The sequence below is a fragment of the Protobothrops mucrosquamatus genome, unplaced genomic scaffold (assembly GCF_001527695.2).
Source record: "Protobothrops mucrosquamatus isolate PMUCROS unplaced genomic scaffold, P.Mucros_1.0 scaffold_50, whole genome shotgun sequence".
NCBI lineage: Eukaryota > Metazoa > Chordata > Lepidosauria > Squamata > Viperidae > Protobothrops > Protobothrops mucrosquamatus.
In genome coordinates this window covers 1,272,948-1,345,036 of record NW_015386126.1, presented here as the reverse complement: position 1 = coordinate 1,345,036, position 72,089 = coordinate 1,272,948, and the positions used below count along the sequence as shown (strand labels likewise).

At 42.0% G+C, this 72,089-nt stretch overlaps 2 protein-coding genes across 2 annotated transcripts; both read right to left on the bottom strand.

Annotated features, from left to right (window-relative positions):
* Positions 1-4,857: 4,857 nt before the first annotated feature.
* Positions 4,858-16,492, bottom strand: RASSF2 (Ras association domain family member 2). The gene is made up of 10 exons (XM_015811585.1): positions 16,434-16,492; positions 16,017-16,092; positions 15,190-15,341; positions 12,821-12,909; positions 8,852-9,012; positions 8,122-8,223; positions 7,261-7,312; positions 6,524-6,645; positions 5,550-5,647; positions 4,858-4,927 (listed from the first exon to the last, which is right to left on the bottom strand). The coding sequence occupies exons 1-10, from the start codon at positions 16,490-16,492 to the stop codon at positions 4,858-4,860; spliced, it is 981 nt and encodes a 326-aa protein (XP_015667071.1).
* Positions 16,493-34,345: 17,853 nt separating this feature from the next.
* On the bottom strand, positions 34,346-62,446 carry SLC23A2 (solute carrier family 23 member 2). The gene is made up of 15 exons (XM_015811506.1): positions 62,199-62,446; positions 60,671-60,769; positions 56,244-56,360; positions 54,648-54,805; positions 50,960-51,048; positions 46,698-46,768; positions 45,306-45,487; positions 43,815-43,935; positions 42,767-42,923; positions 40,843-40,990; positions 39,851-39,956; positions 37,636-37,765; positions 36,943-37,080; positions 34,934-35,029; positions 34,346-34,578 (listed from the first exon to the last, which is right to left on the bottom strand). Exons 1-15 carry the CDS (start codon positions 62,301-62,303, stop codon positions 34,346-34,348), a joined length of 1,950 nt encoding a protein of 649 aa, XP_015666992.1. The 5' UTR covers positions 62,304-62,446.
* Positions 62,447-72,089: the final 9,643 nt, after the last annotated feature.

Below are 72,089 nucleotides of genomic sequence, written 5' to 3'. Positions count from 1 at the left end.
GTCTAAGGACATGTTGGGACATCTGTACGAAATCAAAGCTTCACCATCCTCTGACTGTTTGCCAAAGCAAGCTCAGCTCTCTTGTGTAGCTGGCCTGGGTACCCCCAGTTTCAATAGAGGTCACAGGACTTTGAAAAGCAGTCCACAATTCAATGGAGGTGGATCCTCCATAGTGAGAACATCAGCCCTCAGTGATCTGCATAAAAGGTGGGAGCTGTAATGACCACAAGCTGTCAGGCTTTGCATTAATTATTTTCTTTCAGATAAATGCTACCAATTTGAAGATGGGATTCAGTGAGATATTAATTAGCCCCTATTTTAAAGTTGTATTGTTTCATAGGGTTTTTTTTCCAACTCTTGTAACTGATGTTTTTCCTCATCTGTTAACCATTTCTACCAATTCTGACATTTTCACAATTCATTCCCCACTGTAAGAATTTCACTAGTCTTCCTTCATTGTACGTACAGTAATCTTGCTGTGGTTGCCATGGATAAAATCAGTCTTCCAATCTTGCAGGGAAAAAGAATTGAGAAGCAACCCACCCCAAGCCAGGAGTCTCAACCGGGTCCATGCTGTGACCTCTTCCAAATGGTGAAATGAGTATGTGTGGCACACCATGAATATAACAAAGAACTTCCAAGGATTACGGCTGGCACTTTACGAATTACAGGTAGTCTTCAACTTATGACTGTCTGCTTAACGGCAGTTCGAAAACTGAGAGGGATCTTGGAAACTTTAATCACTTAAATATGTGTTGCAACTGCCAAAAAAAAAGCCAGACTTCATACTTTCCTACAAAGTAATTCTTTTCTAGAGAAAAGAATTGTTTTTTCTGTTTTTACAATAAATTAAAATGCTGGGAGCAGCGTAGCTGATTCTGCCAGCTCTGTTCACATATTCCCACCCACCCCTCTCCATCAAGGCCTGAATTTCCAGCAGGAATGGAGCCATGAGGGTTTTAGAAAAAAGATACAGCCATACTTTTGTGTTTTATCACTTGGCAACTGCAGAATTAGAGCAGTGCAGTTCTCATACATATTGTACCACAACCTTGAGCTGCCTCCAAGAAAACCTTCGCCAAGAGAGTTCACAGCCTGGATAGTCATTCAAAGCGGCACCCTCCGAGTTATGCAGGAAATCCATCCTTGAAACAAGGCAGAGCCAGTTTTACACTGCCAAATTGTCATTTTATTAAGAATTTGAGACACAATTGTTTCTTCATACACCAGACGACACATATTTTATTAGAAAAAAAGAAATATTCACCCCATTGCCCAATACACACTATCTCCAGACCTAAACGAAACAAAGGACACGAGTGTACATTTGGACTACAAGGAGCATGCGGATCACAACTGGCTACAACTAGCTTTGTGCTATTCAGCCCCTGAAGGAATGTTTGGAGTCGTTTCCAAACCATTTCCTTGAAAGATGCTGAATTTTGTTTGTGCTGCTTTGTTCTTAAATCTCTCCAAATAAAGGGGGGGAAGACATTTCTGTACAAATTATTGCTGTAACTTTCCTGTGCATGTGATATTTGGCATATATATCTATATCACTTTACTCCTAACATCATTCTACTCCTGAATTTCACTAGATTTATCTATGTTGAGGGTTTTCAGACATTTCACAATCAATCGAGTGAAATTTAGGAGTACAGTGACGTGAGGAGGTTAGTTAGGAGATAAATGGATAGAAAAGATTGGGGGTTTTCCGAAGTTTTCACAGTCTAGTGCAATTTAGGAGTAAAGTGATGTCAGAAGGTGAGCTAGTGGAAACAGACCTGGGGCTCCCAGGGCCTTTATCTGAGCAGGGGTCTCATGGCTTCTGTGGGACTCTCAGGAGGGTGGAGTTACAAAAAATCTGAAGCCACACCATTATGCCTCTTTTTGACAGACAGACAGACACACACACACATTCCACAGACATCCCTTGGATAAATTTCCTGGTAAATTTATCCTGCATAATATTGCAGTCTTTAAAAAATGTCACCCCTTTCAGTGAGATTCATTCCAGAGGAACGGTCTAAGCCATTTCTTCTCAAACTTGGCAACTTTAAGAGAGGCGGACTTTGGCTCCCAGAATTCCTGGGAGTCGAAGTCCGCACGTCTTAGAGTTGCCAAGTTTGAGAAACCCTGGTCTAAACAGTGAAAGGCGTGTGCAGGAATCTTGCCCTCAAGAATGTCTAAACTGAAGCCGCGATTCTCCTCTGCATGTAAACAGGAGAAACAAAACTTTTGTTGGCACAAAGCGGTGAAGAGGGGCAGAAGAGGGCGAGGAGCGTCCTTCCCTCGTCCGCTTTTGCTCCGATTTTTTTTCCCCAGCAGCCTTCCAGAGGAAACCCTGAATGCACAGCTAGGTCTTTAAGCTCTCCTGTCCTTGAAGGGAGAACAAGTATCGGGAGAAAGTGCAGAAAGTAGCAAATAAAGAGAAATTTGCTCTTCTTTCCTTCTCTGCTCCAACCTACACTCTTCCAAGCTCCCCAAAGAGCTTTTCAAGGGAAAAAAATGGGAAGAGGCCTTTCTTTCTCTTTTCCATTACTACTCTGATGATGCAACTGTAGAATTCTATGGCGTCTGTGCAACAGCCCTGGGAGCAACACTGGGAAAGAGCTTTAAAAATAAGGTAATGCTCCTGGACAACTTTTACTTGGGATGCGTGTCAGGTGGCAAGCCTAACTCGGATCTCAATGAAGACCACAACGAAGACCCACAGGAGGATGTGAGAATGAGTAATATAGTTTCTAAAGCATCTGTTGTTTTGCTACCTATTACAGCTCATCGTTTTAACTACAATCAAGTATCTTTTTAACAATCCACTAATGGGAGTTGCATATCTAATTCCCCCCCCGCATTTCCTGTGTTCCATATGGCCTTTATAAAATTGATGCACTTCAATGTGTTGGACCACAACATTCTTTATCTCATCCAGCATGGCCAGCACTGAATACACCTGCTTTGCAAAGAGAAGATTAATCTGTGGGGTCTCCAGGCGGATCTGAAGGATTCCGGCTCTCTGGAGGGCTGCCGGCAGCCAAGGCTGACGATCTCCACCCAAAATCTGTGCAGTAACTCAGTGGAAGATGGCATCCTACGTTCACACAAGTTAGTCCAAATCGTTTGGGGAAATGCTCAGTGAGAATCTCTGGTCACTCAATAGCTTAATTCACACACAACACTAAATCCAGGTCAAAAGAAATATTAGATTCGTATCTCATGCCGTGCCCCAAATATAAACCCCTCTTATGGTGACAGGTCACGGTTTCGCTCACAAGACAATGACTGGGTTCTCACAAGTTGAAGCACAAGCTGTGAGCCTCGATCCAGCATTTTGTGCAAAGCCAGCCCCTGTGCTGAACTCTGGCAAACCTGAGAATAACCCCTAGGTGGTATTTAAGGTGGAGGGGGCGTTTTCGAAAGGCCAGGACCAACCGTGCTTGCTTATCTATTACTCCACATCATTGTCCCTGCCAACAGTTTGCAAAGTCCGTGGCAGCAGACGGTATCCAGAGCCTGACCAAAGTCAGCGGAAACTTAAGGGTCTCCTTAAGGGCTCCTGCTGGGCCGAGAAGCCACCACACAGCTTTGGGGTTTATGAGAAGCAGGGATGCAGAAGAGCGATGGTCTTGCCAGAAGCCCCCTCTACAAAAGGGTTTGCAAAGGGTCAAAGTTCCTGAGCCCAGCTGCCAGCAGCCAGCACCACCCCTATAGTCTGGGAATTCACAAACCTGGGACAAAAATGAGTACCGTATCAGAATCAAAGTATCAAGGAGTAGCAAGTGAATGTGAAGAGAAGGAATAGCTACTTGGAGAAAGGTAGAGGCAAAAAGGAAGGGCAAGGAAGTATTTTTGACTCAGCTTTCCATCCTTCCAAGGTCAATGAAATAAGGACCCACATTGTTAAGGGCAATATGCCGACTCTGTAAACCGCTTAGAAAGTGCTGTAAAACACTATGGAGTTGTATATAAGTCGTAGTGCTATTGCTATTTTTGATTTCTGGAGGCTCTACGTCCTGTGCCCATCTGGGGAGTCTTGACTGATGAACCAAAACAACTGAGCAGATTTCCTATGTTGAGCAGGCAACCTCATCTCTTGAGGTCGCTTCAGAGAACTTGGGGACCAACCAGGAAAGGTGGACAGAAGGCAAGGCTCAGTTCAGAAGAAGACCCAAGAAGGCTGGGGCCAGGTCAGGAGTTGTGCCAGACCCAACACAGCTATTGCAAACACAGCAATGAGCATGGTGGGAGGGGGAAATAAACACAAAGGCCAGACATGGCTGGTTGGGTGAGGAGGGGTAGAAAAGGTGAAGCTGCCTGGGGAAATTTCAAAGCATTTTAATGCTTTGACTCCACAAAAGATCCATATTTACTACTGCTAAGCTGCAGAAGTCAAGTTTAGGGAAAACTCAGTTTTCCATCAAGCGTCTCTTTTCTCCCCACCCTCCCCCAACCCTGGATAATTTTTGAAAGGGTTTGAGAAGGAAAGAACCGCTCTGTGGAGGAAATGTATGGATGACTTCTGGAGTCTTCTCATCCAGAAGGCCGGGTTCCAAGGATGATCATCCAGTACCGGCATCAGCTCGAAAGGAACTGAGATTGAGATGTCCTGTTTTCAACACTTGGTGCTGAGAGGTATCCTCCCCATCTTCCCAGATCCTCTACCGAGTTCACTGTTGTTGAAGGGAGAAGGAGCAAAGATGGTGCTCAAAGCAGTTCTTGTTCAAATGCCTTTCCTGGGAGAAGAAACATCCTTGTCCACAAGAGCATGTAATGAAGTCTTCTGGAGGAAATCTCTCTCCAGGGTGCCTGGCTGGGGACTGGCAGGGCCAGGAGGCTGCAGTCTTTCAAATCAAGCCTTTACATTGTTGCTGGACCTTCAGAGATTTCTTCTAGCCGCTGCGCAATCATTATACGTAGCACCGAATACCTTAAAGGGATCCAGAATGGAAGAATTATCAACTGACAGCAGCTAAAAGGAAGGGACCGATGGACCGGTCACGAGAAGAGGAGAACATAATGGAAGTGATGTCCTTCCCTGAATCACACAACCAGGTTTTGGGAAGCCTCTCCAGGAGGCTGCATCGACAAAAGCGGCCTCTTCTCCTCCAGACCTTTTACAGGTAGTCCTCAACTTACGACCACAATTCCTGTTGCTAAGCAAGACATTTCTTAAGTGGATTTTGCCCCATTTTACAATCTTTCTTGCCACGCTTGTTAAATGACTTGCTGTGATTATTAAGTTAGCAGCACAGTTGTCCTCCCCATTGACTTTGCTGCTCAGAAGGTCCCAAAAGGGGATCACGTGATCCCAGGGGCACTGCAATAAATACGAGTCAGTTGCCAAGTTTCTGAAGGTTGATCATGTGACTATGGATATTCTGCTACGGTTGTGTGAAAAATGGCCACAGGTCACTTTTTCCAGTGCCACTTGTAACTTTGGCCACTAAATGAATTGTTGTAAATCAAGGACTACCTGTAATCTATAGATTAGAAGATTACTAGACATTTTTTCCCCTCTGTTGCTGGTTCCCTGGAAAGGAAAAACTTACTTGTGTCTTAATTTCTTCACTTCCCGGTCTTCCTCCTCTTCAAGTTTTTGGATAAAGCTCTTTAGAACAGGCATTTCAAATTTAATATACTGAGCAACCTGCATGGACACACAAAGTACGGAAAAGTGAAGCAGATGGTTTGGGAACACCCAGTTTTTGCAAACCCCATGGACTTCTGCATAGGAGCCGAGAAAACTCCTTGCTCTCTGTTCCAGAGTTTCTCAACGCTAAGATGGGTGGAGTCACTGAAGATGGGTGGAGTCACTGAAGCAGTAGGCGTGAACTTAAATGGACTCCAGAAGATGGTAGAGGACAGGAAGACCTGGAGGAACGTTGTCCACAGGGTCGCGATGGGTCGGACACGACTTCGCAATTAACAACAAGATGGGTGGACTTCAACACCCAGAATTCCCCAGCCAGCACGGTTGGGAAGCCCTGTTCTCTGAGCCATTTAGGCACCACAGCAACAAAGTAAGGCTAATAATGGGGAAATGGAGGCCCATTTCATCCCTCGGTGCTATTTCTGAAGCACTTGTGTCCCTCTGCACTTGAGGGAATAAAGCACATGTGAACTGTCTCACATTTCCTCCAGAACCCAAAGGTTAGAGACCGTGTCACGTCTCCACTCTTCTCCCACAACAAACTAATGGGGTGGATTGTGCTAAGATAATAGTTAAATACCCATGTCTTTAAGGTTTGAATGAGTAGGTTTTATGGGCCTACCCCTGAAATAAATATAGCAGCAAGTACTCAAAATAATTCATAAGCAAGTCAATTATTAATACAGATAATGAGAAATAATTACACAAATAAGTGAAGAGCTGTCTCCTGAAGACATGGGGGTTTGGGAAAGAAAGCCCAGGAGAGGTTTTAATGGTGGGGCCTAGCATGTTCCTCCTCCAAAGATGTTGGAGACTGAGGAAGCACCTCTACGTGATAAGCAAAGAATGGATTCCCACCACACAATAACTCACATCATATGTGACTTCTTCCACCTGGTCCTTCTCCATCAAAAAAACCTTGGAAACCTGTTCACACGGCCCCTGCAGAATCCGGGCAATCAGTGGGTAATCTGTGACCTTGAGCTTCTGCTTCTCTACAGGAAACAGAGAACAAGGACAAAGGTTGGGATCCAGACCTCAAGAACAACTCATGTTTACCAACAGGAAAAAGAAAATGACCTCCTCTAAAACACAAATCAAGAAACTTCTCCTGGTTTACGCAGGATGCACCTGTTGGATTCCCAGGAAGTATCCAAAGTCTTTCTACAGCCAGAATGACTGTGCCCCCACCCCGGTTGATGTCAATAGGTAGACCTTCTCCAGAATGATCTATCCCCAATCTGGTCCTTCACTATACTTCAAAATGTTGTGATTAAATTGTGTTTATTAATATGGCAGGATATGGGAACAATTATGTAAATCATTGTTTTCCAACTTTGGCAACTTTAAAACGTGTGGACTTCAACTCCCAGACCTCCCCAGCCCACAAGTTCACACATCTTAAAGTTGCTGAGGCTGAGAAATGCTCATAACAAAATAGGCAAATACAGCAATGGATTTCAGGTTAATATTTGTTCTGCCCCCTACAAATGTCCTTATCCTGACTCTATCCAGCTGCTCACTGGAGTGAGGCCCAAGAGAGGACCTTGGGTCAAAAAAAGCTTGCCCAGAAGCCCTACCACCGCAGGACACAACAATATCCTTCTCACCTCCACTGGTGTGCACAATGTACAAAGCAAATTCTTCTGCTGAGTTTTCAATCTGAAAACAGGAAGGAAAAAAAAGAGCATTGGTTCTCTGTGCATACAGCCCTTATCCAGCTCCACAACCGCTTCTTGTTCCAAACGGGCCAAGATTGAGTCTTTTTGCTAAGGAGTTCCAGATGTCCAGATCAACATTGCCTGATATTCTGACTTCAGTTGAAACTTAACTACTAAGTTAAGGTAGCAAGCTAGAAATCAAAAAGGTGAGAGTTCTAGTCCTGTTTTGGGCGCAATACCTGGCTAGGTGACTTTGTGTCAATCACAAAAAGACCGTGAGTTCTACTCCTCCCTTGGGAAAAATAGGAGGAGGAAGGAGTATTAGGTATTGATAAAAGGAGAGTATTTGTAGCTAACAAGTAAACCCAACAGTTGTTGGGACAAAAATATAACTTGACAATGTTGACTTGCTTTCGTTGCTCTGTAGAAACTCCTGCCCCTGATTCAGCCCCCCAAGGAAGCCAGGAGACTGGGGGCCAGTTTGAAGGAACGTTAGGGATAGCAGGGGAGGCAAAAAGCTCTTTGCACTCTTGATCAAGCAGGGGGTAACCCTTCAAATGTCCCCGGAATGAAAAACAGGATTTGCTTGGTATATAGAGTAGGGCAGGGGTAGGCAACCTTGGCTCTTTTATGACTCGTGGACTTCAACTCCCAGAATTCCTGAGCCAGGTATTCTGGGAGTTGAAGTCCACGAGTCATAAAAGAGCCAAGGTTGCCTACCCCTGGAGTAGGGGAATGAATCATTAAGAGAGAGAAGCTGGCTCAGCCCTGACCTCCCCTGCAGCAGAAACCAATCAGAACAAAACATGCCTTAAATTTGTTGAGTAACAGCTTCAGAACCTGCGGTGTAGTCATGGTGCTGTTGATACGGACATTCGTGACGGAGCCATACGCTGGTGTGAACACTGAGGTCTGAGGGAGGAAGCAGAAGGAGAGAGCAGGGTTCGTGAGAAGAATCAGGCAAAGGACAGGTTGAGACTTCTGTGAGGGGAGAAGGAAGCTGTTACAGGCCAGGTATGATGGGGGCAAGGACAACGTTAGATTAAAAGACTGAGTTCCCATAATATGATTGACTAGGTTAACCAAACACCAAGGCAATGTCCACAGGACACGCTCTGTGTTAGGTTTGCATACAATTGGTTCAGTTCACACAACCTGGCAGGATCATGGTTGAGTTCCCAGATTCCCAGAGTCCACCAGGGCACGGGATGAATGCAACCGATGGGCGGTTGGCCATAATTCACTGAAAGTAGAATAGGATCAAAAACATGAACTTGGGAGCTATAGGAACTTTGGAATCGGTTATAAGTGCTTTTTGGGGAGGTCTGTCGTACCTTCAAGCAATCACTAAGCGACCAGTCGTAAATCGAGGACTGCCTGTATGCAGCTTAAAACAATAAAGGGGGAAGGGTGAACTTTTATGGCCTCTTTTAAGACCGGCTCCTGAGGAGCTCCGTTCACTCTCCCAGGATCTTCTCGCTTGCTTTGCCGAAGGGGCTTCTCCCCCCCCCACCCCCGGCCAGACCCCCCAGAGGTTCACCTTGTGATTGTAGAAATGCCCGTTGATGGAGAAGCGATGACGCTTGATCCGCCGCTGCTCGCTGGGGGTGCGAAGGTTCCCTCTGCGGCGCACCCCCACATCGCTCCGCGTCCGCATCAGTTGGGGAGCCTCTTCCAGTTGAGCTTTGAACTCTCTGTCCTCTGAAACGGAGCGCAGCAAAGGCCCGTTAAAAGAAGGCGGACCTCGACCTCGGAGGCATCCACAGGACTGGAGGCATCCCTTCAAGGAATGCCACCAGGGCTGCTGTTCCCGTCCCCCCCCCCATGGTGCACATTCCACCCCTTTCCTAGGTGTGAGCAATACCTGTAAAACGGGTGTGTGCGTGTGTGTGTGTGTGTTGGTGTTTGTCATGATGTTGCCACTCTGCAAGAGTCGCTGAGACGCACACAGGCAGTCTTTGATTTACAATAGCAAAAGCAACAGCACTTCGACTTATATACCGCTTCACAGCCCTAAGCAGTTTACAGAGTCAGCCTATTCCCCCCCCCCCAAAAAAACAATCCGGTTCCTCATTTTACCGACCTTGGAAGAATGGAAGGCTGAGTCAATCTTCAGCCAGTCAGGATCGAACTGCCGAACGGCTGGCAGTCAGCAGAATTAGCCTGCGGTGCTGCATTCTAACCCCTGCCCCACCAGGGCTCCTACAGCCATTCATTCAGTGGCCATTCGCTGAAAAAAGTGACTTACGGCCGTTTTTCACACTTACAATCACTGTAGCATCTCCCTGGCCATGTGATCACAATTCAGATGCTTGGCAACTGACAACTGACTTAGGACAGGCGCAGCCTCCCCAGGTCCCCCGATTGTCATTTGTGACCTTCCCAGCTGGCTTCTGGCGGGCCAAGGCAACGGGGAAGCTGGACTTGTTTAATGACCACATGATGATTCACTTATGAGATCCCCTGTTGCGCCCTTCTGACAAGCAAAGTTAATGGGGAAGCCAGGTTCACTTAACAACCATTTTACTAACTTAACAACTGCAGTGTTTCACTTAACAACCGTGGCATGAAAGGTCATAAAGTGGGGCAAAACTTCCTTCACACCTGTGTGGCTTAGCCAAAGGAAATTTTGAGCTCAGTTACGGTCGTAAGTCAAGGACTACCTGTATAAATAAATTATGATTATCAACTTGATCATCTAAACAACCTCCCCCCAACACCTCTGTCAAATAGAGAAGGACACTTTAAATTGTGGGAAACGCATACACACACACACACACACACACACACAAATTTAGATGTAAGAAGGCAGACAATATCCACTTGTTTTCCTTTGCTAGGAAGAGAAACATTTCAAGACCCGTCTCCAGCGGGGAGGACTGCCTGATGATGAATGGCGCCTTTTACAGACAGGAGCCAGCTCTTCCCTGTTACACCAAGACAAAAAGAGGCTTTCCACACCCGACAAAGATCGTGTTATGTGCGCAGAGAATTGGGTGTGCAATCTGCAAAAGGAGATTTCCTACCCAGGGCCCTCTTGAATCTTAATTTCACCGTCAAGGGGAGAGGGGGAGCAGCAGAAAGAAATTAACTGGAACTAACTTCAGTGGGAATTGTGCTGAAATTCATCAGGCCCACAGAAAATCTCCTTGTGGCTCTCAGACCATCTCAAAGAGGCTCTGCAGCCAATGTCTCGCTCTCCTTTTGTGGCCTGGAGCGGTGCCACTATTGTGAGAGGGAATTCACAGATGCCGTTCTGGCAGCCAGGCGGCAAACCTCAGCCATTGTCCGATTTCTGTAGAAACCCGAAAAATGCCTTGGCTTAGCTGGCTGTCCTGCTTTGGCTTTTCAAGTCGCTCAGTGGTTCACTTGCAATTTTACAGCCTGGGGGTTTCGTTAATTTTTTGCCACTGAAATTCTTTGACAGTGAAATTTGTGGGAAGGCTACGCAGCTCCTGGAATTATTGGTGGATTGTTTTCTAATCCCTGAAATTAAAAAACGGGAGTGGCTCCTAACAAGGAGCTCAGTTTGAGCCCAGAAGCCTCCTGCAACTGCCCAGCCTTCGTTGTGCCTTTCCATGAAACATCGGCCAGAAAACCATCAAGCTCAGCAGGGCAGCAAGGATCCCTACAAATATCCTCCTTTATTGGTACCTCGTTTAACAAAATGGGGGGAAAGCCCTCCGAGAATGAGGGGGGGGAGGGCTTAAACGTGAATTGGCTTCAATTGGATTGTCACGCCTTCTGATTATTAAAGCCTTCTGATTATTAAAGCCTTCTGATGATTAAAGCCGGTGTAACTTAAGCTGCCATCTGCAATTCGCCCCTTCCTGCATTTGATGTTTTGGCAACAGCTCTTTGACTCCTGCAGTTAATGGAGGAAGTAAGAAGGGGAAGTTATCAGCCACTGTCAGCCGATAGCAAGATAAGATAAGTGAACGCTGCACTCAGCTTCCCCACTATTTGTGTAGGGCCAGCACAGCAGCTCTGGCCCTATGGAAGTCAGAGGGCAGAGATGCCGTTTCCAAATCGTGCACAGCCCAGCACCTTTCATTCCGTGACCGCACAGTGGTCGGGGCCAAAACTTTGCCTGGGGGGAGGAAGCAAAGGGGCAAAATGCACTGCTTACGTTTTGCAAATGCTAACCAGAGCAACCAGGCCTAGGGGATGGGGGGAAGGGTTCCCAAGAGTCGAGAGGGGGGTCGAGAGGCTGCTGTCCTGTGAACAGAAGACAATTTTCTGGGATAAGAAGGACTCATTGGGAGATGAATGCACAATAGGTCTTCTGCACAAGTACGCGTGCACACATACACACAGGGAGGGAGGGAGGGAGAGAGAGAGAGAGAGAGAGAGAGAGAGAGGGAGGGAGGGAGAGGGAGAGGGAGAGGGAGAGGGAGAGGGAGGGAGAGGGAGAGAGAAACAGAGAGAGAAAGAAGGCTGCTTCGTGTTCAGAAAAGTGTATGTTTCATCTATGAGCTACAATAAACTGCTGGCTTATTGACTGTAATTCTGATGGCAAAGGAATCCCAGCCTTTCTGAGTCTCACGGCCCATCAGCAGCTCTCCTGTTTTCTCAAACAGGAAGGACAGCCATGGCAACTCAGAGGAACAATGGTTTGTGTTGCAAGAAAGGAGGATTCTGTTGCCAAGGGGAAGAGAAGCCAAGCTGATTCCTTCACATCCCTGGGTGCCAGATTTGTGTGTGTGTGTACAAGCTTAGTTTCTAGTGCTGCTCTTGCAAATTCCTAAGCCACAGAGCTCTGCTAGATCATATCAAAGATCTATGGGGATTTCATTCTCCACAGATGCCACGATCCCACAGGCAGGAATCTGTCCTATGTGCATGTGTACGCATGTGTGCATACGTGCAAAGCCGTTTCTCCTGCTGTCATTTCCCAACTGACAGCATATTCGGGCACATAAATCAGAGCTAAGCAATCACAGTTCTGTTTGCCATAATGCCCTCTATTTTTAAAATCGTCCAACCTGGAAATACTTTTAAAGCAATTTATCCCCAGAGTTGAGCAGAGATGATCATTCCTAATCCTGAAATGAAACATACATTGCAACCTTGGGAGGAAGGAAGGAAGGAAGGAAGGAAGGAAGGAAGGAAGGAAGGAAGGAAGGAAGGAAGGAAGGAAGGAAGGAAGGAAGGAAGGAAGGAAGGGAGGGAGGGAGGGAGATGGACTCAGATTCAGTGGCAACTGGGGTGCCATAGAAAACCTGATGGACCAGGATAGAGACAGATGAAGAAGGTCACTAGGAAATGAAAATGACTTGATGGCACATAATTGATCAATTAGGGAAAAAGAGGAGGAGGGTCTATGCAAAGCATGCCTTAAACTAAAGGCAGGATATAAATCTAACAAATACATGTATAAATATCATTTTTTATTCTTTCTGAAACAATGCAAGGAGATCCCACTGGTGGAAATTCATGAAAAAGAGCTTCTTTCTTTCACCCACCCACCCCTTGGTCTCAGCAGCAGTTGCTTCCTTTTCAATCTTACCTGCTTTCCCATCTGGCGCGTCCCCTTCGGATGTAGGCTCAGCCTCTGTGACCTGAATATCAGGCAAGGTCGTGGGCTTAATGACAGACCTTGGGATGAAAGGGAGAAAGAAGTGAACACCCCAGGGGGTAGGAATAGCCACCAGGACTTTGTCAAGCTTTATGAAGCAAGTCATTCTCATTAAGATGCCAACCATCCAAGGACGTTTAGTCCATCGGTTGGGGTTGAAGGTGGGAAGAAGGAAAGTGGCAAGGAGGGGGTTCCCTTATGGAAGCCCTGCACAGCTGGCCACAGGTCTGCAAGGAGGGCAATACTCAGCCCTCCCAGGGAAAAGGGCAGGAGAAAGCCATCCTACAATAGTGCAGCTGGTTAGGATGTAAAGCTATAATCTGGGTAACTGCAGGCATAGATGCACCAGCCTTTGCGCCTGCATGAATTTTGTTTGGGAAACGAAAGAAAGAAAGAGAGAGAGAGAGAGAGAGAGAGAGAGAGGGAGGGAGGGAGGGAGGGAGGGAGGGAGGAAGGAAGGAAGGAAGGAAGGAAAAAGAAAGAAAGAAAGAAAGAAAGAAAGAAAGAAAAAGAGAGAAAGAAAAAGAGAGAAAGAAAGAGAGAAAGAAAGAAAGAGAGAGAGAGAGAGAGAGAGAGGAAAGAAAAAGAAAGAAAGAAAAAAGGAAGGAAGGAAGAGAGAGAGAGAGAGAGAGAGAGAGAGAGAAAGAAAGGAAAGAAAAAGAAAGAAAAAGAAAGGAAGGAAGAGAGAGAGAAAGAGAAAGAGAGAAAGAAAGGAAAGAAAAAGAAAGAAAAAGAAAGAAAAAAGGAAGGAAGGAAGAAAGAAAGAGAGAAAGAAGAGAAAAAAGAAAGAAAGGAAAAAGAAAGAAAGAAAAAGAGAGAGAGAGAAAGAAAAAGAGAGAAAGAAAGAAAGAGAGAAAGAAAGAAAGGAAAGAAAAAGAAAGAAAGAAAAAAGGAAGGAAGGAAGGAAGGAAAGGTAAAACTCGCAATAATCCCAATTTATTCAAAAAGTTAAGTGCATCAAAGCCAAATGAGCTGAACCTCCTAGACAAAATCCAATTTCCACTCCAATCAAATAATGTCAATTGAAATAGATTGTATTGTTATGTTATATATCATATCATATTATAGTAATAGTCTGTTATTTTATAATAAATAATTCATTTATCTTATGAATAAATAACTCAGAGCAGCGAACATACATAATACTCCTACCTTTTCTTTTCCCCACAAGAACAGCCCTGTGATGTGGGTTGGGGTGAGAGAGAGGCTGTGTGGCCTAGTAGTTAAGGCACCAGACTTGAAACCAGGGGACGGTGAGTTCTAGTCCCGCCTTAGACATGAAAGCCAGCTGGGCGACCCTGGGCCAGTCGCTCGCTCGCTCTCTCTCATCCCAAATATATATATATATATATATATATATATATATATATATATATATATATATATATATATATATATATATATATATATATATATATATTTTTCATATTTAGGTCGGCCTTCCCTCCAGTCCAAACCTTTATTTAAGTCAAAGATTACAGAGAGTCGTCTTGAAACCAAAACAGGGAAATTAAAACAGGCAAAAAAGAATTATATGTTATCACACCAAGGATCATAACTGCAGGTTTGGGGAATTTTCCGTGCAAAACTCTGCCCTTCCAAAACGGCCAGGCTGCATCGTGGAACTCGGGCTAAGCCCCACAACAAATCTCCCCAGGGTGTGCTAGGAATCCCTCATCATTCTTGGATCAAAAGATCAAAAGAGCCAGTTGGGTCTAGTACGGGGTCAGGACAGAAACCAGGAGACGGTGAGTTCTAGTCCCGCCTTGGACACAAAAACTGGCTGGGGGACTTTGGGCCAATCGCTCCCTCAGCCCACCCCAGCAAACAGGTGGATGGTTTGTGGGGAAAATAGGAGGAGGAAGGTGTGCTGGATGTGGTCATTGCCTTATTTATAAAAACAATAAAGGTAAGTAGGATATGTATAGAAAAACAAGCAGAGAAACCTTGGAAAAAAGAATCTGATCAGGTGAGAAAGGTGGAGGGTGGGAGGCAGGGCCAGAGTTCCAAAGGGGCTTCCTGTCCTCTCCAAAGTCCCAAATCCCCTCCTCCCCCCCCAAGCAGGCTATAGTAGCACCTTTACCTCTGAGAAAAGCCCATTCAGGGGGGTGGGGGGTGGGAAATCTGGGGCAGAGAACAGCTGCTCACTCGCCTCTCCTCTCTGAACAAAAGCGCCATCAGGAGTGGGTGGCAGACATTTGCCTGCAACCTGCCATTAGCCTTTCTCTCCGGGCACAAGCCATGACTAATACGACACACACACACACACACAGGCCTCCCGCGCAGGGGTGTGTACTGACCCGTGGGCGCCCAGGTTGCAGCCAGAGTGCCAGGAGGAGGAGGAAGGAGGCGGGCGCAGGCGCTGGTTGTCGTCCTGCATCTGCAAGCGGATGGGCCTGCAGAGCCCCCAGGAGATGTTCAGCAGGCCCTCCACGATGAACTCGCCTTCTTCCTGCGGGGAGGGAGAGCAAGGGGCCCTCAGGGATGACCACTCCGTTCTACAAGCTTCCCCACAGCTCTGCCAATATGAGTGTGGCCCACCTCCTTCTGAAGTGTGACCCTCAACGTGCCACCCAAAATATGCTATGAGCAAAGATGAAACATTCATACCGTATGGTATAGACCACAATTTATAGAAGGAGGAGGAAGAGGAGAAGGAGAAGAAGGAGGAGGAGGAGGAGGAGGAGGAGAAGAAGAAGAAGAAGAAGAAGAAGAAGAAGAAGAAGAAGAAGAAGAAGAAGAAGAAGAAGAAGAAGAAGAAGAAGAAGAAGAAGAAGAAGAAGAAGAAGAAGAAGAAGAAGAAGAAGAAGAAGAAGAAGAAGAAGAAGAAGAAGAAGAAGAAGAAGAAGAAGAAGAGGGGAGGAGGAGGAGGAGAGGAGGAGGAGGAGGCAAAGAAGAAGAGGAGGAGAAAAAAGGAGGAGGAAAAGGAGGAGGAGGAGGAGAAAAAGGAGGAGAAGAGGAGGAGGAAATTAGTATTAGTATTATTATGAGTAGTAGTACTAGTATTACTGGCTGAAGGGAAAGGGAGCCTAAGGCCAGAACTGCCCTGCCTTCCCCGTGCAGCAAACTCTCCTCGGCTCCTCACTTCTCGCCCTTCGTGCCCCTGGGGACCGAGTCCTTTTCCTACCTCTCGATGCCGAAGCTGCAGGTTGTGGCCCTCGTAGTAGAGGTTGTAGGTCTTCAAGTGCAGCAGGAGCTCATTCCTGGAAGGAGGGAGGGGCGGGAGGAGTTAGAAGCAGACAGGGAGCCTGGGGAAGTCAAATAGAAAGGCAGGTAGTCCTTGACTTACAACCGCAGTTCAGCCCCAAATTTCTGTTGCTAAGGGAGACTGCTGTCAAATGAGTTTTGCCCCATGTTACGACCTTTGTTAAGTGAATCAATACAATGATTAAATCAGCAACATGGCTAGTACGTGAATCTGGCTTCCCCATTGACTTTGCTTGTCAGAAGGTGGGAAAAGGGGATCACGTGATCCCGGCCGGCGCTCTTTCCTCTCAGGGCCCACCGCAGACTCGCACAGAGAGACAACGGAGGAATGGCTTACTTTGAGATGTATTTGTCTTGCCCACAAGGGACCAGAGAGATCTCGCTGTCAAACTCCATCCTGAGAATAGCATGAGGAACACAGGCCTGGGTTTGAAGACAAGAAAAGACCTAGTTTATCTCTGACTTAAATAGGGGCAAAGAATCTTGGCACCCAGAAGTTACTTAATGCAACGACAAATTCCAAATTATGTTTGGTGTGTGTTGGTCAACAGCAAAATATCCAAAAGCGCAGGAGAAGAGCCCCGTGTTTAAGACCCAAGGGACGGGTGGAGCGTCAGCAGTAGCTTTTTATTCCTAAAACTGGCGGGTGGCAAGATGTGAACTCTCCAGACCTGCTTTGGCTCTACAGACAAGTGTTTCTCAACTTTGACAGCTTTAAGATGGGTGGACTTCAACTCCCAGAATTCCCCAGCCAGCCAGCTGGAATTCTACAGAGAAGATCACCTGCCAGGGCTAAGAGTGGTCCAGGGTGCATCTGCCTAGCAGCCTCACCTCCTGTCCAGAAAAAAACGAAAGCAAGGCAGTCTGCAACCTTCCAGGGACCACGAATAGATCCAAACCCAGAAGAGGCAAATCCAGAATCTACAATAGCCAGATCCAAAATTAGACTACAAAGGAAATTGAGGAAGTGGGCAATTTGCATCTGCTCTGCTTGACCCAGATTCTGGATTGCCCGGCAGGGGCGATCCGCAGGGGCAGTTGTGTGTGTGTGTGTGTGTGTGTGTGTGTGAGGGAGGCAATGGACAAAAGCACTATTGCAGTGATGTGATGCAATCTCCCGTCCTCCTGCAAAGGAATTCTGTGCCAAATAAAACATGCAATGTAGCAATCACTAAATTCAGGAGAAGTGGACTAAAAATGATACCTGGGAAGATTTACCTACAGAAGTAGTGAATGCATCAAACTTATGAGCCCATTAATGACTGAGTCCAAAAGCATTGGAGGACTTCTTCGGACTTTTCTATCTGGCTTCTAAAATTTCAAGCACAACTTTGCTGGCTTTTAATAATAATAATAATAATAATAATAATAATAATAATAATAATAATAATAATAATAATAATAATAATAATAATAATAATAATAATAATAATAATAATAATAATAATAATAATAATAATAATAATTTAATTTGTACCCCGCCCTTCTCCTCATAGGACTCAGGGCGGCTCACAGCCTCATAAAAACCACAATACAATAATACAATAATATCTATATTAAAAACCGAATTAAAAGAAAATATTTAAGAAGGCCAATTATTTAAAATTATCCTTAAAATTGCCTTTTAAGAGCTTGAAACCTATTTTTAAGGTTAAAAAGGCAAAGTTCCAAAGCGAGGAATCGCCTTCCTGTGCACCTCCCTGGTTCTGCAGCACACAAGACACTCTGGGTGCAACAACTCCTTGCAGTTCTTCTGTCTGGCCTCTGTTGTTCACAGCTGCCCACGAGACAGAGGCTCCTGAGTCGCAAAAGCCCTAAAGCAGGAAGCGGGGCAGCATAAGGCCAGCCTTGCATCCGCAAAGACATTGTTCTTCCGGAGGGGGGCCAGGAGACAAAGGGAGCAGAAGTACTAATAATATCACAAGGCCCCAGCAAGGCAGCTGTCTCCACTCCGCATTTCCTGCCGGATCTCATAGTAACTAGCACAACAAGGCGCAGGTCGTGGCCAGGGGGCTCCACCGGACCTTTTGGGGGCCTGACTAGATGCTTCCAGGGGAAGGGGGTGCCCCTGGGGGCATCAGAGCCAAATGAAGGGTCTGGAGCCCAGAAGCCCATGAAAAAGGGGGTCCTCCCAGTTCGAATTCCATATGCAGAAGCAAATTGGGTTGGTCGTGGAGTCAATGGATGGACAAAAATGCCAAATCCGGTGTAAACATCTGGCTGACTTTGCCACGAACAAAAATAATAAAAAGCAGCCAGCAGCTGCATAAGACATTTGCATAGGAGAATTTGCTTTCCCAAGCAAAGAATCTTGTTTGATCCAGATGTTTGTTCTCGGATTACAATAAGCTGGCTTTCCTTGTCCAGTCTGGTCCCCCCCCCCACACACACAAATGGGTTGGCCTTCAATTCCATAATCCCCGATCCTGGAACCATCGAAGCAGTTGCCAGAAGTGCCCTTCTGCATCTATGGGGGAAGAGAGAGGATCAGAGCCTGGAAAAAGAGACAGAATTTGGACAAAATTCTGCCTTCTCTTACATCCTTCAAAACACAACTCCTCTCTCCCAAGAGACTGTGAAAGAAGAAACAGTTCCCAGAAAAATCTGGGAAACCTCTGCCCTTTTCTGGATGTTTTAGGGAGAATCTGACATTTCTTCCAGGGCTTGCTAGATGCTTCTGCAATGAGCACTATAAACATTCAGAGAAGCAGCAAAATTCAGACTCTGGATGGGCTGAACTCAAATCAAAGGAAAGTTATAACACGATGCCACAATAGTAGTCCTTGACTCATGACCACAAGCTGCCAAGCATGCTGTCTGGAGAATTTGGGGGGGGGGGGGCAAACGGGTGCCAGGCCAGAACAGAGTCCTCACTACGTGAAAGGGCTGTGTGGGCCTTGCCATCCCCCTGGGCTCCCCTGCCTGGCATCAGCGGAGGGGCAACGGGCATCGCCTGCTTTGTAGCATCTTTGAGGAAACGATGCAAATGATGTCATCTGTCATTCAAGAGAAGGTGTCACAAAGACTCTGCTCCCACCCCCATCCTCTCCTCTTCCCCTTAGAGTTGCATGAGCTCCTCATCACCCCTGGGTACATTGGGGAGCGACCCCCAGATTTCTAGGGAAAGGTCTGAATCTGGCCAGGGGCCCCCCTGCGCTCCACACTAGAGGAGGCAGGCAGAAAATCAGGCAGAAGCCATTCCAGAATGCATCTGAGGCACCCCAGTTTTTGCCAAGGAAACACCAAGTTGGTGGCCACGACATCCCTGGGAAATCATTTGCATGCAACCGCGAAATCATCACTCAGCGTCATGGCAGGAATTAAGAACAAGGGGCCAAGGGCCTGCAAAGAGAATACCAAGTTGCGCTATTATTCCCGACACACACAAAACCCCTGTGAGAAATGCAGGCGCGTCAGGTGCAAGGAAAGCAGCTGCTCAGCCTTTGTCCTTCACAAGCAGACAGCTCAGCATCTGCCAGGGGTTCTCCCCACACCAAACTCCCCGAGATAAATTGCAGGGAAACGTTTCCAGAGCAGACAGCGGTTCCCTTGCATCCTTTTAGTGAGTTAAAGCTACCTGGAGGCTTAACAACCAGCTAGAAGAAGGCAAATGACCAACTGTCTGCAAGGAGTATAAATCTTTCCATTCCCCCACCATCCAGTCAGAACTGAAGAAGCTTCTTGAATGAGAAGGAAAATGTCTTCAAGCATCGGAATTTTGATTACACAGCCATGAGGATGCTGCAATGGTTGTAAGTGTGAAAAATGGTCATAAGTCGTTTTTTTTTTCATTGCTGTTGTAACTTTGAATGGTCACTAAATGAGCTGTTGCTTTAGTAATTTCTGTCCATTCTTCTTTCCACTCTGTAGACACAGCAGATGATTCCATGAACATGATCTGGTTTATTTGCAAGGGGAGTGGAAAAAAAGCAAGATGGCAGCTGCAAAAAACCCACCCCCTTGTAGGCGTGGCTCTGATCACATGTTCACAGCTGCCATCTTGACATTTTTTTATCCCTCCTACAGACACTGCTGCTAATTAGCTTGGAAACAGCAAGAAGGAAAAACCTGAAGATAAAACTGGAAAAGTATTTTACTGACTCCAAAGCATTTCAGGACAAAATCAGGCTGATCTCTGGACTGAAGGACCAAATAACTAGTTAAATATTTTCAAATAATTAGTCAGTAAACACTCACTGATATCACTATAGGTCAAATATTGTCAGACTCTTTCAGACCAGAGCTTGCTGCCAACCCCTCTTTCTGAATTAAGAAAGTGGCTTGAAAAAGATAACTAAAAAATAAGGCATTTGTTGTGTTTTGATCATTGCTTTGTTCTGCCTTTCTTCCATAAATATTTTGCAACTACAGAATGGCCTTTATTGTCCTTGAGCAAAACCAAATAAGAGTTTAATTGTTGCATTTATCAAAACCTTCCCTAGCACCGTGTGAAGTTATAATTTATGATCATTAAAAAATGACTCTTCCTCAGAATCATTTAGCTAATTTGCTTTTGTCATCAGCATAAATATTAACACTTCTGAACATTAATTTCCCTTTGTTTCGTTTGGATAACATTCAAACCTTCTCGGTTCCCAGGATCATCATAAAATAAAACTCTGTTTACTCCATCTTTCCACTTAGTTCCAGGCCAAGAATCTGCAGTTGGGAGGAAGTGAGCTTGAACAGAAGATCTACTTTGTTTTCAAATAACTTCTCAGGGACAGTCAACTGAAACAATGTGCGAAGCGGGGCTCAGACGCAGGCATTCGCCAAGAACGAACGAACATGGTGTCTCTCCACTCAGGAATTTGGGATTGGAACCAGAAGAGAGTTTACAAGTCCTTTCAGACTAAATCGAGAGTACTTCTGGCACCTCTTGCTCAAGTGTGTTTTTTTTCCAGCAGGCTAATTTAAAGAAGGTACCATTTCATTGTCCTTATTGCTAAATCAACTCAAATTCTGGTCCCTAGAGATTTGTCATTATATTCCAAACTAATCTGATATCTACCAATTTTCTGACCACACCAGGAGGTGCCAGGATCCCCCTCTGGGCTCCGTTGTATGCAAAGCCCACCCCCTTCTTTCGTGATCAGCAATGGCTCAGCCTAGCCCAGGGGTAGGCAACCTTGGCTCCTTCATGACTGGTGGACTTCAACTCCCAGAATTCCTGAGCCAGCATGGCTCAGCTTGGAAACCTCTCTCTTTCCCCTCAGCATGGCTGGCTCAGGAATTCTGGGAGTTGAAGTCCACGAGTCATAAAAGAGCCAAGGTTGCCTACCCCTGGCCTAGCCTGATCAGCCACATCCCATCCACTTGGGTGGGGGATTCTGGGAGCTGAAGTCCACAAGTCTTAAAAGTTACCAGGAGACCCCTCTTCTACCCAATTCATATACCCCTTAGACCAGGGGGTCTTCAAACTTGGCCCTTTTATGACTTGTGGACTTCAATTCCCAGAATTCCTCAGCCAGGAATTCTGGGAGTTGAAGCCCACACGCCATAAAAGGGCCAAGTTTGAAGACCCCTGGCTTAGACCAAACAATGGGGATATGCAAACTATTTGCTCCTTTTTCTGCAACAGATGCAGGCAGGGTGGCATTGCCTTATATAGCGGTTCAAAGCTTCCTGATTATTAGAAGAGTAAGACGTTGCAACATCTCACTGTTAATGAGCAAAAGGAAACACGTGTTAGAAGGGCAGCAGCTTGAATCAGCACCCATTCTCCCAATTCAGGAGGGTTTCAGAGTTTTGAAATAAATTTGCAAATCAGTTAAGGAACTATAAAAGTCTTCCCCAATCTGGAATCTTGTGCTGCATCTTAGCAGGAAATTCCCCATATTCAGTGCTGAAGATCTGATCTTCTGGACAATACTCTCAATATTCAGACATGGAGCAAATTAATAATATAAAGAGTGGTGAAATTCTAGTACATAACTTGGTGAAATACAAGGTGTCCCTAAGTTGCAGACGAGCTGCCCGCAAAACAGAACAGTTATCAAGGTAAAACTCTAGCAAAATAAACGTTTCCAATTATTTTAGCAACTATTTTAAAGCAAAACCAGAAAATGACGCCTTAAGAAAAACAACAGGTAGAATAGCATCAGAAGAAAATTTATATCTTTGGGTCAAAAACCAAATGGAAATAGAACAAACTAGGAGGAAAATAAATACAGGACGCTCGAAGTTATCAAATAGCACCTTGCCTAGTGTGCTGCATTCCATTTGTTCAAGACTACAACTCCGGTCATTACAACCCACAATCACAACAATTGTTCACTAGGCTAACCGTCTAGTCTAGTGCACTTTTAGGAAGGAGGAACGGCTATTTTTACACATTTCACCTGCACGGGTCCTGCCAAAACACAGGGCTCCAGATGCTCCTTGCACCAGCAGAGTGAACGTTTCTCCAAGAGGAACTGGCACCACCAGGCCTGAGCCGCCCAGGCAGCCCTGCACATGTCTGCCAGCCCAGCTTCCTCTTTTCACCTTCCTTCCTTCCACCCCACTTCTTCCGGCTCCTGAGATCAGCGATCTGGACCAAGAGCCGAACCGGGGAAGGTCTCCTCTCGGCCTCAAAGGCAGCGGATCCAGATCCAGATGCAGGGCAGCAGAGAGGCAGAAGCAAAGAGACCTCCCTCCGCATCACCCTTTCTGGCTTCTAAACTCTCGGGCTAAGTTCGCCCACCATCTAAGCCAGCTTTCCTTTTAACAAGCCAAGATGTTTTTGAGCGCACTGCAAGGCTAAGCGAGAAGCGAGAAGCCCGAACGTCTGAAGGCGTCCCCGGAGGCTGAGTTCACAATCCCAGACAAACTCGGGCCAGGCTGGGGGCGAATGGCGCCCCAGCACTGGAGCCCCGAGTGGGAGAGATGGGCGGGAGGCGAGTCCCCGCGACTTCGCTTCCCCCAAATCTAAGCCCCGGCCTGGACCCGACTTAGCGCTTCTCTGCGGGCGGCTCTTCTCTGGGCTTCTGGGCGGAGCGGACGGGAGACGCGGCCGGAGGACCCCCGGGCTCTAACCACTAGGCCCTTCGCCCTCGGCGGCAACAGGCAGCGGCCACTGGGCGCTTGCCGCGCCCGGGAGGCTCTTGGGGCGCGGCCGGGGCCGGGCATCCCGGCCAGGCTCGGGGGCGCCGCGCCTTCGGGCCGCCGCGGGTCTGGCGGGCGTCGAGGGGCGCGGGAGGCGGCCGCCCGGGGCCACAGGGACCGGCTCTGCCCCCCGCCCAGGAGGACGCGCTCCGCCCAGGCGCGGAAGAGCGGCGGGCAGCCGGCACAGAGCGAGCGGTTACCGGGAGGCGGCCGGGCGGGCGATGCGGCTCCGGGCTGCGATCCGCGATGCGGCCGGCGGGGCTGGGCGCTGGTCCGGCGCGGGCGGCGGCCAAGTCGGATCAGGCGGCGGGGCGGCCCCCAGCCTCACGCCCCTCCTCTGCGCCCAGCCCGCCAATGGCCGCGCGCCCACTCCCCCCCCCCCGGCTCCTGCTCGCTGATTGGCGCCGGCCCGGGCAGGGGGCGGAAGGGGGGGGCGCCGGGTTGGGGCTCCTGTGTTCTGTCCGGGGGGGCTTGTCAGCCGCCAAAGGGGGAGGGGGGGCAGGACCGGGTTTCTGTGCCCCTGTGTCTTTTCTGTGGTTCAAGCCTCGACGTGAATTTTGCTCATCTCGGAAACCGACACGTGCATTTTTGCAAAACATTCCGAAATCATCCCCAGGCTTGCAGTCTGCCTTCGGTATCAAGTATCTAATTGCCTGCCACTAAAATCCCCTGCTTTTTTTTCCCCCCCCACTAAGGGTTGCTTTCTGATTGTAATTAATTGCACTTCCTCTGGGCATCGTAATATTAAATATTCACATAACTCTGTTTGGGCAAGTTTCTTCTATTGTCAGGGCTTCCAAGGGGCAAGCTAAATTATTGTGACTCCTGAAAGCCAATCCTAAGCAGTTTCTTAGGAAATGTCCCCAAGCCCTGCATAATTTAGAGGTTTGCAAGAAAAGGACAAATTAAAGAAGCAAATTGATCTTGGAAGGATAAGAGACGATCACATCAACTCCTAAAGAAGGCTCACCTTCTTTGGCTAGTAACAGTTGAAAAGTGCATAATTTTGTTGAGCAGGTGAAGTTGGAAGGCTTAGCTTGCTAAACAGGCCCCTGAAGTGTTTTTAAAGTTTTTTTTTTTTTTAAAGTATTAGCTGTTTTCTCATAATGCTACACAACACCTACTTTGGCCACCAAATTGCCTTGCAGATAGATCCCAAAGACGGGGATCACATTTTGTGCAACCTGGTGGCTGAAATGGGTTCTTGAATAAAGCACAATTCACTGGGCGTGGATAGAAGTGAAGCCATAAAGAAGGGATTACAATTCACTGTGGCAAAATTCAGATCCACATTAAGCCAAGATCAAACGAATACCTGGTTGACACGAACATCTTTCACTCTACCTCTCCATACCGTTTTCTGCTTGCACACCGTGTGTTTTGTATGACATCCATATAAAGTCCATGTATGTCCTTTCATTGTATAAACATCTCATCTCTTTTTTTCATAGTCTTGTCCATTTCACCCAACCACAACCTCTTCGGTTGTCCATTCCTCCCAACCCTTGTTTTCCAGTCTGGCCTCCATCCAATTCTCCCTGCAGAGCCCTGAAGTGGTCATTCATCCCTCATCCCTTTTCTCTTCTTTTCATCATCCTTTTAGCCATCATCTATTCACTGCAGGATGAGGACCTCTTCCACATGTTTCCAACCACTATGATCCTGAGGTTTCTTTTGCCAATTAGGCCCCCAATACTTGCTGATGTTGTCGATCCATTGTGCTTTGGGTCTCTTTCATGGACGCTTTTTATCAAGTGGGATCCATTCTTTGACTGCCTTGGTCCACCTGCCATCAGTTCTTCTTGCTATGTGACCAGCCCATTTCCATTTCAATTCTTTTGTTCTCTTGATGATATTGTATATTTTCATTGTTTTGATTATGTGCCATGAAGTCATTATTGGCTCCTAGTGACCACATAGGTTGACCTTCTCCATGACAATCTGTCCTGTCTTGGTCCTTCAGCATCTCCAAAGGTGCTTCCATCATCACAATAACTGAATCCATCCACCGGCTGATGGTTGTCCTCGTCTCCTTTTCTTTCCATCTTTCCCAGCACCAGAGACTTCTCCAAGGCACACCCATCCGTACCTTGAATCAGTGAATCTTTAACATCATCGTTCAAACTTCCTTCTCTATTTATCTACAAATACATTCAACAAGCAAAGGGAGATCACACCTCCTTCTCTTACTCTCTGTTCAAAACTGAACCATTCACCATTCGCTTAGTGTGCCATTTACTCAACTGCTTTAACTCCATCATGTACTGTATTTCTTACACACAGCAACTGCCAATTCCCCATGTGCTTTCCTATGCTTTCTCTAAATCAGAAGGACAATCTCACATACTTAAATTTTCAAAATTAAGTGGGGGGGGGGGGGGGAGAAACCTGTTCCTTGTGCCCCCTGTTGGGCGCCAAGTGGCACTGCATTTCCCAGGTTTGCTCCTAATTCTGCCAAATTCTTCCAGGTACGCTTAACAAACAAATCCCTCCGTAGTTTTTGCACTCGTTCTTGTTCCCTTTGCCTTTGAATGGTGAACAATAGTAGCACACCTGTAAAATAAATCCCCGAGCTGTTTCACAAGTAAACTACACTCCTGTTTTCACCTTCTCTAATGATCTCATTTACACCTGCAGTTCTCCCCAACATCAATTATTTCCTTTCCATTGTTCCTCTCTTGGGCACAAAAGCTTAATAGTGTTCCTTTCCCTCCAGTTCCGCTCTTAAACACGCCACGCACACCGTGCCCCTCAAAGACCCCTTCCGACATTTCCCCCCCCAGTTCTCATCGGTTTTGTTTTCAATTCCACTTCACTTGTTGACCCTTTTCTACCGAATTGTTTGCCTCTCTTTGTAAAGTTCTTTTATCCAGAATCCAACTCTGGTTGGCAGAGACAGTGCAATCAAATGCCAAGCACTGAGTTCACATATCAAGCATGGCTTATTTAGCTGGACCATTGTGGGTAAATTGGCACACAATATCAGGGTCTCCATTGTTGGCCTGGCGCCTTGCCGGGTTCCTGCCACCAGAGGGCAGGCCTGGCACACCGCCTGCAAAATGCCACGTCAAGAATAACCTGGGCTCAACTCATCACCTACTTCCAGTATGAATTCAAGGTGACTCGCTCGTATGGCTTTCAGGGAATTCAGTTTAGGACAGTGGTTCTCAACCTGTGGGCCGGGACCCCATTTGGGGTCGATCGACCATTTCACGGGGGTCGCCAAGCAAGGCTGTCCGCCATTTTTTTTGTCCGCCATTTTTTTCCACCTTTTCCGGCGGGTGCCTTACCTCCCTTGGGCTGGGCCAGCTGGTGGTCGGCCTGCTCCGTCTCTGCCGCTTGCCAGCTACGCCTCGGCCGGCGCAGGGGGCGAAACCACGCATGCGCGGCGCTCCCGGGCAGGGAAAGTCCTCGACTTACGACCGGTTGGGTAGTCCTCGACTTACGGCCGGTTTAGCCCTCGACTTACGACCGGTTTAGTCCTCGACTTACGACCAGTTGGGGTCGCGGCATTAAAAAGGTTGAGAACCACTGGTTTAGGATGGTTCCTAAAGGCAAGGAATAGAGGAGTCCTCTTAAGCTCCACTTGTTCAGCAGACTCAACACTTCGCAATATTGCGAAATAATGTAATCGTTGCTGCATAACAGAGACCGGGAGAGATCCAAAGCCTGTGAACTGGGGGCATCAGAGGTATTTCACAGCTGCGGATAGAAATTCAACTCTGATAGACGGGCCGTCTTCCCAAAGCATTTTCCAGATTTGATGGGGCCGCAGTTCAGAATCCCCTGATAATTTTGGCAGTTGGCTTGGAATTCTGGGAAGAAAGGCCCAACGTACGGAGAGCGTGATAGGTTGGGAAGGTAACTTCAACCGCCCCCAGAACTGCTGTGGTCTCTAGACATACAGTAGCTGTCCAAGGTGCTGCAGTCAGAGACTGTCTGGAAAGAGATGGAATTTATTTGGAGGAAAGACTGTTGTTGAGAAACACCCAGCTCTAGGGCAGGGCTCTCCAAACTTGGTCACTTTTAAGATCTGTGGACTTCAACTCCCAGAATTCCTCAGCCACCCTGCTGGCTGAGGAATTCTGGGAGTTGAAGTCCACAAGTCATAGAGGGGCCAAATTTGGAGACTTCTGGTCTAGGACATGGCAAACCATCCCATATTACTGCCAAGTAAATGGCATTGTTGTAACCATGTAATCAATTCAAGATGACCTACTTTAAAAAGATCACATTTGCTACATTTGATGCAGAAGAGACAGAGACTTGATTTACACTCCAAACCACTTCATCATGTTGTTGACTGGTTTTGTCTTGATGCATTATGTCAATCCAATCAACTGTGGTTTATTCAACACATGGCCATGCTTTAGCACTGTTGTACTAAAATATTTTTGTATTTATATAAAATATTTATATTTATACACAGTACCAGCTGTCTATAATTTGCTTTTCAAATCTCTTTCAGAGGGGGAACTTTTACTTTTTTTTTATAGATCAGGAGTACAAATGCAGCCAACGTCTCTTTTGCAGCTCTGAGTTGTCAATACTGGGTGGGTCTAAAATGTTACGGCTTGTTGGCATTTTTTTCTCAGCAGTTTTGGGACAATAAGGCAACTGGTTGGATCTAGTGTCAAGTTTTGTGTACTTGCAAAATTATCACCACAATCCAGTTACAAAGTTGCATCTATGTCAACTTTTATTTATACTGAACAGCTTTTAAAAATACAGAATAAAATAGCTTTTATCTACTATTATTCACAACATCTGGTCCAAATATTACATATTTTTAAATATTTTAACGTTTAATAAAGCAATTGTTAGGAAAAAATAAAACAGAACAAAATCCATAAAAATCTCAATAAAAGAACTACACATCTCAAAGAAAAAACCCAACTTGGTATGTAACATGAGATTGTGTAGCTAAGGTCATTCACAGAAAACTCATGAAAAGAGATTCCCACTGTCTAAAAAACAGTTAAGAGTTTGTTACAGCAAAAATTGTTATGAACAGAGGGGAGGAAATGCACTCTAGTTTAAATCAGTAGCAAGATGGTTTACTTGAACAGATGCTGGATGATACACAAGGTAACCAATTTTCTGCTATCAAATATGTATGAATGACTAATCACAGCCACAAATCATAACCAAACAGGAGTGCTTTGGATATTGCTGGAGATGAATTCTCAATACTTAAAAGCAGCCCGGCATGGCAACGGCAGAGACCGATGGGCAGAAGCAAAATGCTGGCTAGCCCGTGGTGGCCTCCTTGCAAAAGACGAAGCCCCAGCATGTTGGCTAACCTCTGTCCAGACTAGTTAAGAAATTTCCCAGCGAGGTTCTCTAGGTATGCAACAGGCACCATGCAGAACAAAAACAAAGCCCCTATTTTCTGCAGAGAATTACTCCTGTTTATGTTCTTCAAGAAGGCCACTGGGGGGGGGGGGAAACACAAACAAAACAAGAAGCTCCTTTGGTGCTGGCCTGTCTCACACACACCCCAAGATGAATTGCATTGCTTTGGAATGCAGGTGCATATCGAATGCAAGTTGTGGTTATCCGCTTGACAGCTAAAAGTTGGGGGGGGGAGGGTTAGTTTACCAGACCTTGGAGTGGAATACAATTAAATGAAAGCTAATATTGATGGGAACTCTTTTGATAAATTTAATTTTCTCCCCTGTGATTTTTTGGAAGGGCCCTGGAGACCTTGGGACAATATAGTTACTCCAGAGGTTTTTGAGTTTGATGGAGCTTCCTGAGAATCAGCCTTATGATGGGGAAAGCTTTTTAAGACCAAGAGGGCCTCCTGGGAAAACATCTTGGAGAGGCAGGAGTTACCTGGGAGAAACTAATGACTCATGAGATCCTGATAGCTATTTGAAAATATGTTCAGGATCAACTAAATCTGCATGCAGATGCAAACAGCCTAGCCACCGTTTCCACGACTGCTGCTTCAAGAGAGTGCATTAATATGAAATATTTTTTTACAGCAGGTAAGATAGGTCAGTTTCTACCAATGATCTAAGCCAGTGTTTCTCAGAGACTTTTAAGACGTGTGGACTTCAACTCCCAGACTCCCCCAGCTGGCATGCAGGGCATCGAAGTCCACAGATCCTGAAGTTGCCAAGGTTGAGAAACACTGCTCTAAACGAACCATTTTTGCTCTGACGGGTCCCCATTTCTTCCCCCAGGAATGTAACCCACAGCTAACAGGATGAGGATTGGACAGAAAGCAAAGGGGAGCTCAGAAACAACAGAAAAGGCCACGGTCTTAAGAACCTGGAGTTGCCCAACATTTAAGCTGTAACATGGAAACAGCCTGACATTTATACCAGCATTACAGAGATGACAGAAGCTGGAGAGTGGTCTGTGTCACCGGCAAGATGTTTCTAACTGCTTAATCTTTGCATCTGCTTAACATTTATTTTTTTATTAATCAGCAGAATTGGCACAAGACATCTGGATACTTGAGATGGAAAGTCCCCAAAACAATATGTATGTGGACCCATATTAATTAACGTGGGGTCCAATCCACTGGGCTGTGCTCCTACACAGCCCACATTGGCTCAGTGGGAGTTGAGCCAAAATCAGGGCAACTCCCATCCCCTCCAAATGAGGCCTGCTTATTAGGAGGATTCTGACTCTTCCTGCTTGGCCAGGATCTCTCCCAACCTCCACCCTGAATGGTAGTCAAGGTCAAAAATCGCTACCTGAGATGGTCACACATCTTGCCTTGTGTCTGGACCAGCTCTGTGCTCCAAAGCATTGGTTGCAAGGGCTGGCCTACACTGCCAGCATCCTCTTCTCGGGAGGGACTGGCCAAGAAGTCCTGCATCTTCTTTGAAGGGTACTGTATAAACATGGGTAAATAAAGTATACACAATTGCTAGCAATTTGTCAATGAAATAAATTTATCACATGACACTGTCATGACAATCATATCACTCCCACCCAGGAAGTCAGATATTTATTATCCTAGGTGGAAATGTCACTGGTTGGATGTTGGTTTTATTTGTTTTTCCTTTTTAAGTTTACGGAAACAAAATACTGCAATGTTCATGTACAAAGTTGTCACATTGAAAGTCAGTATTAAACGGTGGAAAACAAACTGTAAATTTAAAAACCTTTTTCCCTGATACAGATTATTCTAATTAATACATTTTTGTTACTCATGGATAAAATTAACAATTAAATATAAATTCAAGAGGCATTGTTTTATAAAACACATTCAAACATCTTTTTCAAAATACTTAATTTAACAAAAAAAAAAGTCATGATATTTTATTTTAAAAACAAAAGTTTTTCAAATTAGTTTGTTCTGAATATTTGTTTTTACATCTTCAACATGACATAGCAGTGTTCCTTAATATTTCTTTTAATTTAAATGAAATAAATTTTCTCTTCCCTTACATATTCTCTATACACAACATTCTCTCTCACTCAGGTGGCTGAAAGCCAGATAGCTATACACAAAGACACAATTAAAAGTGTCCTGCTTTTACTTTTTTCAGCTAAAATACATAGATGCATCTTACCACCCCCCAACCCCACCCCTCACTCCAAGGAATATCCACGGGTGTCAGGCTCTCTCTAAGTAAACGGATTGAGGGATTCCTGTTCTTGACATTTACGTTCTGCTCAGGACGCAGAACTTAAAGCCCACCCATAAGCAGCTCAGATCCATGCAACTTTTATCAACCAACAAACAAAAAGATGCAGAAAAAAAGTTTTCTCCCTTGGCTAAGACTCCTGCTGCTACTGCTGCCTCATCCTTCCACGGAACCACTTCCAGCCACGTACGCTGCAATTCAGCTACCAATTCTCCCCCAAAGAGCTTAAATTTAAACAATCAAACCAAGTCTCTGAGGACCGACGTTCACTTTCTTGTTGTTCTTACAGCTGCAGAAATGCTGAACCTCCTTGGAATTTAGATCTCGGTGCCTTCAATATTGCCCCGGAGCCCTTCCAAATCTTATGCGGGAAGCTACAGCGGATGGACATGGCCATTTCCTGGCTACTCTTGTCGCGTACACAAAATGCCTTCTTACGTTAAAATCAGCTATTTGGGAGGGCCTGGCTTCCCTCACAAATTTCATGATCGAATTGTTTAGCAAATCAGATTAAATCACTATAAATGCTGCATGTCCCAAGCATTTCCTGCAGCTTGCAGTCCTGCTGATGCAGCTACCACAAGATTAAGATACCAGCGATACATTCTGGATGAGGAAGTCTCAGAAGAGCAAGACCTTGTGTTTTTAATAGCAGGAATAAATCCGATGGAGTTGCTCCTTCCTTGCTTCTGTGTAATGTACAAATAGGCAGATCACAATTTCATCTGAAGTGGAATCACCGAAACTAAGTTTTGCACTGTGCCACAGTTGTTAGTTGGATACTGCAGTGCTTAAAATACATGTCTCACCAGCGGTAGCTGTTTTATTTACTATGCATTTTTACTCTTGGGAAAGCTTGTGGAAACAAATGTGCAAGGGTGAGGGATAGCACTGTTTCATAGTCAGGGTCATTTGGGGGTTGCTTTAGCAAAGCATCAAAGCAGAAGACAAAAAAAGACGCTAGGACCCAAATCAGAATATATTACTTTCTTCCAACATTCTGGCCATACGACGTTTTCCTTCTGTAATGGCTGCACAATAAACGGGCTTTGGCATTTTACAGGATTACAAGCGCCACCGACACAGGGCAGCTGCTCTGTCCACCTTTCTTTCTTTGGTTCACCTAAATATAAGGGAGCAACTAAACATGCAGCTTGGTCTGTCTAAACTAATTCAAAACTTGGAGCTACGCTCCGTTGCATTGACTCCTACGTAAACATGCCTACGAAGGCGGCTTTATGGTGCGAACCTATGAAGCTTTTCTCAGGAAAGAGGTCCAGATGAACTCAAGGGGACTTCCTGCAGAGAAGGTCACAGGACTTAGTGTCATATACTACTCCAAGCCAAGGGAGATCTTGTTTTCAAAGAGCTGAGCACAAATTCTGATTTAAAAAATAATAATAATTAAGAGAAATGTTCTACTTTCTGGCGGGCTTGATTCTAAAGATGCAAAGTACTGAAAGCTCTCAAAGAAAATATCAGATAAAATAAAGGCTCCTGGTGGGAACGACAGAGACGACAGGAAACGGCTACCATCCACTGACCTGTTTCTGTTCTGCACCCTTCAAGCTCCTTACGTCCTTTGGAGGCTGCTTGGGCCTTCCTCTCTACTAGCCATCCTTGGGCAACCAACCAACCATCTGCAGAATTGGCTATCGACACAATGACGTTCGTGAGCAGCAGGTCAGAGCGTACTGGCCATCAAATCCTGCAATGCCTCTCTGACAAATCTTCCTGCAACTTTTTTTTTCTTTTCTTTTTCTTAAAAAAGGAATAATTTGGGGGCTACCTTTGGGGGGGGAAAGAGCAAGAAAAGCTAACTCACCTGTATCTACAAACTAAGCCGTTATAGTCAGAACATTAAATAGGAATAAATTCTTACAATGGTTTCAACAACTGCACAATATCAGAGCCAAGATCAATTCAGGGGAAAAAACACAACATGAAGAGGCTGAAGGGGGCCCACAGAGGCACCCCAATACCCGTGAAAACTATTTGACAGACAGCAACGCCATGCATAGCGTCTCTCCTCTCCTTGCAAGGGACCCTGGCTTCCGTTTGGAAAAAGAACAGGGGAAAGGCAACATTAACTGCTGCTTGCTTTGTGGGCTGGCAAAAACGTCTGAAAATGGAGAGGCCTGGAGACCAAGTGACTGTTTTATTTCAACTCATGCACTTAATAAATATTATTATTGTATAAAACCGACTTGTACCATAGGCAATGAATCTCTTAATAAAACGGTGAGGCATTTCAGTAGCAAGGCCAAAAAAGGGTTCCAGAGCACCCAAGAGTTGGGAACGTGGCCCCCACCTGCCCTCTGCAGCAGCCATCCCATCCCAGGGAACAAAGGCGCTTGCGTTACAACCACGGGGCTGCCCCTCTGCACCCCAAAACGATTTTAGGGAATCAAAGTTGATGTGCTGTGCAGCCTTACTGCCTGGGCACTCTGTCAGTGTAGAAAAAAAAACCAGCCTGATGGCAGCCACCCTTCGAATGCCCGGCCCCCTCTGCTCCCCAGGCGTACCAGGAGCAGGAACCCTCTTCACGAGGGTTACTGCATAGCCTCCATTATCCACTGAAGCCAGGACCGGAAAACACTGAAAGCGCTGCTTGGTTTAAAAATGGGAGCGGGTGGCAAAGCAAAATAATTCCAACTTCCAAAGTTTTGAACAGGCAGCCACGCTCTGAGACCAGCCAACGAGATTTCAGTTATTCCGATTTTGAATTTTTGTGCTGCAATAGAAGGGGAAGATCGAAAAAGGGGTGACGTTTCCTTCCCCCGTTGTCAAAATATAACGTGAAGGGGCTGAGTGGGGCCCCCATGTTTCAGGAGCATCGCCTGCAACCTTCTAGCTCAGTGTTTCTCAACCGTGACAATTTTAAGGCATGTGGACTTCAACTCCCAGAATTCCACAGCCAGCGTTGCTGGCTGTGGAATTCTGGGAGTTGAAGTCCACATGCCTTAAAATTGTCAAGGTTGAGAAACACTGTTCTAGCTGGTCAGGGAGCAAATTCTGCCCGGCTGCCCCCCCCCGCTCTGGAAATACCCCCCCCACCAGCCCTGATTTAAAGGAATAGGCCCCGCTGCAACAGTTTATATAAATAATACCAATGACTTATTCAGGGCTTGGGTTAAGGTGATGCAGGCTTAACAATAAATGGAATGTAGAACCTGTAAACAGGATAAATTCAGCCGTCTGAGTGCTGCTACATAGGTGCTATTTAACCATCTTATCGGGGGGGTTGTTTCTAAAGGAAAGCCGTTTTGCCAAATAGAAAAGCATCTCATCCCCAAAGGTGTTTTTTTTTTCTGAATGCCCACACAAATACCATGTAACTGTAGAGAGACATTATAGATTGCTATCACCGTCCACAATAGGGAAAGCTATTTTTTATCACCTGCCTCAGCTCTAGGTCCAGAATTTAAAATGCAAATATACAAAATAAAAATAAAAATAAAAATACAATACGATACGATACAACACAGTAAAATAGCAAGGGACTGCACAGGGGGGCTGTTACTACGGCCGGGAGACCGAGGTCCGGCCAGGGCTATACAGCGGCCTCCGAGTCATCCTCTGAAGTCCCGCAGTTACTGCTTTTCCTGAAGCCTTTCCAGCTGTAGCCCAGGAAGGTGGGGCTGATGGGCAGGAAGCTGAAGCACTTGTACTTCCTGACAATTTCCATGCCGAAAGGTAAGTCGTAGCTTTCCAGGCCTTCGAGGGATTTGCCGCCCTTGCCTGCTCCCTTCTTCCACTTCCGGATTCCTCTTTCCTCCGGGCTTCCTTGATTTTAAAAAGGAAGGCAGAAGAACAACAGTGTCAAGATGTGAACAACCTTCTTTAGAAAGAGAAGAAGTTTGAAGTCATAGAAGGAGATCCTCAAAATTAAGCTAAGGAGCACCAGAACGTTCCCTTGTTCAAGCACTTCAAAAAAAAAAAGAAAAGGAAAGGAAAGGAAGAAATTACCCTAGCTGCACGACACTCCTTCATTTCTCTCAATGAAATATCAGAATATCCTGGGGGTCTGAGACCCATTGCTAATGACTGCTGGTGATAGAGATGTTCTCCTGGAGCATTTGGTGTCCTCAGGATGAAGGGAAAGCAGGGCAGAAAGAAGAGAGCAAATTGGAGGACTAACCTGGAATGGTGTTATCTAAAATAAAGGCTACACAGCCACCAACAAACATAGCGGTAGTCAGCAAGACATTTAGGACTTGATCAATGCTGTCGATTCCTGAAAGAGTAGAAGATGGGAAACGGGTTCTGTCAGAACCTGAATAGATGCAACACACGCACAGAAAGGCAAGCTGGGATGTCTTTAAGACAGTACCAAGACACAGAACGACCAGCTTCATAGAAACACATGTGCGTCCAGCCCCCGCGTGCCCAAAAGTTGCAGAGTGTGGCTGAGTTCCTACTGAACTTCCCTCTATTGAAATGTCCAGGGCTGGGGTCACCAGCTTGCCCAGTAGCAGCCACCGTTCCCACCAGTCAATTGTGAAGCACCTGCATACCTAATTTCTCACCTGCAAGGAAAAACAGTAGTATCCCCATGCACTTACGCTGGGGATGGGGGAGGTCTCAGTGGAAAAGAAGATAAAGTGGAACCTCACTCTTTGGGGAAGGTTAGAAGAGGGGAGAGTTCTCTCCTACTGCTCAGTACAAGGGAGGTGGAAGCTTGGTTGCCCCCAGTGGCCCTTGGCGAAGGATGGGACTTCAGCCCATCTTTGATGCTCAAAGTCCACTCAGCAGCCAACCAGTAGAATCAGTCAACATGACCTAGAAGTGGGGGAGCATTTCCCTTCTGCTAAAAATATTCTGGAGGATTGGCAGAAGCCCCCCTAAACCCAGCATCCTACTGTTTCTCGGCAAGTCAGAGGCTGGCTCCTGTTAACATTAAACGCGTGGAAGGGCCCATGGAGTTCTTGGAAGCTTCTTGAATGAACATGGGCAACCAGATTGGTCAGGTAATTAATTTGATTACCTGTGACTTTTAAGCAGATGGCTAATTAACTTTCTAATTAATTAGAAAGATGCCTCTGTGAGGAATTTGGAAAAAAAAAGGCAATTTCATATAGCCCAAACCAGTAGGCTGTATCAGATGTCTCAAGCATTTGGAGGATGACAACTTGAGAAGGGCTGGAATAAATCAGTTTTTCCTGCAGGTCAAACAGGAATGAAAAACAGAAAATGTTTCAATTTGGAAGACAGCCCAAGTTTAAAACCTATTTTTTTGATTAAATGTGGTGCACAGGGAGGAAATTAGGGCTGATAAACTGGACTGAAGCTAAGCCAACTGGGGAGCCTTCCAGATCTTTGGCGCTCCAAAATCCTTAGCTACAGAGGACACTCGGTTTGGGAAGCTGACCAAGCAGACAGAGCCAGGCTTAATCTGGATTTAAAAAGTTAATTAGCTAATCACCCCAGTTCCCTGGTGAACAGCTGCAGTCAACCATAAGATGCACGGACTTCAGTTCTCAGAATTCCACAGCCAGCATCTTCGAGCCATCAAGATTGAGAAACACCAACACTCTAGGGCAGTGTTTCTCAACCTTGACAATTTTAAGGCATGTGGACTTCAACTCCCAGAATTCCACAGCCAGCAATGCTGGCTGTGGAATTCTGGGAGTTGAAGTCCACATGCCTTAAAATTGTCAAGGTTGAGAAACACTGCTCTAGGGTGATGGAGTGCAAGCTGAAATATTGGAAAGATCTTTCTCCACGTGCCTTGTGTGAATACACGCTTCAGAACATTACTACGGGGACATCACGTGCACAACTTTACAATCTTTTTCGCCATGGGCATTAAGAAAATCACAAGGTTGTTAAGCGAATCCAACTTTCCCCATTGACTTTGCTTCTCAGAATCCAGCTGGAAAGGTTGGAAGTGGTGAACACATGACCTGGGACACCGCAAACACTGTAAATGCATGCTGGTGGCCAAATACCCGAGTAACAATCACACCATCGTGGGGACACTGTGATGGTCTTAAGTGGGAGGACTGGTTCATAACTCACTGTTTCAGTGTCTTTTAACTTTGAACGATTGTTAAATGACTGGTTGTAAGTCGATTTCTTATTTTATTTGAAAGCTATTTGAGCATACATGCGTAGCTAAGGAAATATATATATAAAATATACCTGTACCTGTAAAAAGCGGGTTTTGCCGAAGATAACTTGGGAGCACCAGCCCAAAGAAGATAGAAAATCCAAGAACGAAAAGGTTACGTGAAGAATTCAGATCAACAAATTGCAGGTTTGAAAGTCCAACTGCAGTGATCATCCCTAAATAAGAAAGGGACAGGATTTTCAAACTATTCATATTCACATGACAGTCTGCAAGTTATTGTCTGGCTCCCTGGAAAATGGAAATCGTAACACGACCCACTTTATATGTCGGCAAAATGACATATGGGCTAAAGCCAGAAATTCTGGTGTAGCATTACACTAAAAAAATCAAAAATACTTGGATTATGTTAATCATTATGTACTAGAACATAAAAGTACTCTGGGGATTGTTTTATAGGATTCAGAACTCTGCTTAAAGAAAATGCAGCTTCAGCCCACAATTCACATGTGCTCTTACAGGCACTGAACTCTCTGCTAGCCTGGGTTGATTCTAAACCATAGTTTCTCAACCTTGTCAACTTTACAACGTATAGACTTCAACTGTCTTCTGGTTGGGGAATTATGAGCTGAAGTCTGCACATCTAACAATTGCCAAGACCCCCTACTAAGAGAAGTTAACGAGAAAAGGAATTTAAGATGGTCCAGAATTCCTTTAAAAAGGAGATATTAAAAGCACAATTCACACAAACACACGGAGTGATAATCACTTACCAAAGAGAGTACAAAACAGAGCTCCAAGCACTGGATCTGGAAGAGATGCAAACAGCGCACTGAATTTGCCAACCGTTCCAAGTAGCAGCATGAAAGCAGCCCCATACTGAATAACCCGTCGACTTCCAACCTATAAAACATTCATGTGGAAAGAATAAAAAACAGTATTCCAACAGCAATTGGCATTGAATTTGCACTGTTACAGAGCTTGAAAATCTTTCACAGGAAATGATTATAAATAAAACAAAAACAAAATAAGGTGCCCTGTGGTAGCCATGGGGAGATGCTTGAGACGCTTCCTGGCCCTATGTAAACATTACATCATTCTGTAATGATGTGCCATATAATATTGTATGTAAAACATAGCAGGTTATTGGTTACTACTGAAACTTAAAATCATTTTTAACTGCTATTCTTTTTTAAATATGGAACTTATAGATTTGCTACTTAATTTTACTACAGACGCTCGAATAAAACTTGTATTACAAAGCTACTGGAACACCTAAATCCTCAGGGAAAACATTTTGTTAAAGATGCTGAGCACTCCAATTAGTTTATACAAAAGTAAAGTTCGTTTTAAACTTTTGGGGTCCTTGTTTCAGAACAGGAAGTATCAAAAATATATTTTCCACTATATAGCCCTGCTTGTGTGAAATATTTTGTTTTGTTTTAAAATACAAGAGAAAATTATACACCTTATGCAGTTGCAAAATAGAACTGTGCAGCAAATATTGGCATACTTTTGATCAAATCTTAGCATTATTTACTCTTATGAATATATTAATGTGGCAAACCAGATGTTACTAACAAATCTTTCTTTAGGGCTACAATCTGCTTCATGCAAGAACTACAAAATATACAAGCTTTATCAAGTCTTCAGTTTGCCCAGAAGGCAACTCAAGAAGAGACGTGTATCACAGTACTGATGCAACAATGGCTTAATCAACTCCATTCCCTTCCGAGTTTGATTGATAGGACACCAATTAAAAAGTAGTCCAATTATTTTCTGAGTTCTCTTTTAGTGGCTGGGTTAGGCCAAGGAAGAACGACAAGAATAGAATGCAGTTTTCTTACACAAATACAGTGCTTAAGCCACAATGTGATCTGCTTATTTGGGGCTATCAACAATTAATATTTTTGACCTAGCTATATGATGCTATATGTCTACCTGTCGACACAGTAACACAATATCAAATACAAATGCTTCTCTGAATGCTTCTCATTTAATATAAAATTAGGCCATGGAAACAGAAATCAGTCCAAACCATGCTTTTTCTCTCTCAAAGAAATGCACCCAGTAGGTGGCAACCTTTGAACCTGGACTTCAAAAGCAAAACCTCACCAAGGGAGGGGGAACGAGTAGTTACAGCCGCTAACCTATGTCCTAGTAGACCTAATCATGAGTAAAATGGACTTAGAACTGTATGAGCTACAATTTAAAGCACAAACTCCTGTCTTACCTTCTTCTCAATGGCTTTTTTTAAAGTAAAAAAAGTAAGCCTTCCTATTATGGAAGGTTGCAGGACTGCAGAGTAAAATACAGCCAGGTAAATGACTTTGACTTCTCCACGTGTGGGATCTGTTGTACTCTGAATTAGACAGGCCCTATATGGAATCAAGGCAGGGCCAGGGTTCAAGACACAAGTCTGCCACATGAGATCTGGTTTGGCTCAATGGCCTTTTGGAGTGTCATTGGCTCTTTTTTCTGTTTGCTGAACAAGGGCTCTGAAAATTCATTACATAATTACATTTAACAAGGTATTAATTAACTACTTTCCTTCATAATAACCATTCCATTTCATGTCACTTGGGCTCAAGCAGTTTATCAATCTTCCTTTATTCCAATGTATGCTCAGAATTGATGAAGCCACTTGTTGTTGTTGTTTTTACCAAATTTTCTGTAGGTTAATATTCCAAAGGAATCTAATCAACAATGAAGGATCTTAAAGTATGCAAGCCCAGCCCTGCATTCCAAGTATATGCTGAAAACAAAAATCACACTCATTCAACTGTGCACCTGAGCAAATGCTTCTCAATCTGAAGGACCCTTAGGCTAAAAACACACACTGTGCACAGAGTGTTGCATGACTTCAGGCAAGTGTAATTTATTCAGGGAACCATGATTAAGCAACTTTGGGGGCTTATGCGAACAGTTTATATTGTCAAGAATACTGATAAGCCAAAGAAATTTGCTTGCTTAATTCATGTAAAATACCTTTGTAATTCCCAAAACTCCAATGTTAGGACTAGAAGAAGTGGATCCATTTCCAGTGCCAAACACTCCATCTAACACACAGGAAAGGCCTTCTACGAAAATGCCCCTGCGCCAGAAAGAAAAATATTGAGATAAAGAAATAACATAGAACATAGCATAATAAGGTTGGAAGGGATCTTGGACATATCTCACTTTAAAACAAATTAAACCCAAGGGAAAAGAATTACAATATTCTGTAAAGAATTGGATGCAGTTATTAAAGTAATGAGATCAACTGCTCAAACAGTAATGTATGTGTGCATTCATAATACAAGTTAACAGCACTGAGCATAATTTTTTAATTGAAACCAGTATCTTGCTGACTTTGGCATTCTAAATGTTTGTGTTTTGTAAAGAGAGCTCTTAGAGACAGGCAACATAAACTCTTGCCCCTGGATCCAAGAGTTTATGTTGGAGATGGTGGAGAACAAGGCAGGTCACCCGCGGTGACGGTTCAGAGCTGCAGTTACAGGAATTGTGGAAAACATCAAGGGTCATACCTGGTAGATTTGTAAAAAACCAGAAAATTTAGGGTTCAACTACATATCATAAGATAAAGAATTTTAGACCAATATATAACTGAAACCAGAGGTTTTCTTGCTGGGACGAATGGACAAACAATTAGAAAAGACTTAAGGAGGGTTGCTTTTGTATATGGTAACTGCTGCAAAATTACTGTCTGAAATAATTCTAAAACAAAGATTTAAAAAAGATTTGCAATGATTTCTGAATGTCCATGTCACTGGCTGATGCTGCCAATTTCAATGGTCCATGGACTTACTGTATGTCAATTTATTTTTAATCAGAAAATGAGTTTGATCTTGGCACTGGAATAATATTGGAACTTTCAAAGAAAATCAACATTTAATTCTGCTTTGACTCCAGCACAGTGTGAAAAAAAATAGAATATGTTGATTCCAGACAGCCACACACCCCCCCCCCCGAAGGCTCACCTGTTTATTGCATGGATGGGTGGTGGAGGAGCACAAGATAGCCTTGCACAGGCATAATAATCACCAATGGATTCAATAATACTAGCAACCACAGCACTGAGCATCCCAATCACACCAGCAGCTGAAATAGTCGGCAATCCCCACTGAACTGCAAATACAAAGACACTCAATTTTATATTGATGTAGGGCCAATCCAATTATGATCTTCTGGGCTAACTGATTGTGGTCTAATTATCTGGCATCCTGACATTTTTCCAGCATCTGTGGCTGTCATCTTCAGAGGCAAGGCAATCTGCTCTGCAGCTCACAGGCAATTGAGCAGGAACTGATAGCGCTCTTATGCTTGTAACCGAAGTAATCTCTCATTAGACCTTGCCAATGAAATTCTGAAAAGATGGGCTATAATTGGTTCTTTATCCTGGAGAATTTGTAATTGGTCTGGTCTGAATAAATTCCAAAGGAGTTGGTATTTGATTAGTCTGTCTTTGTAACACCCTATTTTAGATTCCACATGGAGTTTATTAATTTATTTTGGTGTGATGTAAAGCTAAACACCTGGTTTTGTTTATCTGCAGATTCTCTTCTTGTCAAATTCTTGGGACTTTTATAAATCTCAATAGCTTCTCTATGTACTTGTGCATGATGATCTGACATGATTGCTAGAACTTGTAGGTCTTTCCATTTAAAATTGTGCCTCTGATATTATAGCTGCTTGTGTTCAGCTATTGCTGATATTTCATGACGTCCTAGTCAAAAGGATCTTTTATGTTCTTTTAGCTGGGCATCAATACTCTAGTTTATAGTTCCAATATATACCTGTCCACAACTACAAAGTATGCCATAAACTGATGATGAAAATGGATTTCTGCAAATAGGTGATCAAATCATTTCTTGGATTTATTTTTTTTTGTTAGTTTAGGAAAAGAGTCTGAAGGTTTACAAAGCTTGTTTTCCATCTTTACATCACAGCCCTTAATTCACCAATCCCATGAAGAAACCACAGTAAGCTGATTCAAAGACAGAACAATCAAATGCAGTTCCTTTCAAACTTCTTCCAATCAGACCAATTATAAATTAACCTGGATAAATCAGAAAGCCTATCAGAAGTTGGCTTTTCAGAATTCCGTTGGCACGATCCAATGAGAAATTCTGTTACCAACACAAGAGTACTATCCATTCCTGTTCAGTAGCCTGTCAGCTGCACAGCCACAGCAAATAATATACTTGTGAAGATGCCAGCCACAGATGCTGGTGAGCCATCAGGATTGCAGACAATTAGAACATGATCTATTAGACTGGAAGTTCATCATCATTACATACAGATTTCCTCATTCTTTTAAAAGCAAAGCACTTTCAAAATGTAAAATACTTCCCTACATGACAAGACAGGTAATTTCTGTAATCTAGGGACAAGGTAGTTACAATTATTCAGAATACTGGGAATCAAAAACGTACTTTGCTACAGAAGTGATTATTCCTAGATAGTTAATCTCCACAATAAACTGGTGCCTTCTGATTAGAAAGACTTCCTATGAACAAATATGGGCATATATGGGCACTAATAGATATACAGTAGTACAAATAAAGGCTAAGGTGCTTGACTTGCACTATGGAGAGCTTGATTCAAATCTTCAGTCAAAGAAAAGTTTAGATGTAAACGAAACAAATATATATTCAAAAATATTTGAATATGCTCTTTCCTCATGAATGGAACTGGCTAAGTCAGAGCTTATCGGCGTTTGTATAGTCTCAGAGTTTACAATGATACAAATACTTGTAAAACAAAAATGAACTATCAGACCAGGGCCGGTTCATCTAAATTGGCATCTTCAGATTCACAGGCAAAAAGACTATAGTGACTCTACCCAGAAAGCAAAATATTCAGGGAGATTCCTCCTCCTGAATGTTTGCTAGGTTCACTTACAGGGATATGGAATCTTGAACCATGGAGCTACTAGGAGAACCTCTTGCCTGGCATCAGTGCGGGCGTAGAATCCATACTTAGTGTTATCAGGCGGAAAGACGTCTGTCACAGTAAAGATGAAACACAGCAGCCAAGAAACCAGAATAGCTAGAATGATCTGCAAGGGGGACAGGAAGGCACTTAAAATAAGACAGCGAGCAACGAGAGCCCGTTTGGGCTAATGGTGAAGACACCAGGCTAGAAAGCAGGAGACGTGAGTTCCAGTCCCGCATTGTTCATGAAAGCCAGCTGGGTGACCTTGGGCCAGTCCTCTTCTCTCAGCCCAATATAGCTCACAGGGTTCTTGTTGTGGGGAAAGTTGAATATGTTCGCTGCCTTGAGTTATTTGTAAAAGTAATAAAGGCGGGATACAAATAAATAAAATAAAATAAAAATGAAGACATGCTTTGATGACAGAGGTTTTTGTACTTAACACAGCACGATTGTTTTCAGATTAAAAGAAAAACTTGCAGCATTTTGTTAAGTATTGCACTTTAAATGGGTCTTCCATGCAATTTCCCAAACTGGGAAAATTTCCAAGTAAGTACTTAAGGGATTGCTAGTCATATTACACATGGTGCACCCTGATCAGAAAAAAAAAGTCAGTTGATCACGGACTGCAAATGAGAAGCATTTAAAAAAAAAAAAAGATGCTAGAGATTAATCAACAGATGTGCTGAATCCTTACCAAAGATTTCAAAGAAAGAGGTAATAGTGGGACCACACATCGAAAACCCACTGAATTTAATATTATCTATTACTCTTGCCAAGGAAAAACTCCTGGTGTTTCCAGATTACAGATATCCCATTACAGATATCCCGGCAGTTTGACACCTCTGGCTTAGATTCTTTCTCAAAGCTTACCTTAGCAACGACTTTGTTATATAATTATAATGAAATGACAAATTACAACCTCTTCTACATTTGAAAACAATAAACACACACACACACACACACACACACACACGAAGCTTCTATGCTGATAATAATCAATATACAGATTACTTACAGGAAACATTTTAAAAAGCTGCAAGCGATATGCGGTCCATCCTTTTTTGGACTTGTAAATGGGTAATGGGAATTTGACATTTCGGGCATACTGAGAAAACAACAGCACTAGGAAAATAGTCCTGAAAAGATGAAGAAGAATTACGATTAGTCCATCAGCATCTCCACAGATATAACAGATAAAAATCAATGAAACAAATATGAAATAAATTCCTCTCCACCTCGACAGGACTGCAAAGGACATATTTTTTTCCACTGTGTTTTCTTTGCAGAGTAATTTATTCAAGGTTTGAGGCAAAGGATAGCAGGGCTGGGTCCCTATTTCATCTGCTATGTTTGTAATGTGTTTTAATCTGTTTCAAGTTTTTGTTACTTGTTTTGACTCTTGAAAAGGTTCAGTAAATCAAGTAAACTAAATATATTGACGGCTCAGTATGACCTCTGTAGTCAATACAGAGAAAGTATTTTATCTACTATTCACCATCATTTACTGTGATGCATTTTAATTATAATGTTTAACCAATCACTAATTTTGATTCATCCAAATGCTTCTGCACCATTAACAGCCTTTCCCAAATCTAGGTTGATTCTGTGATTTCTTTCTTGAAAGGACTTCATAATGTGCATTTAGCTAAAGGAATCATTCAAGTAAAAATAGTTCTATCAGAGACACACAGAGTTCCATAACAGTAACCCTGATGGCAGATAAGGCTGCCTCAAACCTATTTGCCTCAAACAAATAAGGCTTGCCTCCAGAAATGGTTGATACTCCATCACTGGAGATTTCCAGAAGAGAAAGGACAACCATTTGTCTGATATGGCATGGGGTCTCCTTCTTGAGCAGGGGATTCGATTAAAAGAACTCCAAGGTCCCTTTCAACTCTATTGTTCTATGTTCTACAGCTAAGCGTTTTCCTCTGCTGCAAAAGGGATTGTAGCCACACAAACAATCACCAGGTTAGGTTCTGCTATTACATATTCTTACGCATGACTGGTAGCACAATTACCAGGAGGAGCTACACAAAGCGTGTATTGTTGAACCAGCGCCAACCCTACTGCGCACCAAGTGACATTTGGAATGCACGGTGCCTTTGAATCCCATAAAGAGGAGAGCACAAATATTATTAAATGTAATTGTAACAGTTATCCTAAGATAACTTTAGCAACCAAGATCCGGGTTCTCCTCTCTGGATTTTAAATACTGCATTTTGCTGGGACCTCTGCGGGCCAGTTACCTGGATGCCTTTGTTTTCTTTTACCGTCTTTTAATTTGCATCATTACCTCTTCTGTTATTTTTTTTCCCCAAAAGCAATTTAAAAATAAGAGTATTGGCATCATATCAAGGATGACCTATTTACAAGATACACTGTTTTTGGAGAGCGGCCTAAGTGGGCAAAAGGCCACTTTCCATACTGATATTGACATTCTCCTGCTCAGGTGATCAAGTGACACCTGTACAATACTGACAGCTGGATGACCAAGCATACTTACAGCATGGCTATGCCCCAGTGTTTGCCTGCTCTCTCCCCTGCAGCCTGGAACCCAGAGAGCCCAATGAGAGCTACCGTGGGTGTAATAGTCAGAGGGCCAATGTATCGCAAGAGTGCTCCGGGCAGGCCCAGGAATCCAATCACCACTTCTATCAAAGAAGACATGATAATAGCACCTTGGATCTGAACACAGAGAAAAGAGAGAAGCCTTCATTAGATTCCTCCCCTTCTTTCCAGTTTTTTGGTTTTTTTTTTACAGAGAAGGTTTTATATTTCTGCAGAGATTTTGGAATGGGTCATGAACTGCAAGTCAAAAAACCAAGTGACTAGGCAGAACTGGGCAATGGCATGTGTTATGCAAGAGAGTGCTTAAGCAGCAAGTTTTCCAGACTAAAGAACATCTGAAGTTCAGAGGTGCATGCTATGTTATCACCAGAAGATGATTCAACGGAAGGACTACTAACCTCATCCACTCCTTACTGCTTAAGCACAAAGCTTAGGTTGTAACACACAACGGGGTCATTAGACCAATCCGGCAGTTGTGTTAATAGCACATCACACGGTCATACAGGAAGACCTGGGTTCCAAGCTAACCTTTCAAGTTCTCAGATCGAACCGGCAGGGGCTGGTGATGCCGCGAAGGTGATGCTCTTAGCTCCTAGGGGCAGAGTGTATGATGCATTTGGTCACACGTGCTCTTTAGAAGCTGGCATAGAGCAGCGCAGTGGTCTCAGGAGACTGCCAGCCCCCCTTGGCTGCAGGCCTCTTGGCAGGATGGAGCTATGGTTTGAAGATGGGGAAGAGAGAGGGGATGTTTTAAATTGAGGAACAACTGGCAGCCCAAAACAATGGGATGGGTGAAAAGTTCCATGTCATAGGTGTGCACTGGATCTCTATTTTATTATTAATTGTTCTAGATTCATAAGGACCAAGAACACCTAAAATATTGGGAGTCAGGTGGGAAAGAGAAATAGAGCAGCAAGACCAATAAATAATCTGCAGAAAGCAAGGCAGTGCTTCTAACTCGGCGTGGCTTTCTGGAGCAAAAATACAGTTAAGGCAGTGTAGATTATTCTCCCTATAAGCCTTTGACTGCACTGCTACATAGAGTGAGACCCAGCAGCCTCATAACAGTTATTCTGTTATTGCACATATTACTGATGAGAAGCACTTGCATGCCACGAAACAGAGAGTAACCACTACTTAGCACGAAGAGCATATCCTCAGCAATCACGGATTGGATCTCATGCAGTTGGGAACTTTGCAATCACAAAGAAAAGGGCAGGCAAGTTTAAACTCCGTACACAAAGAGATTTTAGGAAATCAGAGAGAGTCAGCCATCTGGAGAAGTGCCCAACAGAGGACACGGTGCCAAATACATTATGCAAGTTACCTCTCGTATTCTGGGGTACCAGATATGTTCTGTGTGCAGCAGCTCCGATGTTCCATTTGTAGCCATTACAGCTTGGAAGGTTAAAAAAAGATACCTCTCGTTATGGCAAAATAAACAGCTTTAATAAACACAAAAAGTTAGCTTCTTCCCCTACTTGACCCCCTACTGCCGCTGATCATATATACACAGTACATTTTATATAAAGAAAAATCCATTCTGCTAGTCAATTGAACTGCTTCCCCACAGCCACCGAAGGTCAAATAAAAAAAAAAAACCTATGGAATTGAAATTATGCCTTTGTGAGATGGTGGTAATTGAAACTGTAGCACGTACTGATAAAATGTACTTTTTATAATAGTGTTAGGAACACATTTATTGTCCTGCTTATTCTCAGGTAGAGCAAAAGACCCCTATCTCTTCTCTAGTTTTTTAAAATAGTAACGGTTACATGCAGATAAATAGCTTGTTGCTGCTCCCACATTACAATCACGAATAGTAAATTCGAACTAACTGGTAGCAAGCCACATTGTGCCATGTATAATGCTTTATGAATTGTCTTATGCCAGATTGTGAATTGCCCTTATTTTTTTGTGAACTGTAGAATATCACTTCCTGGTCTTGTTTGATCTTTTTAATCCCCTCTCTCCTGAGTTTTGACTGAAAGATTAGTTGACCAAATTCTAATGAACGCAGGGAAATATATTTTGCGAGGGGCGGCAGAGGGGACAAAGGAGACGCAAATTCAAAATGATGACCCCCCCCCTCCCAAGGAAGGTATTTCCTGCTTACCCAGCTTCTCATAGAAACACTCCAATAAATGAGTTTGAGAAATCTATTCAGCCAGAGGAGACCTCTGCATTCCATGAGGTTAAGGAGAAAGATGGAGGATGAATTGAGGGCCTTCGCTTAGCCAGCTCTAAGTGCCTGACTCCTTCCCTAACCTAATTTTCCTTCCACCAGTTGAGTTTGTCTCTTTGGCTACCTTCTTCTCAATGGCTAGGTTCCTTCTAATCCATCACTATAAGCTTTCTCATGGTAAGTAAAAATTGGTCCCAGAAGGCAGCATTTATAGCATTCATACATTGTGCTGCTACAACCGGTTGTTATTCCAGAATGGGCATTGTTATTCCAGTGAGCACAAAGAGGCACAGATTCACTTGGATGATCCGGAGGATGATTTCATAGCACAGATGTGATTCGGGTGTGTTATGTCACAAAAATGTCGTTTCTTAATTTGGCTGGCTAGACTGTAATAACAGCTCCTGTCTGACGCCTCCTGCTTAGAGGATGGCTTCTAAGACAGAACAAGAGATCCCTTTATAAACAAAATGTTCTCTACTTACCCAATTAACTTCTGAAGGCAAAGAGCAATGTCACCATCCTGATTTATTAAAATCTATAATCACATTATTTGACCTTGTACCATACCCTGAATTTCTACATGGTGCGGAGAAAATCTATGTCTGAATCCAGAAAGCTTTACTGATGCAATTATAAGAAATACACATTTTAGGCATTTGGGCTATTCATCATACTAAGCACTATTTATTAAAGAAGTTGCAACCAGTCAGATTTATTATTTAACTATCATGTACTAATAGTTGGGGTTGCAAATACACCAAATGCCAAAACTAAATGGACTACATTATGGCTTAACACAATATGTGAACGTGATCTGAATTTTTGACCTTAACTCTGAAAGTCTCTTTTTCTAGAAATTTGGAAACTCATGCATGTTCACAGCTACTCATTTGGAAAAGAGCCTGGAACACTGCCAAAATACTAGGGCCTATCTCAAGTAAAATATGATTATGCCTATACATGCTGTTGTGCCTATTGGCAGCCTAACAAGATAACTGTGGAAAATAGTAACACATTTCCCTCTTATTTAATATTTGAAACCTGGTATTTCAAAAGCTGATATTCTAGATGCAAAATAAGATTTCTCTGGGAAATGTCTAGTTTGGAGGGAAAAAATCAAATTCTTGTTCAGCTGCCTTTACTGACTGTGTTTTGTCTTTGGAAAATAAAAACCAGAATTTAATATAAGTTTAATGGCTAACACTTTTACTTAAAGGGATTATTTATTTATTCTGCTCATAATGGGAGAAAAAGGAGCCTGATGTTAGATATTACAGGAGAGCCATGTTAGTCCCAAAAAATAATAAATCAGGAATCAGGTAGCATCTTTTCCAACTATAGTAAGCCTAACTTATACATGACTACTGCAAATTGATGTGCCCAGCTGATATATTTGTCACCCAAAAGGCAGAGAAGGGATACTGCATTTAATCCTAATAAGGATGAAATGGTGGAGAGAGTGGAAGTTGTAGAAATTTTGAAGGAGTGTGATTATGTCATACTAGAATCTGCCACGGGGAACTGAACGAAGTCCGACTAGTGCAGGGGTAGGCAACCTTGGCTCTTTTATGACTCGTGGACTTCAACTTCCAGAATTCCTGAATAACCAGCTGGCTCAGGAATTCTGAGAGTTGAAGTCCACGAGTCATAAAAGAGCCAAGGTTGCCTACCCCTGCGCTAGTGTTTTAGATTTTAAGAGAGCCAAATTCAACAAATTAAGAGAGAGATTAGAAAGGATTCTACAGGTGGAAATCCTAGAGGGGAAAACAGTTCAGGATGCTTAGAAAATTCTGAAAAACGAAATACTAAAGGCCCAATCAAACCCAATACTACAGAGGGAAAAAACAAAAGACACCACATGAGACCAGCATGTCAGAGATCTAGAAAAAAACTCGGGCTAGAAGACCCCCAAGGTGCCTTCCGGCTCTATGATGATATGATGCAAATTGACAACAATCACAGAGTTTTCAGAATCCAATTACTTGGAGAATAAAAGGCAAACATTAACGGCATCACCACTGCACATTTTTTTCACACAATCTTTCTTTGATATTTTCGGGAACCAGAAAATTGATCTGATTCCAAATTACTGTACTTCAAAGCAAAGCACCTACGGCATGATGCTTTGAGTCATCGGGATTGATCCATCTGACATCTAATTAACAGATTACATTTTCTTCATGCAAGCCAATTACTTGTGGAATACCTCATTGCTATTTTATAATAAGTGCTCGTCATCCTCTAAAGGGCTTTTACTTCTATATTCTGCACTTAGGTTGGGGAAACAGTCCAACTAAACTGCTCTTATATCATCAAAATCATCTGCCAAATTCCAATTACCTAAATGTGTGCAAGACTTATCTGGCAATAATGAATAGAAAACTAAATTTGAAAGTTTGAAAGCAAAATATATGGTCTAACTTTCAATTCTGGGAACTAGTTCTATTTTATGACTACATTTGCATATAATGAAGCCCCTGTTTAATGCAGCATTTTCCATGCTGGATTGTGGGCACTAATCCAGCATAGACAGGGGAATATTGATTCAGCTGAACTGCAGGGTGTTCACTCAGCACCTTTCATTCAGGCAGGTCTGTCAACAGTTAGACTGAAACTTGCCCAGGATATTTAAACTAGGCAAGCTAGTTCTAATTATGATTAAAAGCAAACCATCTTAAATAATTGTTTATAAAACTTTCTTCACTAATTATTGTTCATTATACTTGATGCAATTTATTTACAGCTCACCCAGTGGGTGAATAATGCAAAATGAAGGTTTTTCCCCCTTTTCTTCTCCTAGTTTATAAAGGCTGAAGTGTATATATCCTATTTTATAGAATGCAATTTAGATCTCCTGTATTCTCCATTTCTGAATCCTTGACACTCAATGTCAACATTCAGCTAAATTCAGGAAGCTCTGAGGGCTCCAATATATATATATATGTATTCCCAAACCCCTGGGAACATTCTGTTCCTGCTGTTCCTCCTTGGCTGTTTATTGCCTCTGAACTTGAAGGTGTTGCAAAACCATCCAGCAGCCTCAATAAGTAAATTGGCCAATGAGGTTCTCCCCACCCACCAACTTTCAGAAACTCCTCCCAAGAACAATTTCAATGAAATTCTTGTGGAAGAATGGGTGCTGCTTGTCCCTTGAGAAACCAGGAGAAATGCCCTGAAATTTGCATCAAAAAGCCATTTTTGTTCTGTCTTTCCTTCAGGGATCTTCTGGACCAGCTATAGAATTGGTAAACAATTGGTAAATTGGTAAACAATTCTGGTCTTGTAAAGGCAAGACCCCCTCAAGACTGTTATAAATCAGAGTCAGCCTAAAAAAAGTTTTCCTCCGTTTCAGCTCTTGCCCTGAATGACCAAAGGCACGGAGGGAAAGGATGGTTGCTCACCTGTGTTGTTACACTTCCATTTGTCCAGAGAGAGGATGGCTTTAGCGGGAGCCAAGAACGCAAAAGCACTGGCCTGAAACAAGGGTAACCTGAAAGAGGCAAAAAATCACATTTAAAACACTGCCACAGCATGCAAGAAGAGTCACCTGTTCAATGTTAGTTTTATTAGTTATTTAAATTTATCTTTCCAAATCTAACTCATCTAAATTTATTATAGTGCCCATAAATATGAATACCAAGCAATATAAAAAATGAAAAATTAAAGAGTTACTCTACGGTTGACCAAATCACAAAAACCAACAAAGAGAACAAGGAAAAGAGTTGACGTCAGGCTCTGTGTGGACTACTTTGATGGTTTTTGAAAAATCATAAAGGCCTTTAGGACAACAATCTCATCAATGAAACAGAGACCTCCCTCTTTATCTAAATCAGGGGACCCCAAAGTGGGCAACGTTAAGACTTGTTGACTTCAACTCCCAGAATTCCCCAGCTAGCATTAGGAGTTGAACAGTTCTGGGAGTTGTAGCCCACAAGTCTTAAGGCTGCCAAGTCTGGAGACCCCTGATTTAAATGATAACAGTGAATGGGACAGACAGTAATAGTAATTTACTATAAATCACTCCAAGGGCATAAGCTAGTTCTTAGTTTTAATCTAGGGAATCCTAAACACCTTAGTCCTGGACAGTTTTGGGATTACCTTTCTTCCTGCATTCTTCCAGAGGGTAAGGCTGTCTGGCTAACTCTGGTAAGGCAAAGAGCATAAACAGAAAGTAATGCTGGCCATAAATTTCCCCTAACTTCTCTGGCTTTTCTTATATTCACAGTCTTAAAATGACAAGACTCCATCTTACATGGATCCCTCCTTCCACAAGAATCCACAGAAACTGCCCCAACAGTGCACAACATAGAATCCTTTACTCCACTCTTTGCCTTTCTTCATGACTCAATCTGTTCTAGTACGGCAGATTAGAATCAAGGTTTATTGGCCAATAAAACATGCAATCAGCAGAAATCAAAGAGTACAGTTTCTTTCCTGTGTCCTTTCATTCCTTTTGGGGGGGAAATTGGCAGCTCCTATAAGGTCACAGATCAAGATCTGTGGCACTGGAATGCCAAGGATACATCGCCATGTCGGGCAGCTTAATTTTGTCTAGCATCAATACTACAGCCAAATTTTGTCTGGCTACAGTTTTGTAGCCTGAATGTATTTTTTTCACTTTACCATTTGTTTATTTGATTATTTTGGATACAGCTGATCTTCCTTCATAATTACAACTGTTTTTGGGAGGGACAAAATCTTCTCACTTAACAAACAAGATGGGTGAGAGACATACATTTTTGACTTTCATATTAAAATGCTTTGCAAAGGCTCATAATAGTAAAAAGGTTTTAAAAGAAGGAGTGCATCCGGAATGATCAAATAACTAAATATCCATTGCGTAATCACAGGATCCTTACAAGCACATCTACGAAGAAAGAAAGACGAGTGTAAAGCTCTACTTTTTGCAAGCAAGCTCTCCTTCTCGCAGGATCACTCCCTAAACGATTGATTTCAGCCTGTTTCAAGCTTCACAACTTTAGGATGTGTGGATTCAACCCCCAAAATTCTTCAGACAGCATGCTGTCAATATTTGCAAAATATTTGTAAAATCAGACTGTTCTTTCTTAAAGGATAATTTCCAAAATTATTCCAGAATGATAGGCTTGATCCTTTATCAAACCAAACAGAATTTGCTTAACAAAACAATTCAAAAAGAAACCATCTAATTTCTACAACAGGTGTCCTCTTGTGTACATTTCTGGTAATAAGGAGTAGAGAGGTAGATGTTCACCAGAACCTGCTTGGCTCTTTTTAGGAACAGCATGACGAACTAGGGAGAGCTTTGGTGACCCTTGGCACACCTTTCTTCTCTTCGTATGAGGAGACTGCTAGTTATCAGTAACAATACTTAACTGATAATGATTTAAAAAGCAAAAAGGATGCTCTCTTTTCTGGCTTCTATTTTCATGAAGACTTTATATATAGCACCTAGACCTATATACCGCTTCAGAGTCAGCATGTTCCTCCCCCAACAATCTGGGTCCTCATTGGGTCAATTCGTAACAATCTTTATTGGCTTTCTGGTTTTTATACCATCACCTTGGTTGAGAAAAAGGACCAACTCAGAAACCTTATGGGCAAGCAAAAGTACGCACTTTGCTTCTTTCACAAGATCCTGTTTTTCAGACTGCCTGTTCTAATCCAGGAAACTTAGAAAGATATTGAGCAAATCCTGGAGGTTTTCTTTGGGCTGGTATCCTTCAATAACCTTCACTAGTTTATTTAAACCGGCCTGCCTTTTTTATCCTACTGAGTTACCATTCCCCACCCGATATTCTCTTTCGTAGGTAAATATACTCAATATTTTTTGAAAGAAAGGCTTCAAAATAAAATCATACTTGGAGGGGCTAGACCTAAAGTAAAATATGGCTGTGTTCATCCTTTTGTTATTTTTCCATGTTATTTTTTAATATCCTGCCTAGAATAAACATAATATAGATGTAGGTACTTAACATACTTTGGCCCTTGTACAAAGGTGAAAAGTGTACATCATTTTTTCCCCTACAATAACAGAATATTATAACTGAATGGAAAATTCTATGGTTTTAATACTAGAGAAAATCTAAAACTTATTTTGCTTTGATCATTAATTTCCTAATATCAAGTATATAATATACAGGTAGTCCTTGACTTACAACCATAACTGAGCCAGTAACTTTGCTTGTAAGCCATGATGGTCTTTAAATGGATCATCATAAGACTGCACCCAATTTTCCAATCTTTTTTTGAAGCTGTTGTTCGGTACACCCACTGTTCACTATGAGGTGGTTTTTGCCAGAAGTAAGCGCCTGTACAGTAATGTATTGATCCTATTATCTGTGCTGAAAGAATGCTTGGTCTGATCATTACATGGAAATGAAAGGTACCTGGAGCATAAAAGTGTCTTCATTCCTTCTAATCTCTGCTGGAAGAATTTCAGACTCCAGGACTAAGAAAAGTTTTCTGGCTGAGAATTTGGGGAGCAGCTGCTAATTAATTTAGGCACTAATTCAACTCACTTGGTATAATTTAAGTAATGTTTTTCATTTTATTATCAGACTCAAATATGACTGTTTTTAATTTTGCACATTATCTGCCTGTTTCCTGAACTGTTTAATTATTACTGAATTATTATGTTTTGAACGAATGCTAGTTGGCAAGTTGAAATTTTGAAATATAAATTAGACAATTTTTCTTTTAAATTTGTTTACATAAGCTAAATACTTCCATCCCCATTCTGAAGGAGCTTTCTGAACATTCATTCCTCGCAGCTAGTCACAATCTGCCAGACAACATAGGCTTCAACTCCTATCATCTTTGCCAGCATGTTATTATCTATTTTTTATTTTTATATCCATCCTTTCTGTAGCAATTAAAGGAAGTTTACACAGACCTCTCCCTTATTTCAAACCTCACAACCACCCTAGGAATGGAGCCTAATCCAAAGCCACCCTTTGAGTCTCACAGTTGAAAGATGACCTGAAGCTGGTTCTCCCCAGGCAAAGTATTATGCCTTTAATCAAGACATAATGCTGTTCATCAGCATTACTGCCCAGAGTTCATGGGAAATGTTATATGCAGTTAACACATCACCAAAGAGTAACTCACCTGCACCCAAACGTTGTTTGCAACAAAGTTGTGATTCCAACACAGAAAAATATGGTCCCAATCAACTGGCTGGTGGCCCACTGATCAAATTCAACACACATGGCTTCTGCTAGCAAGAAGGGCACTGCTATAGTGCCACTGAAACAGGTCAGGTAGTGCTGCAAAGAACAAAGGGTTATTTTTTAATTGTGTGTGTGTGTGTGTGTGTGTGTGTGTGTGTACCTGTGTAAATTGCTTTCCTTATGTTTGCAATACCATTACGATTAAACCAAGACAATTAATAATTCTGTATGGATAGTTTTATCCATTAGAAAATAACCATTATCTTAATAAAGAAACACACTTTGATGATCTCAGTTAAGGATTAGAAAATGGCAGTCCAAAATAAAAAATAGTGATATGCCATCAGGTTTCCTAATATTAACTAAATTCCATTGGGGAGAGTCCAGCAGATGTTAGGGAGGAGACCACAACTCAGTTACGTATTCAGACTTTGTGCTGAAAAATCAAAATCTCATACTTATTAAAATGATCTCAGACAGCGGAGTTTGAACAAACTCTTTGGTAGTCAAAAGTAGTCAATTTAGATTAGGTGGATCAAAAGTGTTAACCTTTGTATGAAGCAGTTTCCAATCTGCATATTGATACTGCACGAAACGTGAAAAGCCCCAATTTTATTCTCTTGAATTCTTCTCACCAGAAGAACTTATTCTCACGTTCAGCAATTTTCTTAGTGTGGCAAACCAAAATCTTTAATCAAAGGCAACCTCTAGTTTGTACTGGTAAGTGCTGAACAACCATCTCTGCTGGCTCCATTGCCACTGTCAAGCCAGGCCGCTAACCGCTGGGACAGCTGATCAGTGCACTAAGCATCTTGGCTCACTCTGCACTCAATCGGCTTACAAAATTACAGAAAATTTAACATCCACCAATGCAGGCTGGTATAAGCCAGCTCCAGCATGTCCCTGCATAACCTCTCACTAACTTCCAGAGTATAAGATCAATAGGAAGCTGAGCTCTGCAAGCCCACTAAAATGGAAAAATTTGTTAGAGGATTATTTATTTAACATGCTCACATATGACCCCTTCATTCTATTCAAGAACTGGGCAGGAGAATATTCTCATGGAATGTATCCATGCTTAAAGCCTCCCTTCCATCCTGCTGCTCTTCAGGGCATCCAGACACATTCCCCCCCTGCTAGAAGACAAGCATTCTGGCTGCAAAACTGTGAAGACTGCACAATTGGGTACCCTGGTGGAGTTCCCAAGTACAAAAAATGTAGGGGGTACGGTTTACATTCCTAAATAATTTCAGAATTCAGGCCGTCTGGAAAAGTTTTTTGAAATAACCTGGTGTGCCTTCATATAGTGATGCAGAAATTATTTGTTCAAGAAGAAAATACTAAAGAAGGAAACCAGGAATAAATTATCTGTAGTTTCTTGCTGCCTGAATTACTCTGCCAGATACGAGTCCTGTGAAAGTGTCATTCCCATGAGGCCCCTGCTAAGTAATTCTAAAAACAATACTTTAAAATTAAATTCTGACTTAACTGCTCACTAGCATTTCAATGAAAAATATATTGGAACAAATTGTACCTGTAACCCCAAGAATATGCAGAGATACCAGGGCGGAACATCCTCAATTGTGTAGATCATGTCTGTTCTTTGTGCGTCTGAGCTTCCACTGCTGTCAAGGGTTTCTGCCAGAGAACTCTGTCAACCATTAAATTAGCCACCATTTAATACAACAGTCTATTAATATGTTACTGGGATACGCCTGAGAAGTCCTGTGGCCTGCTGCATAGCACTATCAGTTCACACAGCAAAAAAAAAACCCTTTTATTTTTCTAGTAATCAGCCAAACTACATGGGCACCGTCTCTTTAACGTAACCAACCTCTGCCTTTACATATAAGCAAAGCATTATTCTGTTCCTATGATATAATCACCACATATCTTGTGCCAAAAAAAGATTGTGGTGCCCAACTGTTTACACAAAGAAATGTAGATGGCAGATTAGAGGTTAAGGGATATTTTCTGGAAAAAAGAAAGATTACACTTGCATAAGAGATCCAGACTCCATGATTTATGACAGTACTCTACTGTTTTCTAATGAGCTTTCATTTATTTCAATATATACATAGCTTTGCTAGAAACATAACCCTAGGCGTGGAAGAGACCATTTAGTACTAATTCAACTTTGATCTTCATATAGACAGATAATGTGGAATATTACTAAAGTATGCTACCATACAGCCATATTCTCTTCTCAGGACCAGACACAACCACTTTCCTTAAGCTCTCTGCATAGGACTGGAGTCTCCAATCCCCTGGACATTCTCTGAACCTCCTCCAATCTGTCTGAATCCTTCTTAAGGGCCTCCAAACTGGACACAAATATTTCCCATAATTTACAACCTATAATTCTGTTGATGTAAGAAAAATGCTATGTGCCTCATGTCAATCACATCATGGCTAGAACAGGTTCAGAGTTTAGGGAAGACAATGAGGTGTAAAGTTTGATAAACACTTATATGGCAAATCTGAGTTTTAGAGTTCTTTTTGAGGTTCTTAGTGGAAAAGTGTTTTTAGGCCTCATAAATATGCAAAAGAATTATGACAAAAAACTACACAGCAATCAAATATAATAAAACCAAGGATGAAGATTAAATTTGTGCGAGATCTGCTTTACACGTACAGTTAATCCTCACTCAGCAACCGCAGTTGGAAGCTGTAACTCAGTTGCTACACAGTGAGTTAGTTAAGTGCAACTTCACATGACCACACCGACTTAAGACATCAGTTCCAGCTGCAGTTGTTAAATGAAGCAGTTGTTAAGTGGAAAGTTACAGGCTGGCATGGCCAATACTGACCGAAACGATCTGACTTGGTGGAGTACCCTTTCCTTCACTTCTATAAAGGAAGACCCAAGGTATTGTTTTTCTGCAATTAGTTCCTAGGATTTTTCAAGTTCAAGGTTTACTAAGGCTTTAGATTGAAAGTAATAGTTTCCAAAAACTACATGAGGTCAAATTAAATATATGAGGAACAATGTTGAAGATAAATAAGCAGTGAATATGAAAGGTCAGCAAGGAAGACACACAATTCTTTGTCCAAAAGTGGAGAGTGGTTCACTCTTTAATAATGAAGTTATTAATTTCTAATGCAAGCAATTGATTACTTATCTAATGCAGTACACTTCTGAAGAGGAAAAGAAGATGGATAGAGAAAAAAGAGCAAAGAAAATAATATGAAGCTCACAAAATGAAAAAGCGTAAGCTTTGTGTGTTGCATGTTGAGATTTAAAGCCAAAATAAATATTCACTGCAAATCTCAAAAGGCCATTGCTTTGCATAGGCTATGGTGCCATTTTCATATAAATGGTTTAAAATTTTGTTATTTAAGGGCTGTGAAAACAGGAACACCCCTTAACACCTTTTATTGGCAGTAGCCCTTGGGGGGGGGAAGATTTGTTTAATTTAGCAGTTTCAGATTTTGCTGAAACTTTGGTTTATATAACAAAAGTGCTGACTTAATCCATACTTGATTGCAGAGTATCTTGTTTCAAACATGACTTCTTAAGCTCTAAACCATCGGTCCATATGATTTAAGCACATGCAGCTTCCTCCTCATATTTCCTCATATGTATATGCAGTGTTCATTATCAAATGGATTAACAGAAAATCAAACAAAGGAGTAATTTTTATTTCACAAGAGAGCATGTTCTGAAGCTATCACAGTAGCTGAAGTCATTTCAGGCACCAGAACCCAACCCCTTCCACAGTAGTGGCATGGTATCAGTGGGTCCCACTAGGAAACAGCTGATGCCAATGGATTCCTACAGGAAACAGCTAAACTCAAACTTCAGATCTCTAACCTCCTCTGAAGACCATGTTTTCAAAAGAGTTAGGAGAATGTGTACAACAGAGCTTACAGAAAACCTACACTGCAAGGTGCAACTTTACCTGGGAGGAACTTGAGCCCAGGAAATAGCTGTATGTTTGGGTTTGACTCAATATGATACCAGGACACAGACACTGCACTTTGAAAATCACGATTTAGGGCTTAATGATTGCATGAACATAGGCAATTGCATTCAAACCACAGTAAAGGAGATTCAGGTTAGATATTTGGAGACATTTAAGGACTGTCAAACAGTGGAATAGGCTGCCTCATGAAATGGTATGTTCCTTTTCATCGAAAAAGTCATCTGCTAAAATGCTTTAGAAGTTCCTCCACCAAGCGGAGAGATGGATTAGATGACCTTTCTACTTGTTTTTATTCCTCCGCACTTTTGCTTTTTTCTTTCTTTCTTTGCTTCTTTTGCACTTAGTTTTTGTTCTTTGTAAAACAAATTATTTTTTAAAAAAATAAATAAATGGTGGCCAACCTATTCTGCCATATGGCAATGCATGAATTCAGTCACTACCTTGAGAAGTTCTGTTTAGCACCCTCCCTGCTCTCAAAGCTAAGATGATCAGGACTATGGTTGAAGACCGTGGGATCATGTGTGGAAAGTGGTAACTCTTCTACAAGATATTCTACCTGACTGAGGATCAAAAACACAAAGCAGAATTTGAAAAATGAATGGAGGTAAAGAACTAAACATACTTTGCCCTAATTCAAAAATAAATCCAAAAATCTCATTATTTTAAATGTAACCCCCCCCCCTCCACTTGACCGTCTAATTTCAGCATTTGGATGTTTCCTAGAATATACAACTTGAAAATTTTCAATTATAACTTTGCACATTAAAGTTGTGCAATCCACTTGAAACTGAATTCTGTTGACATAACACAAATGCCAATCTCATAGGAAGCAATCTGATCTTGAAAGTCAAATAATGATGACTCGTGACATGTTACATGGCATCTTAGTCAGGATAATGGGTTAAATAAGTCAAATTATACAAGTCAGGTGAACCCTTTGTAATTGTGAAAAGGATTTAAAATCCTAATCATATTTATCCTTTAAAAAATAAGGTATTGGGGGAGGGAGGAGCGCAGGGGAGATTTTGGAAATATAATGCCCTTCCCAGAAGACTTCCATGAAATTTAATTTTTTAAGTTCTGTTTGCTTCCCACACTTTCCTGAAATATTCCAAACTTTGCAACATTCTAAATGTGGCAATATTGGATTTACCTTTTCAGAAGATTTAGGCTAGACCTCACCAGCTGCTTAAATCGGTGTTTCTCAATCTTGGCAGCTTTTAGTTGTGTGGACGCCAACTCCCAGAATTCCCCAGTCAGCCTTGCTGGGAGTTGATGTCCACACATCTTTAAGCTGCCAAGAGTGAGACCCCCTGGCTTTAAAGGTATTACAAGAGTCATGGCCTTGAAGCTTTTGCAGAAGACAAGAATCTCTGTCATAAATACCAGAACTGAAGGGAGTGGACTGACAAAACCTTTGAAGGTTTTATAACCCCATCAGGTGGAGATTACAGAACGTGAAGAATCCAACCAAGGGCACTGCTGGCATCCAATTTGCTACAGCAGAAACCACAACAATCTTGTGATTCATGACTACTGGGGCCCAAGGGCAGAAGCAGTCTTTGACTGCATTAGCTTCATCTGCTTGATAAAGTCTTCATATGATAAGATGACACTATTACTGGATATTTTCCCAGCAAACCAAGATATAACAAACAAACATTTTATGATAAACAAGGTTGAATGAGTCAGCTTTGTTTTTCATTATTATCAGCCAAAAGGCTCTGATTCACTTCCTTCTGTAGTTTATCAGAGCCTGCAGTCTTATAGATTTTTTTTTTCTTGCTCTGGTTGAGAAAAGATTGGGAGTGCTTTCATCTATTTTCATTTATCTCCAAGCCTAATTTTACTAAGCCATATAGCCTTAGAATAGTAATTTTGGCCCTCCTTTAATGATTCCATTCAACAGAAATCAGTTTGAACTGGTGAAGAACTCCATAGGGCTTTGTTCAGAGCCAAATTGAGCAAATGTACAAATGAATTATGACAGTTCATTTTTATCAAGATGTTAAGTTTAATCTACTTTTTAAGATACCTTTTCTGCAATTCCATTTTCTGTCGTATAGATTGCCATGAGTTCTGTGTCTTCTGTATCTTGATCGCCACTTGAAGTTGCTCCTCCACTTATTACAACCTAAGAAAAAATAATTATAATTATTAATTAATAGTAATACTCTAAAATAATTATAGAGGATATAAACTAAAACAGAGAACAACATAAAGTAAAGAAGATTTTTGACTTAGCTGACTAATTGGGGGTAAGAAGTATCAGTCAAAAATAAAAATCTGAAAATGCAAAGTTTCCAAAATTAGAGAGTAACTATCCAAACTTCTCTGTTATTTGGAGTGAAGAATTAAATCAGATTTTGTCTGTTGCAATCAAAGTTAACTGAATACGGATTAATAAAATCAAGATGATTGTTATTTTAAAAAATATTTTTAGAGAAACAATTGCTATATAGAAGTATGTAACTACAATTATAATGTAGATTCTAAATTTGACAAATGAATAATTCCAATATAATGTGTAGTTTTAAAATTATAAAGTACTAAATATGCAGATATGTATCTATACTAAACATAGATTCTTTTTATCATGAGCCTTTCACCCAAAGCACAGTTTTATTGGGTTACCTTACTTTTTATGTTATGCAAGTGTTTTATTTTTAATTCTTAAACACGATGCATAAATTTACACCTTTACATCCTTGCCATTTTTAGCTGCTCCATTCCCTAAAGCAGTGGCTCCCAACCTTTTCAATATCCCGCACCCCTAGTGTGCTTCTGATATATTCTCGCACCCCTTACAAAGGTTCAAAATAACAAATTATGCATATACACTATAATTTTGAAACTTCTAAACCCAAATTTTCGCACCCCCTGGAATATCATCTCGCACCCCTGGTTGGGAACCCCTGCCCTAAAGGATTTGAGTAATGCATTTCTGTATCATTTTCATCTCTAGGATAATCTGTGGTACGGCAACCAGTACTCAAATGACCTTCAATGAATTGCAGTCCTTCAAAGAAGCTTTGTGACATCCTTAGGAATAGCTGGAAGCAATCTTTTTAATCTCATCTAATGCATTCAGATAGATAAGACTGTGGTCACTTGAGCAATCCAATTAAGCCAACCTATTGCATCAGCTTTTTGAACAAAATAAGTCATTCATAAGCAGTTGTCAAATTAATTTTATAAGATTGGAATGGTTGTTTCTTTTAACTCCTCCTGCTCAAAAATACACTCAACTCTATCCTTCAATAGATCTGATTTACCCAGACAGCTTTTATAACACTGTCCTCCTTCAAAACTCAGCAATCAAAAGCTTTCAGAGGAAGCACCTGTCAGAAAGGGATTGTGACATCAGTGAAAAGCACATCACAAGACACTACTTATCTATGCTGATTTCAAAGTTCTGCCACGTAAAAATGTATTTCCATGACTCCCTTTTTGGAGAACTAGAGCTTAACCCAACATGACTTCTAAGGAAGACTACACAGATGAAATGCACCAGCCTCACAATACTACCAAAAGCAAATTAACATTTCTAAACATTAACTTACTGGCAATGTAAAAAAAGCAGTGTGCTTGGCTTCATCCTCATACTTGGCCTCTGCTGGATTTCCAGTTTCTACAGATTTTGAAGTAGTGTTTTTGCCAATCCCCATGGTTTTCCAAAATACTTAGAAAATTTAATTGGCGACTAAGTTATATGGGCAGACGTTGAGTTTTCAGTATGAAGGAAAGCAGCGGAGAAGAGCCGTATCGGAATACCTTAGCACTAGGTCCTGCACCCCATCTGTCTCTTTATGGTCCCTAGAAACGAAAAGATGAAATGCAGTGAAAAGACATTTGCAAGCATTTTACAATCTTCACCAAGAGCCGGGTTCCTATTATTTATTATTTACATGACAAATGTCAATTATTAAGATTTCCTTCCATAAGATAGTTAATGACAATTTCCTCCCAAATTATTTTGGCGATACCAATTGATTATATGCCATCAAGTTGTTTTCAATAGATAGATATCTATAAGATATCCATAAGATATCTATCATAGAACAGATATCAATAAAAATCTAAAAATTAGAAGACATCTGGTAGCATCTTTTCAGACGAAAAATCTTTCAGGAGCTTCGATGTGTTAACAGATTCCTCCTGAATTTTTAAATCGGAGGTCACCAAACATTTTGTCTAAAGGGACAAAAGAGCTCACCCTTCCACCTCTGCTTCTGCAACAGTGGCTGGCTGCTCCACAAGCCATGGCCATCACTGCCCAAAATGCCCTGTCCCCACTCCTCAGCTTGACCGAGGCTGGGCCTTGCGGTCGGTCTGTCATTTGCCCTCTCTCCTGCTTTCTCAGCTCACGGACTATAGTTAATGGTTGGGAGGCAGGATTTGGCTCATGGGGCCCACAGTTTGCCTAACCCTGAGATAGATTAACATAGCTCTTATCCTACAATGGATACAACAGAAATCTAAAGTCACTATTTACAGCTGATCCGATCCAGTGTTTCCAATCAAAATAGAAGCAGACTCCAAAATATGACTGCAATTAATCTGAGGGTTACAATTATGACAATTATACCAAAAACATCACATTGTTTCAACTTAAAATTAAGACAGATAAAAATATATCAATTACTTTTAAAAAGGATCTAATTTTTGCAATAAATAAATAAATAAATAACTACAAAAGCCCAGATTTCAGTTGTTAAAATATTCGCGACTATGGAGATTCTCAGTCATCTAGGTGTCATGGTTGTCTCAAAGGTGTTTTTTTCAAAAGACAGCTGGATTGTGTTTTTTTTCCTTGAGGAAGAAGACATTTTGCTTCTCATCCAAGAAGCTTCATCATGGCCAACTCGCCATGGCCAACTCATTGCGGGCCAAGTCACCGTGGGACAAGAGTTACACTAATATCAAAGAAACCGTGGAATGGAATCATTAAAGGATGCAAAAGGAGGGACAGAATGAAACATTTATTTATTTATTTATTAAATTTATATACCGCCCTATCTCCCTTGCAGGACTCAGGGCGGTGAACAGGCGATACTAAAAACCATGGTAATAAATAGTTTGTTTTAAAATCGAATTAAATAACGGGCCTGTTCTAAAAACACACCCGTATGTGTGTTTAAACATGATAAACGTGATAAACATGAATGACAACAACTAAAACAACTTTTTATTTATTTTAAATAATTAAATTGAATTATTAAATTGTCCCGTGACGAGTTGTCCTGTGGTGAGCTGGCCGTGGTGAGTTGCTGCAGTGGGTTGTCCCATTCCAAAGACAGAAAACTGGGAGAATAAAAGTGAAGGAAGGTTACAGTGTTGTAGGCTGGATCCCCATTAAAGCTAAACTTTAATGACAGCAAATATTAGTTCTGTCCAGCAGCCCATGTATGTAAGGCAAGCTCTCTTTCCCTTCAGTTTCTTTCACGACTTTCTTTTTGTTACAGAAAGATGCTAACACTGGTCTTTGTAGGCTAAAGGACTTTCTTACCCAGATGCATAGAAGAAGCTCACAAAAAGCCATCACAACTGGAAATTGTGCATTACTCAGAGTTCAAGTTAATGAATTCTTAGTTTTCAGATTAATATGCAGTATGGAGAAAGCAGGAATTGTTGGGAATGAGAGTTCTGAGGATCAAATCAGAAACCCATAAAGACTAGACTGAGCCCTACATATGCAATTTTACTGTTCTTAAGGGTACATAAATATCTCCTGTCACAAAACAGCAGTTCAATCAAGACTTGATTTCTCATCCTTTGGTTACAGAGACTTTGCCCTTTCTCCCAACTGAAGCAGCAAGTCATACCAAATCAGCCCCATGCTTCGTTTCCCTCTGTGGGGGGGGGGGGGGGGATAATGACTAATAAAAATCTATTGCTTGTTCTGAAATTCAATCAGAAGGACAGAGGAAGTGAAAGGAGCTAACAAAAGCAGGATAAGAAGTCAGAACAAACCACAAAGCCAAAAAGAGAAAAAAAAAAGTGTTCCATTCAAAAGACACAATAAGGGTGATTTATTATAAAAGGCAATCCAGAGAATAAATCTGTTTATTGCAGAAATTGGAAAATTAGTCTATGGCACTTTCAGATAAGTTTCTGACAGAAAAAGCAGTGAATAGCCCTGCACTTAGAAATAAATTCCTGGACACGCCTCACATGAATTCCTAAGCGAATGAAAAATGTACTTTCCCTTCCCTAGAAAGATTGAGTAAAGGCATATTTAAAAGCAAGAAACAGGCAGATGCTCCTTCTATAATACAGTGCAGACTTGCATAATTTTTGTTTTGCAAAGTCAAAGCAGCCCGTTACGGGAGTGCAAAGAGAAAAAAAAAGGGATTCAAGTTTCTGCTTAGTCACAATGACAAAGTTCACACACTATTTTAAAGACTTTCTCTAGAGAAACAACTGAATAAATCCAATTGTTTAAGTTTACACAATACACCAGGCAGAAAGTAAACACATGGTGGCACAGAGAATGAGTGAGCCCCCCATATCTTGGGACTGTGCCAACTTTTGGAATCCTGGTGCCCCCACACCCACCCACACATACACAGAGACCTTTTTTCCAAAGCCACAAGTTGAGTTCACATGGCAAGGAGCATCTTTCTCAAACCTGGGTCCATAACTTGCTTCTAATTGACTGGCAGGATGCAGGGGGAATTCTGTTGTATGGCGGTGAATTCTCTGGGGGCAGGCTGCTAAATCTTTGCCTCTTTTTTATAATTTTGGGAGCTTAGGAGCCCAATGGTGTGAGTGGAAGAGAGACACCTCCTAAGAGGCAAACTCTTCTCAAAGCCTGAAAATTCATGGGAAAATGACAAATTGTTGGTCTGCTTACAGACTGCAAATTGTGAAGCCCTACTACAGTGAGGGACACCATTAAATTCTCACAATAGAATCACTCCGCTAAACTGAATTGTCACCCCTGTCAATTCTAATATAAGCTCATGTGGACGAGGCTCACTTTTATTTCTTGTTTCTAAAATAGCAGAAAGTTTGTGCAACCATAGAAACATCTAGCCATCCACAGATGCTTAGGATTTTTTTTTTTAACTGAATGGTTAGCAAAAAAAATAATCCGGAACATGATCCTCCCAATTTCTGCATGAGAAGAGATGAGAGGGAAAGGGGGACAAAAAAAGTTGGGATTAATGTAATAAAATTGAGGCAGTTGCCAGCAGAGCAAGCAAAGAGGTAAGAAAAACTGGCCTTAGTATCAAAAGAGCTTTAGATTAGCCAACAAACCAGATTCCGTTTGAAAGGTTTTCACAGAATGTCCAGATTAACAAAACAAAAACACTTTGAAGTATTCTGAACAAGCAAAGCAGATAATTGGGCAGGATAAAAAGACTGCCAGAATTTAATTCTACACAACCAAAGAGTCTTTTATTTTCTCCCAAAATTGTTACTTGAAAAAAAATGAAACTTGGAATATTGGTCAAATCAAATTGTCCTTTCAATCCCAGTTTCTTCATTTTGAGAAGACCATGCAGAGAGATTGCAACAAAAATTCCTATCAAGTTAAATATCCGTGCTTCAGATTTTCATAGGACTGGGTTATCTTGAATTTGACCCAAAAAAGGACAATACTGGCTTGTCAAGCCCAAAGAAGCAAGGAAGATAACTTAAAGCAGATCAGAGAACATGAAACTGTTGGGAAATGGCCAGTCAGACAGTGAGGAGGGATCAAGCATGGAAGTCATTGCGCAGTCACAAGAGATGCAGGACTGATACACGCTCCCAGCTTCACAGAGGCTTATCTATATATTCCCAAGGGAAGGCAAGCAGTCTGGGTAGATTCCTGTACCATAGGCAGAATACAATAAAGTGCTCAGCTTTGCTCTTGTGGATCTGATCGTTTGCACCCGACAGAAACTCCGCTGGAACAGGAGGAACTGTGCAGAACATGTGTGTTCTATGTTCTGTGATTTGCCCCAATCTTCTCCAGAATGTTCCACTACCACATAGTCATACAAGGGAAAAGAAAACAAAGGGCAGGGCCTTCCATTAAAACTATTCTAATGTGATTTTCAATTTCAACAGTCTATTTCTGATTTGTAAAATCAGAAAAATGGGTTTCTTTTTTATTAGTGCCCCCTGATTCAGCTATGACAGTCTAATCCTCAGATAATATATTTAAGCCACTTTTAAGAATAATTCAATATTCACTGTGGATATTTATTGCCTTCTGGTTTTTTTATTCCTTTATTCCTTCAGTTTTTTATAAAGTATTCTATATCTATGTCATCTTTAAAGGGACATTCCTAGGTAGCTTGTCAGTGACTTTATTATGTGCTTGTTTATGATAAATATTTTTTATATTCTACCCTTAAGGCAGTTATAAAAAACATTAGCAAAATAAACTATTCAAATGCAATAAAACTGCCAAATAATCTACATGATTTGTTGTGACTTTACTAAACAAAAGGAAAACTTATAAAAGGAAAAGTTTAACCAACCTGAAGTTCAAAAGTCTTCTTAAATAGAAATACAGACTGAATATGACATCCAAAAGAATATTATGTGAATTTCCCAAACCAGGAATTTCCCAAGAGCATCTCCAAATCAACAGGCCCTCTTCCACTGTTCCAACTGATTGTGCATCCTGAACAGGAGTAGAACACTTTGGGATGATAGTCCAGATCACAGGACAGAAACTCACTCCCAGATGTGACAAATGGAGGAGACATAGATCAGATAAGGGCTCACTGATGGAAAAATATCTCTTATGTAAGCTATACGAAACCATTTCACTCCAATGCAAAGATATTGCAAATAGTCCCTTAAGTCAAGCAATACTCCAGAAATCAGAATTCAGCAATGGCTCACTATAATAATATTCCAGATGAGACAATCAATCAACAATCAAAATAATCTTTTTTATTTTGCTTCTTCATTATATTTTAAATCTTACATTTCCTATGTGCAAATCTTCCTATCCTTTTTTTCCTCAATTGTTCTTGGCATCTTACTCCAAATTTCCCACGCCTGTCAGTCTTCATTTTCTTTCTGTTTCAATTCACCTAAGTACTTAAGTTTCCCTTTGTCTGATGCACTGTTCCTTGATGAGTTGGACCACAGCTCCCATCATCCACCATAGCTATGCCATCTGGTTTATTTTTCACATTTAGATCCCCCGCCTTCCTGGAGCTCAAGGCAATTTACCTGGGGATCCTTCTTCCCTTTATCCCCATGAAAGCAGCCTTGTCAGCTAGGTGAGGTTGAGAGAGAAGGACTGTCCCAAAACCACCCCATGGAGTTCAATGCCCGAGGGTAGATCTGACCTTGAGTTTCCTCAGGCCTACTGAAAGATGCCCTGCTTTCTTAAGATTATGGGAGCTGTAACCCGGCATGCCTGATTCAGAACATCCAAAACATTTCATACCCATTAATGGAGAACTTTAATGTTTAATAGGAGAAGGCATTGCAGTGGCACAGGTGCATGTCCCCTGTCAGCCACAGAGGCTTCCTGGGGACTTTGGCTCAGATGTTCACTCTCAGCCCAAGCTACTTCCTGAAGTGTTGTAGGGAGAAACCAGAGGAGAGAGTACTTACATTTGTCACTAGCAGCTCTGGAAAGAAAAACAGCATTTAAACCTAATAAATAAATCCCATAAGATGGATAGCATAGGTGAGGATAAGGTGAAAAAATTGCCAAAGCAAAATGTTTAAAATCAGAGATTGATCCCCTAAACTCTGCTGAAGATGTTACCTAGCCTGGTCATCAAATGTTCGGAAACCAACCCACAAGCTCGGAGAACGAGCCTTCACCCTCAGAGATTGATCTGTTAAATGCTTTATTTCTCTAAAGCCATGTCATTACAAGAATCTTACAAGGTATTTATAAAAAATAATATATAAGATACTGATTTATCTCAAAATGCTAAAATACACTGACATATGCTTTACTACTAATCAAAAAGTCCTTTTCAAGTTATGAAAATCCAATTTGTAAAATATTTTTAATATCAAAATTTAGCATTGAGTATAACTGCTATTGGCATCTCAATAGTTGAGTGTTTCATCTATATTAGTTACATATTTCATTTAATAAATTATCTTACCTTAGGATACTAGCATGGATATGACTTATGCAAAAAAAAAAGTCATTGCTTCCTATCAGTTCCTGCCAGCTGTTGAACTCTTTTATGGTAACAGAACAATGATCAAGAAGGAATTTAAGCTTTAAATATTGTATAACTGTATCCAATCAGGTGTTTTATATTGCACAATTACTTAAAAACAACACATGGTCACACGGTATTGTATAAACTTCTGACATAACTATAACACTTTCTAAATATTAAAGCAGCTCTTAAAAAAATTTCTATGAACAAGTTATGTCATGTGCCATTAACACATGACACAAGTTATGTCATGTGTCATTAAAGTTACATATTAGAGAATCCCAGAAAGAATTTTGCTAACTCCTTAAAAACATTAACATCCATTTCTGCAGAATGAGAATTATTCGAGCAAATGCTGGCTCTGCTTCTGTTGCTAATTTCAGAGAGATCCAGTGTATCAAATTAATAGCTGGAAGAAATGTCACAAGATCAGTAAGAGCACAATTACAGTCCCGTAAGACAGCCTCTATGCCACTGGAGCCCTAAACATGTCTTAAAATGATGTCTTAAGATATGCTTAAGATGATGTTAGAAGCAGTCGTGAGCAAGTGAATAACAAGCAGTTTCTTTTGCTATTCGTTTCTATCTTCATCAATTAAAACAAAGGTACTGCTGAACTGATCCAATCCTTGCTGTAATTTGCAGACAGGCTAAATTATTTTTTTCTGACATGGCATTAAAGGGAAGACAGGCCAGAACTGCAAGTGTACAACTAGGTGCTTTTCCACACATTTCAGTGCCAGGGATGGCTCTGCATGGACCAGGCAAATTATACCGAATATTACCCAAAGAAGGTATTGTGGACAATAGCACAGGGTGTAAAATGGGAATCCTGGATTTAAAAGGCTTTGGCAGGTGTCTGTCTTAGATTGGATTGTCCACTTTATTGAATATACCACAAATGGATGTATTCCCACAACAAGGAAGTCAAAATGAATCAACTTGGTTATGGGAACCAAACTAAGTAATATACAATTGCTGGTATCAAGAGGCCAAGTATGTTAATCTGAATGTATGTTCATTCAGAAGTAGCACAGAAATAGCACTTTAGAAGTTAAGTAACATCATAGTGAAAATATGATGGAAACACTCATGAGAAGTTTGGAGGAGAATCCAGGGTGGGAAGAAAATAACATGCACACGGATATATATATAGAAAGGCCAACATACATGAAAGCTTAAAACAGTACTCTGGGGAAAATTTTCTTTTATAATCCTTTACATTCTCAAAATTTCCCACACTTCTATAGCAAGCACTTTTGAAGTGTGGATGAAAGTGTTTGGGGGAAAATAAATGCATGAGGATATTAAACTAAAGTTAGGTTTAGTAACCTACATTTCCCATACTTCAATTTCCCCCAAAAATGCCTTTTTGTTACAGAGGGAGAAAGAAGAAAGTTATGTAAAGGAATTATGCTGACCAGAAAACCTCTACTACTGTTTCTAAAATAAGGATGACTGGCACATAGTATATGCACACGCCACTTTCTGGAAATGTTATTTTCTTATGTGTGCCAAATAGTTATTATTTTTAATGTGAATTTATACTGTGTAAGTAATAAAACAGCCTACCATTTAAAATTTTTCAAACCAACATTAGGTACATTTAACACACACACCCCAAATAAATAAATAATCAAACTTGGACCTTTAGCCACAAAAATATAATAAGTCTTAGATTTATGACTGGTCCTTGGTGCTCTCTGAGCTTGGTTGTTTTCTTGCAGGCGTTTCATTCATAAACTAGGTAGCATCATCAGTGCTAGAAAAGGAGTGGAGTTTGTTTCAGCTTATATGTAAGGGGCTTGCCCTGCCAATGGTGGAAGTAGTCTTGGTAGTTCCTTGGTTAGGATGTTGTTATGGTTTTAAGACATTTTTAAAATATATATATATGTAAACTTCCCTTTCTTAATGCTGCTCTAATGCTATATTATCAATGCATTTACCATGTACTGTCAATGTATGCAGTCAAGTGTCCAAAATCAATTTTTCTGGAAAAATATAGTTTTTCAGTCTCTCCATACAAGTACCTCAAGACATCGTTAATTCACTAAGGATTTCATATTGCCTCTTGAGAGTGCAATTACACAGGGTCTATACCATAATTAATGCAAATTACAAACTATGCCGATTAAATTGCTGATTTCAAAGCAATAGCATCATGATTACGGATTTTTATTCTGCCACACACATACAAAGCACGGCTGCTACAGAGCCTGTTTTTATCCCACAAGACAAAAAGAGTTTCTGCCCACCCACCTTAAGTGGGAGGCTTTACCTACATCAAGCCTCAGTGTTTGAACACTGGCCTGGGAAACAACATGGACCAAGCATGGGCAACACAACACAACACAGGGCAGTTCTATTAAAAAATAAACAAGATTTTGCTTTTTACTGCCATACTTATTAATTTTACTGTATCGTTGTCTGCCTATAACTAAAAGTCTCAGGCCGTTATATTAGCTCCTCTTCACCACCAAGTCTGTCTTCATAACAAATGAAACTTGAATAGTTTCCTCAATATTACTCCCAACCATTAAAGCGTCATTCCAGATTTCTTCCTTATAAATACTGGCTGCAATGATCATGTGCATGTTGAAAGAACTGTTTCTCTTAAAAGGAGGCGGAGGGGGTTACGCTTGGAGCCCTTTTGCTTGTGTCTTCAGAAAGGTAGTTTAACCCCCACCCCCTCCCCTTGTTTTTTCCAACTGTTCCACACAATCCTCTCTCCAGATTATCACCCAAGAACATTCACTGGTCCTTTCCCAACTCCACCCATTCTTGAGTCAGCAGAAAACTGCACTGGCATGAAATTTGCTGTCTTCTTTGCTGATCCCTATCTCCTCTTTGTTCTGACTCGCACCCAAATAATTGGGCTGATTCTGCACGTGCAGCATGTGGCAGGCAAAGTGGCTGGTTGATTCCTCGGGCTCTGCCACAATCCTCAGCACTGCTGCAAAAACAGTGCAGGACCAGCTGCACAACTAACCATCTGCCTACAATCTTCTAGTAGTTTATGGTTTAATGGTTATGAGCTGAACAGAGCGGGCTTTTTTTGGGGGGGGAGGGGGAGAGACATGTGAAGCTTCATAAAAACTAACATCAACTTTGATATGTTGGAAACACAACATTGACACAGATACCACCTGATAAATTGGATTGGAACTGGGTGAAATATCCGATGAAGTCTTACTGGCATTTTTTGAATTAACAACGTAACAGCATACTGTGGGCCCAAGATTCTTGCACCAGTTGGGTTACAAATATCTACAAACATGGTGTTGTAATGTAGCAGACTTTATATTAACA

What these genes read in the sequence shown, in the direction of transcription:
- RASSF2 (XM_015811585.1), bottom strand. Translation starts at nt 16,492, where the DNA reads ATGGAGTTTGACAGCGAGATCTCTCTGGTCCCTTGTGGGCAAGACAAA. An exon ending in CGCGCCAGATGGGAAAGCAG is followed by an intron (nt 9,013 to 12,820) that starts GTAAGATTGAAA and finishes GCTCCGTTTCAG; the next exon opens with AGGACAGAGAGTTCAAAGCT. An exon ending in TGTTACTCAACAAATTTAAG is followed by an intron (nt 7,313 to 8,121) that starts GCATGTTTTGTT and finishes TCCTGTTTTCAG; the next exon opens with ATTGAAAACTCAGCAGAAGA.
- SLC23A2 (XM_015811506.1), bottom strand. Translation starts at nt 62,303, where the DNA reads ATGGGGATTGGCAAAAACACTACTTCAAAATCTGTAGAAACTGGAAAT. An exon ending in ATGGAAGTGTAACAACACAG is followed by an intron (nt 46,769 to 50,959) that starts GTGAGCAACCAT and finishes TAACCTTCCAAG; the next exon opens with CTGTAATGGCTACAAATGGA. An exon ending in CACTGGGGCATAGCCATGCT is followed by an intron (nt 43,936 to 45,305) that starts GTAAGTATGCTT and finishes TCATCTTTTCAG; the next exon opens with GACTATTTTCCTAGTGCTGT.